This window comes from Eschrichtius robustus, chromosome 2, assembly GCF_028021215.1.
Source record: "Eschrichtius robustus isolate mEscRob2 chromosome 2, mEscRob2.pri, whole genome shotgun sequence".
Taxonomy (NCBI): Eukaryota; Metazoa; Chordata; class Mammalia; order Artiodactyla; family Eschrichtiidae; genus Eschrichtius; species Eschrichtius robustus.
In genome coordinates, this window is record NC_090825.1 from 171,120,013 (window position 1) to 171,192,101 (window position 72,089).

At 39.6% G+C, this 72,089-nt stretch overlaps 1 protein-coding gene and 1 non-coding gene across 2 annotated transcripts; both read left to right on the forward strand.

Annotated features, from left to right (window-relative positions):
* Window positions 1-12,235: 12,235 nt before the first annotated feature.
* ZNF627 (zinc finger protein 627) lies at window positions 12,236-43,318 on the forward strand. The gene is given in 5 exon segments (XM_068531630.1): window positions 12,236-12,274; window positions 40,962-41,088; window positions 42,014-42,074; window positions 42,458-42,589; window positions 42,591-43,318. Coding segments are annotated over 5 exon segments (1,050 nt in total). The 3' UTR covers window positions 43,282-43,318.
* Window positions 43,319-50,298: 6,980 nt separating this feature from the next.
* Window positions 50,299-50,371, forward strand: TRNAR-CCU (transfer RNA arginine (anticodon CCU)). The gene has a single exon. It is a non-coding gene; the product is annotated as a tRNA-Arg (tRNA).
* The last annotated feature ends 21,718 nt before the right edge of the window (window positions 50,372-72,089 follow it).

Sequence of the window (72,089 nt, forward strand, 5' to 3'; positions counted from 1 at the left end):
TTCTTTTCCGATTTGTATTCCTTTTATTTCTTTTTCTTCTCTGATTGCTGTGGCTAAAACTTCCAAAAGTATATTGAATAATGGTGGTGAGAGTGGGCAACCTTGTCTTGTTCGTGATCTTAGTGGATATGGTTTCAGTTTTTCACCATTGAGGACGATGTTGGCTGTGGGTTTGTCATATAGGGCCTTTATTATGTTGAGGAAAGTTCCCTCTATGCCTACTTTCCACAGGGCTTTTATGATAAATGGTGTTGAATTTTGTCAAAAGCTTTCTCTGCATCGATTGAGATGATCATATGGTTTTTCTCCTTCAGTTTTTTAATATGGTGTATCACATTGATTGATTTGCGTATATTGAAGAATCCTTGCATTCTTGGAATAAACCCCACTTGATCATGGTGTATGATCCTTTTAATGTGCTGTTGGATTCTGTTTGCTAGTATTTTGTTGAGGATTTTTGCATCTATGTTCATCAGTGATATTGGCCTGTAGTTTTCTTTCTTTGTGACATCTTTGTCTGGTTTTGGTATCAGGGTGATGGTGGCCTTGTAGAATGAGTTGGGGAGTGTTCCTCCCTCTGCAATATTTTGGAAGAGTTTGAGAAGGATAGGTGTTAGCTCTTCTCTAAATGTTTGTTAGAATTCACCTGTGAAGCCATCTGGTCCTGGGCTTTTGTTTGTTGGAAGATTTTTAATCAGTTTCAATTTCAGTGCTTGTGATTGGTCTGTTCATATTTTGTATTTCTTCCTGGTTCAGTCTCAGCAGGTTGTGCATTTCTAAGGATTTGTCCATTTCTTCCAGGTTGTCCATTTTATTGGCATAGAGTTGCTTGTGGTAAACTCTCATGATCGTTTGTATTTCTGCAGTGTCAGTTGTTACTTCTCCTTTTTCATTTCTAATTCTATTGATTTGAGTCTTCTCCCTTTTTTTCTTGATGAGTCTGGCTAATGGTTTATCAATTTTGTTTATCTTCTCAAAGAACCAGCTTTTAGTTTTATTGATCTTTGCTATCGTTTCCTTCATTTCTTTTTCATTTATTTCTAATCTGATCTTTATGATTTCTTTCCTTCTGCTAACTTTGGGGTTTTTTTGTTCTTCTTTCTCTAATTGCTTTAGGTGCAAGGTTAGGTTGTTTATTTGAGATATTTCTTGTTTCTTAAGGTAGGATTGTATTGCTATAAACTTCCCTCTTAGAACTGCTTTTGCTGCATCCCATAGGTTTTGGGACGTCGTGTCTCTACTGTCATTTGTTTCTAGGTATTTTTTGATTTCCCCTTTGATTTCTTCTGTGATCACTTCGTTATTAAGTAGTGTATTGTGTAGCCTCCATGTGTTTGTATTTTTTACCGATCTTTTCCTGTAATTGATATCTAGTCTCATAGCGCTGTGGTCGGAAAAGATACTTGATATGATTTCAATATTCTTAAATTTACCAAGGCTTGATTTGTGACCCAAGATATGATCTATCCTGGAGCATGTTCCATGAGCACTTGAGAAAAATGTGTATTCTGTTGTTTTTGGATGGAATGTCCTATAAATATCAATTAAGTCCATCTTGTTTAATGTATCATTTAAAGCTTGTGTTTCCTTATTTATTTTCATTTTGGATGATCTGTCCATTGGTGAAAGTGGGGTGTTAAAGTCCCCTACGATGATTGTGTTACTGTCAATTGCCCCTTTTATGGCTGTTAGTATTTGCCTTATGTATTGAGGTGCTCCTATGTTGGGTGCATAAATATTAACAATTGTTAAATCTTCTTCTTGGATCAATCCCTTGATCATTATGTAGTGTCCTTGTTTGTCTCCTGTAACCGTCTTTATTTTAAAGTCTATTTTGTCTAATATGAGAATTGCTACTCCATCTTTCTTTTGATTTCCATTTGCATGGAATATCTTTTTCCATCCCCTCACTTTCAGTCTGTATGTGTCCCTACGTCTGAAGTGGGTCTCTTGTAGACAGCATATATATGGGTGTTGTTTCTGTATCCATTCAGCCAGTCTGTGTCTTTTGGTGGGAGCATTTAATCCATTTACATTTAAGGTAATTATCGATATGTATGTTCCTATTCCCATTTTCTTAAATGTTTTGGGTTTGTTATTGTAGGTGTTTTCCTTCTCTTGTGTTTCTTGCCTAGAGAAGTTCTTTTAGCATTTGTTGTAAAGCTGGTTTGGTGGTGCTGAACTCTCTCAGCTTTTGCTTGTCTGTAAGGGTTTTAATTTCTCCATCAAATCTGAATGAGATCCTTGCTGGGTAGAGTAATCTTGGTTGTAGGTTTTTCTCCTTCATCACTTTAAATATGTCCTGCCACTCCCTTCTGGCTTGCAGAGTTTCTGCTGAAAGATCAGCTATTAACCTTCAGGAGATTCCCTTGTGTGTTATTTGTTGTTTTTCCCTTGCTGCTTTTAATATTTTTTCTTTGTATTTAATTTTTGATAGTTTGATTAATATGTGTCTTGGCATGTTTCTCCTTGGATTTATCCTGTATGGGACTCTCTGTGCTTCCTGGCCTTGATTAACTATTTCCTTTCCCATATTAGGGAAGTTTTCAACTATAATCTCTTCAAATATTTTCTCAGTCCCTTTCTTTTTCTCTTCTTTTTCTGGGACCCCTATAATTCGAATGTTGGTGCGTTTAATGTTGTCCCAGAGATCTCTGAGACTGTCCTCAGTTCTTTTCATTCTTTTTTCTTTGTTCTGCTCTGCAGTAGTTATTTCCACTATTTTATCTTCCAGGTCACTTATCCGTTCTTCTGCCTCAGTTATTCTGCTATTGATCCCTTCTAGAGTATTTTTAATTTCATTTATTGTGTTGTTCATCATTGTTTGGTTCCTCTTTAGTTCTTCTAGGTCCTTGTTAAATGTTTCTTGCATTTTGTCTATTCTATTTCCAAGATTTTGGATCATCTTTACTATCATTATTCTGAATTCTTTTTCAGGTAGACTGCCTATTTCCTCTTCATTTGTTAGGTCTGGTGTGTTTTTACCTTGCTCCTTCATCTTCTGTGTGTTTTTCTGTCTTCTCATTTTGCTTATCTTACTGTGTTTGGGGTCTCCTTTCTGCAGGCTGCAGGTTCATAGTTCCTGTTGTTTTTGGTGTCTGTCCCTAGTGGCTAAGGTTGGTTCAGTGTGTTGTGTAGGCTTCCTGGTGGAGGGGACTAGTGCCTGTGTTCTGGTGGATGGGGCTGGATCTTGTCTTTCTGGTGGGCAGGTCCACGTCTGGTGGTGTGTTTTGGGGTGTCTGTGGCCTTATTATGATTTTAGGCAGCCTCTCTGCTAACGGATGGGGCTGTGTTCCTGTCTTGCTAGTTGTTTGGCATAGAGCCCCCAAATCAGCGGCTCCTTTAACCCTGTCCTGTGTGAGTGAAGAACGGACGCCCTCAGGCAACCTACACGCAGAGGCGGGGCCACATCCAAAGCTGAACCCCGGGAGATGTGTGAGCAAAGAAGAGAAAGAGAAATTTCTCCCAGTAGCCTCAGAAGCAGCAGATTAAAGCTTCGCAATCAACTTGATGTACCCTGCATCTGTGGAATACATGAATAGACAACAAATCATCCCAAATTGCGGAGGTGGACTTTGGGAGCAAGATATATTATTTTTTCCCCTTTTCCTCTTTTTGTGAGTGTGTACGTGTATGCTTCTGTGTGAGATTTTGTCTGTATATCTTTGCTTTCACCATTTGTCCTAGGGTTCTGTCCGTCCATTTTTTGTTTTGTTTTGTTTTTTTAATAATTATTTTTTATTTTAATAACTTTATTTTATTTTATCTTACTTTATTTTATTTTATCCTCTTTCTTTCTTTCTATTTTTTCTCCCTTTTATTCTGAGCCATGTGGATGAAAGGCTCTTGGTGCTCCAGCCAGGCATCAGAGCTGTGCCTCTGAGGTGGGACAGCCAACTTCAGGAAACTGGTCCACAAGAGACCTCCCAGCTCCACGTAATACCAAACGGCGAAAATCTCCCAGAGATCTGTATCTCAACACCAAGGCCCAGCTTCACTCAGCGACCAGCAAGCTACAGTGCTGGACACACTATGCCAAACAACTTGAAATCATTCCTTTGATATGCATCTCAGCTATTTGGGGCCAGTATCCTGTGTTTTCACATCCTGAGTTTCCTCCAGGCTCACCAGCTCTCTGTTGCGATGCTGCAATCGCTGATGATTGTGACATCCTTTACTTACTGATATGGCAGGCAATATTTTATTTCTCAGTATCTTTATCAATACACTTTGCTTAATTGTTCTATTGATAAATACTCCAGATTTTTACGTATCAATGCATGCCACCCTTTATTTTTAAAAGGTACATATGATGATGAATTTATGTAATCCATTTTTTCTAAATATTGGGTTGGCCAAAATGTTTGTTTGGGTTTTTCCATAAGGTGGAAAAACCCAAACGAACTCTTTGACTAACCCAATAGATACATGGCTTGTTACTGTGGATGAAAAATGCTGCCTGCCATATCAATAAACAAAGGATGTGCAGCCATCAAGTCATCAGCCATCAAGCCATCCCCAAGTGTGCACCCTGAGGGGATTCAGGGTGGAAAAAAGGATACTGGCCCTAGATAGTTAAGGTGCATATCAAAGGAATGTTTTCAGTGAGCCCAGATTCTCGCGTCTTCCCACGTGTAGAAAAGCGCTAAATTCATTAACTTGAGATATCTGATTTTCTTTAATTAACAGTAATCTTTTGATGTTCCACTACCTGGTTTTTATCTCAAAACTCCTTTATATCCTGGCTTCTCCCTTACCTCTTTGGAGCAGTCCCTCAGAGCTACCTGAGAGACGGCCTCCCAAGCTTGAGTCCTCAGAAAGTCTGCCAAATAAAACATAATTCTCAACTTTTATATTGGGCACTTTTTTCAGTCGATATTACTAATTTTTGCTGCCAAAACCATGAATGAAAACTCAGATTGCCACCTTACAGGGCAAACAAACATATACAAATTATGTTATTTTCCAAACTGAACTTCTTCTTCTTCTTTTTTTTTTTAATCAGTCATCAATTTTATACACATCACTGTATACATGTCAATCCCAATCGCCCAATTCAGCACACCACCATCCCCACCCCACTGCAGTTTTCCCCCGTTGGTGTCCACACGTTTGTTCTCTACATCTGTGTCTCAACTTCTGCCCTGCAAACCGGTTCATCTGTATCATTTTTCTAGGTTTCACATACATGCGTTAATATACGATATTTGTTTTTCTCTTTCTGACTTACTTCACTCTGTATGACAGTCTCTAGATCCATCCATGTCTCAACAAATGACTCAATTTTGTTCCTTATTATGGCTGAGTAATATTCCATTGTATATATGTACCACAACTTCTTTATCCATTCATCTGTCGATGGGCATTTAGGTTGCTTCCATGACCTGGCTATTGTAAATAGTGCTGCAATGAACATTGGGGTGCATGTGTCTTTTTGAATTACGGTTTTCTCTGGGTACATGCCCAGTAGTGGGATTGCTGGGTCATATGGTAATTCTATTTTTAGTTTTTTAAGGAACCTCCATATTGTTCTCCATAGTGGCTGTATCAATTTACATTCCCACCAACAGTGCATGAGGGTTCCTTTTCTCCACACCGTCTCCAGCATTTGTTGTTTGTAGATTTTCTGATGATGCCCATTCTAACTGCTGAGAGGTGAAACCTCATTGTAGTTTTGATTTGCATTTCTCTAATAATTAGTGATGTTGAGCATCTTTTCATGTGCTTCTTGGCCATCTGCATGTCTTCTTTGGAAAAATGTCTATTTAGGTCTTCTGCCCATTTTTGGATTGGGCTGTTTGTTTCTTTAATATTGAGCTGAATGAGCTGTTTATATATTTTGGAGATTAATCCTTTGTCCGTTGATTTGTTTGCAAATATATTCTCCCATTCTGAGGGTTGTCTTTTGGTCTTGTTTATGGTTTCCTTTGCTGTGCGAAAGCTTTGAAGTTTCATTAGGTCCCATTTGTTTATTTTTGTTTTTATTTCCATTACTCTAGGAGGTAGATCAAAAAAGATCTTGCTGTGATTTATGTCAAAGTGTTCTTCCTATGTTTTCCTCTAAGAGTTTTATAGTGTCCAGTCTTACATTTAGGTCTCGAAGCCATTTTGAGTTTATTTTTGTGTATGGTGTTAGGGAGTATTCTAATTTCATTCTTTTACATGTAGCTGTCCAGTTTTCCCAGCACCACTTATTGAAGAGACTGTCTTTTCTCCATTGTATATCTTTGCCTCCTTTGTCATAGATTAGTTGACCATAGGTGCGTGGGTTTATCTCTGGGCTTTCTATCTTGTTCCATTGATCTATGTTTCTGTTTTTGTGCCAGTACTATATTGTCTTGATTACTGTAGCTTTGTAGTATAGTCTGAAGTCAGGGAGTCTGATTCCTCCAGCTCCGTTTTTTTCCCTCAAGACTGCTTTGGCTATTCGGGGTCTTTTGTGACTCCATACAAATTTTAAGATGATTTGTTCTAGCTCCGTAAAAAATGCCATTGGTAATTTGATAGGGATTGCATTGAATCTGTATATTGCTTTGGGTAGTATAGTCATTTTCACAATGTTGATTCTTCCAATCCAAGAACATGGTATATCTCTCCATCTGTTGGTATCATCTTTAATTTCTTTCATCAGTGTCTTATAGTTTTCTGCATACAGGTCTTTTGTCTCCCTAGGTAGGTTTATTCCTAGGTATTTTATTCTTTTTGTTGCAATGGTAAATGGGAGTGTTTCCATAATTTCTCTTTCAGATTTTTCATCGTTAGTGTATAGGAATGCAAGAGATTTCTGTGCATTAATTTTGTATCCTGCAACTTTACCAAATTCATTGATTAGCTCTAGTAGTTTTCTGGTGGCAGTTTTAGGATTCTCTATGTATAGTATCATGTCATCTGCAAACAGTGACAGTTTTACTTCTACTTTTCCAATTTGTATGCCTTTTATTTCTTTTTCTTTTCTGATTGCCATGGCTAGGACTTCCAAAACTATGTTGAATAATAGTGGTGAGAGTGGACATCCTTGTGTCGTTCCCAATCTTAGAGGAAATGCTTTCAGTTTTTCACTGTTGAGAATGATGTTTGCTGTGGGTTTGTCGTATATGGCCTTTATTATGTTGAGGTAGGTTCCCTCTATGCCCACTTTCTGGAGAGTTTTTTATCATAAATGGGTGTTGAATTTTGGGAGAATTGGAAGAATTGAATTTTCTGCATCTATTGAGATGATCATATGGTTTTTATTCTTCCATTTGATAATATGGTGTATCACATTGACTGATTTGTGTATATTGAAGAATCCTTGCATCCCTGGGATAAATCCCACTTGATCGTGGTGTATGATCCTTTTAATGTGTTGTTGGATTCTGTTTGCTAGTATTTTGTTGAGGATTTTTGCATCTATATTCATCAGTGATATTGGTCTGTAATTTTCTCTTTTTCTAGTATCTTTGTCTGGTTTTGGTATCAGGGTGATGGTGGCCTCCTAGAATGAGTTTGGGAGTGTTCCTTCCTCTGCAATTTTTTGGAAGAGTTTGAGAAGGATGGGTGTTAGCTCTTCTCTAAATGTTTGATAGAATTCACCTGTGAAGCCATCTGGTCCTGGACTTTTGTTTGTTGGAAGATTTTTAATCACAGTTTCAATTTCATTACTTGTGATTGGTCTGTTCATATTTTCTATTTCTTCCTGGTTCAGTCTTGGAAGGTTATACCTTTCTAAGAATTTGTCCATTTCTTCCAGGTTGTCCATTTTATTGGCATAGAGTTGCTTGTAGTAGTTTCTTAGGATGCTTTGTATTTCTGCGGTGTCTGTTGTAACTTCTCCTTTTTCATTTCTAATTTTATTGATTTGAGTCCTCTCCCTCTTTTTCTTGATGAGTCTGGCTAATGGCTTATCAATTTTGTTTATCTTCTCAAAGAACCATCTTTTAGTTTTATTGATCTTTGCTACTGTTTTCTTTGTTTCTATTTCATTTATTTCCACACTGATCTTTATGATTTCTTTCCTTCTGTAAACTTTGGGTTTTGTTTGTTCTTCTTCTCTAGTTCCTTTAGGTGTAAGGTTAGATTGTTTACTTGAGATTTTTCTTGTTTCTTTAGGTAGGTTTGTAGAGCTATAAACTTCCCTCTTAGAACTGCTTTTGCTGCATCCCATAGGTTTTGGGCCGTCGTGTTTTCATTGTCATTTCTCTCTAGGTATTTTTTGATTTCCTCTTTCATTTCTTCAGTGATCTCTTGGTTATTTAGTAACGTATTGTTTATCCTCCATGTGTTTATGTTTTTTACATTTTTCCCTGTAATTGATTTCTAATCTCATAGCGTTGTGGTCAGAAAAGATGCTTGATATGATTTCAATTTTCTTAAATTTACTGAGGCTTGATTTGTGACCCAAGATGTGATCTATCCTGGAGAATGTTCCGTGCACACTTGGGAAGAAAGTGTAATCTGCTGTTTCTGGATGGAATGTCCTATAAATATCAATTAAATCTATCTGGTCTATTGTGTCATTTAAAGCTTCTGTTTCCTTATTTATATGCATTTTGGATGATCTGTCCATTGGTGTAAGTGAGGTGTTAAAGTCCCCCAATATTATTGTGTTACTGTTGATTTCCTCTTTTATAGCTGTTAGCAGTTGCCTTATGTATTGAGGTGTTCCTATGTTGGGTGCATATATATTTATAATTGTTATATCTTATTTTTGGATTGATCCCTTGATCATTATGTAGTGTCCTTCCTTGTCTCTTGTAACATTCTTTATTTTAAAGTCTATTGTGTCTGATATGAGTATAGCTACTCCAGATTTCTTTTGATTTCCATTTGCATGGAATATCTTTTTCCATCCCCTCACTTTCAGTCTGTATGTGTCCCTAGGTCTGAAGTGGGTCTCTTGTAGACAGCATATATATGGGTCTTGTTTCTGTATCCATTCAGCAAGCCTGTGTCTCTTTGTTGGAGCATTTAATCCTTTCACGTGTAAGGTAATTATTGATATGTATGTTCCTATGACCATTTTCTTAATTGTTTTGGGTTTGTTTTTGTAGGTCCTTTTCTTCTCTTGTGTTTCCCACTTAGAGAAGTTCCTTTAGCACTTGTTGTAGAGCTGGTTTGGTGGTGCTGAATTCTCTTAGCTTTTGCTTGTCTGTAAAGCTTTTGATTTCTCCATCAAATCTAAATGAGATCCTTGCCAGGTAGAGTAATCTTGGTTGTAGGTTCTTCCCTTTCATCACTTTAAGTATATCATGCCACTCCCTTCTGGCTTGTAGAGTTTCTGCTGAGAAATCAGCTGTTAACCTTTTGGGAGTTCCCTTGTATGTTATTTGTCATTTTTCCCTTGCTGCTTTCAATAATTTTTCTTTGTCTTTAATTTTTGCCAGTTTGATTACTATGTGTCTCAATGTGTTTCTCCTTGGGTTTATCCTGTATGGGACTCTCTGCACTTCCTGGACTTGGGTGGCTATTTCCTTTCCCATGTTAGGGAAGTTTTCGACTATAATCTCTTCAAATATTTTCTCTGGTCCTTTCTCTTTCTCTTCTCCTTCTGGGACCCCTATAATGCGAATGTTGTTGCATTTAATGTCCCAGAGGTCTCTTAGGCTGTCTTCATTTCTTTTCATTCTTTTTTCTTTAGTCTGTTCTGCAGCAGTGAATTCCACCATTCTGTCTTCCAGGTCACTTATCCGTTCTTTTGCCTCAGTTATTCTGCTATTGATTCCTTCTAGTGTAGTTTTCATTTCAGTTATTGTATTGGTCATCTCTGTTTGTTTGTTCTTTAATTCTTCTAGGTCTTTGTTAAACATTTCTTGCATCTTCTCGGTCTTTGTCTCCATTCTTATTCCGAGGTCCTGGATCATCTTCACTATCATTATTCTGAATTCTTTTTCTGGAAGGTTGCCTATCTCCACTTCATTTAGTTGTTTTTCTGGGGTTTTTTCTTGTTCCTTCATCTGGTATATAGCCCTCTGCCTTTTCATCTTGTCTATCTTTCTGTGAATGTGGTTTTTGTTCCACAGGCTGCAGGATTGTAGTTTTTCTTGCTTCTGCTGTCTGCCCTCTGGTGGTTGAGGCTATCTAAGAGGCTTGATGGGAGGCTCTGGTGGTGGGTAGAGCTGACTGTTGCTGTGGTGGTCAGTGCTCAGTAAAACCTTAATCCACTTGACTGTTGATGGGTGGGGCTGGGTTCCCTCCCTGTTGGTTGTTTTGCCTGAGGCAACCCCACACTGGAGCCTACCTGGGCTCTTTGTTGGGGCTAATGACAGACTCTGGGAGGGCTCACGCCAAGGAGTACTTCCCAGAACTTCTGCTGCCAGTGTCCTTGTCCCCACGGTGAAACAGAGCCACCCCCCACCTCTGCAGGAGACCCTCCAACATTAGCAGGTAACTCTGGTTCAGTCTCCCCTGGGGTCACTGCTCCTTCCCCTGTGTCCCAATGCACACACTATTTTGTGTGTGCCCTCCAAGAGTGGGGTCTCTGTTTCCCCCAGTCCTGTCAAAGTCCTGCAATCAATTCCCACTAGGATTCAAAGTCTGATTCTCTATGAATTCCTCCTCCCGTTGCCGGACCCCCAGTTTGGGAAGCCTGTCATGGGGCTCAGAACCTTCACTCCAGTGGGTGGACTTCTGTGGTATCAGTGTTCCCCATTCTGTGAGTCACCCACCCACCAGTTATGGGTTTTCATTTTACTCTGATTGCACCCCTCCTACCGTCTCATTGTGGCTTCTCCTTTGTCTTTGGATGTGGGGTATTTTTTTTGGTGAGTTCCAGTGTCTTCCTGTTGATGATTGTCCAGCAGCTAGTTGTGATTCTGGTGTTCTCGCAAGAGGGAGTGAGAGCACGTCCTTCTACTCTGCCATCTTGGTTCCTCCTCCGAATTTCTTCTTTTTAAAAAATTTATTTATTTATTTATTTATTTATTTAATTTATTGCTGTGTTGTGTCTTCCTTTCTGTGTGAGGGCTTTCTCTAGTTGCGGCAAGCGGGGGCCAGTCTTCATCGCGGTGCGCGGGCCTCTCACTATCGCGACCTTTCTTGTTGCGGAGCACAGGCTCCAGACACGCAGGCTCAGTAGTTGTGGCTCTCGGGCCTAGCTGCTCCACGGCATGTGGAATCTTCCCAGACCAGGGCTCGAACCCATGTCCTCTGCATTGGCAGGCAGATTCTCAACCACTGTGCCACCAGGGAAGCCCCTGAATTTCTTCTTAAAATTTTTATCATAAAATATATTCAGGGAAAAAATGTACAAAATGTTTTGTGGTAAGACTTAGTAATAATATACACATCCTTAGAATCATCCTGAAGATTCTTAAATGGCCTGTGGGCAGTGATGAGAGTGTCCGGACCTTCCCATCCCTGACTCATCTCCATCCTGCCCCATTCATGACCACTGTCCTGATATTTCATTTATCTACATACCCTTACCATCTAAATATTATTTTTCACTCAGCAGTGTTCTTTCAGTTTTACCTCCTTTGACCTTTCGACAAACGAGTATTAATGGAATTCCACTGAAAAGGTTTTCCGGTGGTTTCTCTGCCTGTGTTTCACACATGCTAGTGTCTGGAGCTTCAGGGCTGGTCTAGGACTGTGGGGTTCATCCTCCCACCAGAGCCAAGTGCCCCTGAGGCAAGGGGACTTTTTAAAGAACCAAATGAGTGGGGGTGGGGAGGGAGGGACAGAATTCTCCTGAAGGAAATGGTGAAAGATGAAAGTGGAACAGAGTCTTTTTTGGGGGGGGGGGAGGGTGGGAGCTGCTCTGCGGGGCTTGCGGGACCTTGGTTGCCAGACCAGGGATCCAACCTGTGCCCCCTGCAGTGGAAGCACGGAGCCCTAACCACTGGACGGCCAGGGAATTCCTGGAACAGCCTCATTATTACCGAGTAGTGAGGACACAAAAGTGTCCATGTTTGTGAAGGGTCACAGTTCTGTGCCAGGCCTCAGTGGCCTTATGGTTTGACGCTGGGTCCTTGGAGAGAACATTTCCCACCCACTGCCAGGACAAGGTCGGCTCAAAGACGCGACCTCCGACCTCCTGTCACTCAGGCACGGGGGGGCGGGGCCCTGTGAACTGTCCAATCAGGGGAGTCACCGATATTTTACGTGGCGGCGCTGCTCCGATGACACCGGAGGCGTGGACTGCATGCTCAGTGCGGCTGGCTCTGGCAGTGGCCGCATCGGCTCCTGCTGCCCTTAAAGGCTCCAGGTGGTTATGCCGCATTCTGTGTCGCTGTGACTGGCACTTGCCGCGGCGGTCATGAGGTGGACAACCGGAAACTCCAGAAACCGAAAAATGGTGAGTGTGCGGGGTCGGTTGTTGGGAGAGGGGGTCAGTGGGACTGATGGAACCGGGCCTCCCGCGTGGCCAACTCCAGAGTCTGCAGACCCGAGTCAGCCGGTGGCGCGCCACACAGCCTAGGGGCTGGGTCGACAGCCGGGACCCCCGGGTGTCCTGTCCTGCCCCTGCAAACCCGCGTCACCCCCACATGGCACGGTGGCCATAGGGAGGGACTCGGGGCAATCGTGACTCGGTCTCCGGGGTACACGTGTGGGAACAGCTGTGGTCTGGGGGTGTCCAGTTCCCCCTTTCTCTCCAGGGGAATCATTTTACTCTCACTTTTTAAAATGTTTGAGGAGCAAGATCTCAAATCCACGACCCTGTCCCCCCAGCCTAGCTCTTCCTAGGGCTGGCAATAAATCCCTAAATTTACAGATGTTTCCCTGCATTCCCAAATGCCATCTTCCCCTCTGCAGTTCATAGTATCACTATTAACTGTTTTTCTCCATGGTGCGTTTCAAACCGATGCAGTATTTTAATTGTTTACTCATTTATCAACAGAGCCATGGATGGCTCTTTAATTTAAAGATTTATTTTTATGGCTATTTTACTTGAGAGGAAAGCAGAGAACCACCACCTGGAATATGTTATATGGAATGCTTGTGCCTCTCCTCTCAAAATCTTTCTTGGTCATGGACAACCTATGGGAAGACCTTTGGGTGAAGGGTCCTCTTGAGAAACTTTCCTGGGTGATCTTTTTTCAGCACTGCCTCCGTTCCTGAGTTTCTCTCTTTGAAAAGATTTATTCACTTATTTGAGACTCAGTTTTTCAATAAATGTAAATTTTATTTATTCAGTAGACCTGGGGAGACAGTATAAAGTTTTTCCAGAGAGGCAAGAAAGGTGAATTTCAGAAAAATATTTCATTATTACATTCTGTGTATTAAAATTTTTGTTTCCCTTTTTTCTTTTTCACCCTGAGTGGATGTAGTAATATTCTGAAGTCTTTTGGGTGATTTCCAATGGCATATCAGGACTTAGACTTGCAAAATCCAGAAGTGTTCCAATACGATTGTTTACAAATCAGTTTCTTTTTTTGGAAATAAGTATTGACATCTTCATTTTCCGATAGGAATAGATGTTTTGGGATTTTCCTGTTGAACAAATGAAATTGCCTTACAGTCTTCTCTCTTCCTTTACACATAAACACTGGGTTGAGTGATTTTTCTGGATTATTGAAACACTGGGTTTATGTCATTTAAATTATCAATGGTGATCCAAAGTATTGTGACTGGAGCAGAGGCCTGAGGCCAGTGACTCCAAACTAAAGTTCCCATCTGGAGCTGGCAGTGGGGGGGTTTTCTTTGGCCTAGATGTTTTATGTTTGAGTTCTGCATCCATGATATAGGTGCACTCGGAGTGTATTTTGTGTATTAAAAAAGTCTGTGGTCAGGAGTTCTCTCCTGGACAAAAAGTTTACGAATTTGGGAGTTTGAGTTGGATCTTAAACTGAATCTGCCTGAGAGTTTCCTCACTTGTGAGAATGTGAGTAGAGTTCTCTCCAGTGACTGCTCAGGTGTCCCTACCCTCCTTCAACAGGGACTGACCCACCTTAGGGGTTATATCTCAACCTGGGTATCTAGACCCCAAGCTTGGGAATGTGTTTAACTTTCTGAATGTGGGTTTTCTTTCTTAACTGTGGGCAAGCAGGCTTCTTATCTGAGCTGATTTGAATATTTGTGTTTCTTTTTAGATGCCTTTATCTATTGGATATTTCAGTCCTTTAACTCTAGTTTCCCTTAGCAGTTTGAAATTTTATTTCCTTGGTGAGTGTATATAATTTTTGATTTCTTAGGCTTTGAAAAATATAAGTTGATTGAAAAATATGTGTGTAAGGCAAGAAAATCCTGGAACCAAACAGAATTTCTGCTCCTTTTAGGCAACAGAATCTTAAAGATTTTTTTTTTTTTAACTTTGGGTTTATTTATTTATTTATTTTTGGCTGTGTTGGGTCTTCGTTTCTGTCCAAGGGCTTTCTCTAGTTGCGGCGAGCGGGGGCCACTCTTCATCGCGGTGCGCGGGCCTCTCACTATCGCGGCCTCTCTTGTTGCGGAGCACAGGCTCCAGACGCGCAGGCTCAGTAATTGTGGCTCACGGGCCTAGTTGCTCCGCGGCATGTGGGATCTTCCCAGACCGGGCCTCGAGCCCGTGTCCCCTGCATTGGCAGGCAGATTCTCAACCACTGCGCCACCAGGGAAGCCCCTAGGCAACAGAATCTTAAGCTGTGAGATGGGTATGTTTAGGTTCTCAGGCACACTTTTCATTTTTAGATCAGTTTTTGTATGTGCTTGTCCCTAGAGAACTTTGATATTTAAAAGGCTGTACAATTCTTAAGGCAAGTGAATTTCTACTTGTATTGATGAGTGAAAAAAACTATTGAATTTCTGTTTTAATTGATATGATAAAAAACTACTCAAACTTAGGGAAATCTTTGAAAATCCTAGTAGGTTTCTTCATGGATTAAATGCAAACCCCTAATGCATTATAATATGGTACTCATTCCTGACCATACCCTGAGTGTGAAATATAGCGGAGGGACAAACTATGATGTCATTTGTCCTTTTAGTTAGAAAGACATTTGAAGTTTTTCACTTTCTACAGTTTGCAGTTTTATACCCAATAGTGTTTAAAGAATTAAATTTAGAATGATTTCCTATGTAGAAAAGTTAAAATTAATTTAAAAATAAATTTAAAGTAGCAAAAGTTAATTAACAACAGACTACTAGGTAGGAAAGTATGGTGTATATAAATTTCTCTTAATTTTAAATAATGCTTATAAAGGATTTATAAAATTGTAAGATATGAAACAGTGAGATTTCCGGTTTTTTAGAACATTTTAGGCTTACAGAAAAAGTGATCAGAAAGTACCGAGAGTTCCCACTTGACCCCTCTGCATCCACACAGTTTGTACCATTTTTTTTACATCTCATTATTATGGTACATTTGTTACAATTGATGGATCAATATCGATGCTATAAAGTCCACTGTTTATATTAGCCTTGACTCTTTGTGTTATACAACGTAGGGGTTTTGGCAAATGTATAATGACATGTGTCCATCATTTCTATATCATATAGAATAGTTTAACTTTGCTAAGGATACCCTGTGCTTCACCTATCCATTCATCCCTCCCTCAAACCCCCAAATCTTTCCCAAGCAAAGATCGTTTTACTGGCTCATAGTTTTATCTCTTCCAGAATATCCTATACTTGGAATCATACAGTATGTAGCCTTGTCAGAGTATCTTCTTTCACTTAGCGATATGCTTCTAAGTTTCCTGTTTCGTTCAGGCAAATTATGCTCAGAGACTGAGATTGTCTTTGCCAGTAATTTATTTAACACAGGTTCACTGCGGGAATTATAATTTGTAATATTTCACAAGCCAGTAGCAAATAGGATAATGTCTCTTAATAAGCCAGTAAAGAAATAACATACCCCAAACCAATGATAGTTTAATTACACCGTTGTTCCAGCCAAAGGGAAGATGAAAGAAAGAAAGTCCAAATTTAGTTGAGTTGCACCTTTATATGAATTGGTTCTTGATAGCGTCAGTCCTTCCAACTAAAAGCTGGGTATCAGATGTCCGCTTAGGTCCCTCCCTGCTGGACAAAGGCACTAGTGTTGGCAGGCAAGGTAGGCTGCTTGGTCTAGGGACCATTTCATGGCTTGCACCACTGCCTATGAGGAGTAGGCTCTCCAAGGCAGAAACAAATATGTCCCTTCTCTTCCTGAGACTGCTGCTTGGTTTAACTCCACTGCTATCCAAGAGTAACCTGGCCACAGCAGGAGCAAGTGTCTCGTGATCTTCTGAGAGCTTTTTAGATTAACAAAGAGTAGCCTTACCCAGACTGAACGCTCAAATTAAGTCCTCACAAATTCTTGCTATTTAACGTTTAAATGTCCATCACATGATTGTCACTCCTCCACATGTTCATAATGATAAGCACAATTTTGATGGCGTCATCCTGACATGGCCTCCCAAAGTAAACAAATTCACTCTTGGACCAAAACATCTTTACTTGAGCCATAAACAAGTAGATCAAAACAACTTCACTTAAGCCATAAATGCGTAAATTTAAAATTATAACAAACCAATGAACAGCAGTTTCCTCCTTGTCTGTTCATGGCTTGATAGCTCATTTCTTTTTATCACTGAACAATATTTCATCATATGGATATACCACTGGTTGTTTATTCATTCTACTATTGAAGGATATCTTGCTTAACTCTAAGTCTTGGCAATTATGCATAAAACACCTGTAAACACTAATTTGCATATTTCTGTGTGAAGACAAGTTTTCAACTCTGAACTCTCTGAACTCTCTGTTCTGCTGTGCAGAAGCTTTGTAGTTTGATGTAGTCCCACTTGTTCACTTTTGCTTTTCTTGCCTTTGTTTTTGGTGTCAAAACCAAAAAAATCATCTCCAAGACTGATGTCAAAGAGGTTACTGCCTGTGTTTTCTTCTAGGATTCTTATGGTATCGAGGCTTATGTTCAAGTCTGCCATTTAAAAAAAATTTTTTATTGGAGTATAGTTGATTTACAATGTTGTGTTAGTTTCAGGTGTACAGCAAAGTAAATCAGTTATACACATATCCACTCTTCTTTAGATTCTTTTCCCATATAGGTCATTTCAGAGTATTGAGTAGAGTTGCCTGTGCTATACAGTAGGTCCTTATTATCTTTTTAAAAAAATAAATTTATTTATTTATTTTTGGCTGTGTTGGGTCTTTGTTGCTGCATGTGGGCTTTCTCTAGTTGCAGCGAGCAGGGGCTACTCTTCGTTGTGGTGCACAGGCTTCTCATTGCAGTGGCTTCTCCTGTTGTGGAGCATGGGCTCTAGGCGTGCAGGCTTCAGTAGTTGTGGCACGTGGGCTCAGTAGTTGTGGCTCATGGGCTCTAGAGCGCAGGCTCAGTAGTTGTGGTGCATGGACTTAGTTGCTCCGCGGCATGTGGGATCTTCCCAGACCAGGGATGGAACCTGTGTCCCCTGCATTGGCAGGTGGATTCTTATCCACTGCACCACCAGGGAAGTCCTCTATTTTTTATACATTATTGTGTGTATGTCTATCCCAGTCTTCCAATTTAGTTAATCCATTTTAAGTTGATTTTTGTGTATGGTGTAAGATAATCGTCCAGTTTCATTCTTTTGCATGTAGCTGTCCAGTTTTCCCACACTGTTTATTGAAGAAACTGTCCTTTCCCCATTGTAAATTCTGGGTTCCTTTGCCAAAAATTGATTGACGATATAAGCATGGGGTTTTTTCCTTAGACTCTTTATTCTGTTCCACTGATCTATATATGTCTGTTTTATGCCAATACTGTACTGTTTTGATTACTTTAGCTTTGTAATGTAGTTTGAAATCAGGAAGCATTATGCTACCAGATTTGTTCTTTCTCAAGATTGCTTTGGCTATTCAGGGTCTTTGTGGTTCCATACAAGTTTTAGTATTGTTTGTTCTATTTTGTGGAAAGTGCCACTGAAATTTTGATAGGGATTGCGTTGAATTGTTCATTGCTTTGGGTAGTATGGACATTTTTCCAATCCATGAGGGCAAAATATCTTTCCATTTATTTGTATCTTCAATTTCTTTCATCAACACCTTATAAATTTCAGTATACAAATCTTTCATGTCCTTGGTTAAATTTATTCTCAGTTATTTTATTCTTTTTAATGCAGTTGTAAATAGGATTTTTTTTTGTCATTGAAGTAGAGAATTTTTTGGGTTTTTTTGCAAAAGATAAAATTTAAGTTTATACTGATGTTTCCACAGGACTACAGGATTTTCGTCTCTCTAGTACATGTGTATCTCTTTTCTCTCAGACAGAAATTCCTGGTTTTCAAGAGTTTGATCTAATCAGAATATGACCTGATTTGCTAATTACTAATTTGCTTTTTTTTAAAAATTGAAGTATACTTGATTTACAATGTTGTGTTTCAGGTATACAGCAAAAGTGACTCAATTATATATTATCCTTTTTCAGATTATTTCCCATCATAGGTTATTACAAGATATTGAATATAGCTCCTTGTGCTAAATAATAGGTCCTTATTTATCTATTTTCTATATACTAGTGTGTATCTGTTAATACCAAACTCCTAATTAGTATTGTTTTCTTAATTTCTCTTTTTGATAATTCATTGTTAGTGCATAGAGATAGATTTTTGTATACTGATATTGTATCCTGCAGCTTTACTGAATTCGTTTATTGGTTCCAACAGATATGATGGAGTCTTTAGGGCTTTCTATATATAATGTCATGTCATCTGAAAATAGTGACAGTTTTACTTCTTTCTTTCCAATTTGGATGCCTTTTGTTACTTTTTCTTGCCTAATTGTTGTAGCTTATCATCCAATACTATGTAGTGGGCATCTTTGTCTTGTTCCTAATCTTAGAGGAAAAGCTTTCAGCTTTTCTGTATATTAATTTTGTATCCTGCAACTGTATCAAATTCATTAATGAGCCCTAGTAGTTTTTTGGTGATGTCTGTGGGATTTTCTATGTATAGTGTTATGTCATCTGCAAAAAGTGACAATTTTACTTCTTCCTTTCCAATTTGGATTCTCTCTCTCTCTCTGATTGCTGTGGCTAGGACTTCCAATACTATGTTGAATAAAAGTGGCAAGAGTGGGCATCCTTGCCTTGTTCCTGATCTTAGAGGGAATACTTTCAGCTTTTCACTGATGAGTATGATGTTAACTGTGGTCTTGTAATATATGGTCTTTATTATGTTGAGGTACATTCCCTCTATACCCTATATAGATGTTGGATTTTGTCAAACGCTTTTACTGCATCTATCGAGATGACCATGTGATTATTATCCTTCATTTTGTTAATGTGGTGTATCACATTGATTGATACACAGCTGTTGAACCATCCTTGCATCCCTGGAATAAATCCCACATGAACATGGTGTGTGATCCCTTTAATTTGTTGTTGAACTTTGTATAGTAATAGTTTCTTCAGGATTTTTATATCTATGTTCTTCCTGGCTTGAATTTTCTTGTGGAGTCCTTGGTCTGGTTTTGGTATGAGCAGAATGTTGGCCTTGTAAAATGAGTTTGGAAGTGTCCTGTCCTGTTTTTTGGAAGAGTTTGCAAAGGATTGATCATAGTTTTTCTCTAAATGTTTGTTAGAATTCACCAGTAAAGCCAGCTGGCCCTAGACTTTTCTTTGATGGGAGGTTTTAGATTACCGATTGAATCACCTTACTAGTAATTGGCCTGTTCACATTTTCTATTTCTTCATGATTCAGTCTTGGTAGGTTGTATGTTTCTAGGAATTTCTTATAGGCTGTCCATTTTGAGGGAGTGTAATTGTTCATAGAAGTCTCTTCTGATCCTTTGTATTTCTGTGGTACCTATTGTAACATCTCTCATTTCTGATTTTATTTATTTGGATCTTCTCTTTTTTGTCTTCATGAGTCTAGCTAAAGGTTTTTCAGTTTTATATTTTTTTAACATCTTTATTGGAGTATAATTGCTTTACAATGTTATGTTAGTTTCTACTGTATAACAAAGTGAATCAGCTATACGTAAACATATATTCCCATATCCCCTCCCTCTTGCATCTCCCTCCCACCCTCCCTATCCCACCCCTCTTGATGGACACAAAGCATGGAGCTGATCTCCCTGTGCTATGTGGTTGCTTCCCATCAGCTATCTGTTTTACATTTGGTAGTGTATATATGTCGATGCCACTCTCTCACTTCATCCCAGCTTACCCTGCCCCCTCCCCGTGTCCTCAAGTCCATTCTCTATGTCTGCTCTTTTATTCCTGTCCTGCCCCTAGGTTCATCAGAACCTTTTTTTTTCTTTAGATTTCATACATGTGTGTTAGCATACGGTATTTGTTTTTCTTTTTCTGACTTACTTCACTCTATGACAAACTCTAAGTTCATCCACCTCATGACAAATAACTCAATTTCATTTCTTTTTATGGCTGAGTAATATTCCATTGTATATATGTGCTACATCTTGTTTTTCCATTCATCTGTCGATGACACTTAGGTTGCTTCCATGTCCTGGCTATTGTAAATAGTGCTGCAGTAAACATTGTGCTACATGACTCTTTTTGAATTGTTTTTCTCAGGGTATATGCCCAGTAGTGGGATTGCTGGGTCATATGGTAGCTCTATTTTTAGTTTTTTAAGGATCTTCCATAGAGTTCTCCATAGTGGCTGTATCAATTTATATTCCCACCAACAGTGCAAGAGGGTTCCCTTTTCTCCACACCCTTTCCAGCATTTATTGTTTGTAGATTTTTTGATGATGGCTATTCTGAACGGTGTGAGGTGATACCTCATTGTAGTTTTGATTTGCATTTCTCTAATGATTAGTGACGTTAAGCATCCTTTCATGTGTTTGTTGGCAATCTGTATATCTTCTTTGGAGAAATGTCTATTTAGGTCTTCTGCCCATTTTTGGATAGGGTTTTTTGTTATTTTGATGTTGAGCTGCATGAGCTGCTTGTATATTTTGGAGATAAATCCTTTGTCCGTTGCTTTGTTTGCAAATATTTTCTCCCATTCTCAGGGTTGTCTTTTCCTCTTGTTTATGGTTTCCTTTGCTGTGCAAAGGCTTTTAAGTTTCATTAGGTCCCATTTGTTTATTTTTGTTTTTATTTCCATTTCTCTAGGAGGTGGGTCAAAAAGCATCTTGCTGTGATTTATGTCATAGAGTGTTCTGCCTCTGTTTTCCTCTAAGAGTTTGATAGTGTCTGGCCTTATATTTAGGTCTTTAATCCATTTTGAGTTTATTTTTGTGTATGGTGTTAGGGAGTGTTCTAATTTCATACTTTTACATGTAGCTGTCCAGTTTCCCTAGTTCCACTTATTGAAGAGGGCTGTCTTTTCTCTGTTGTATCTTCTTGCTTTATCAAAGATAAGGTGACCATAGGTGTGTGGGTTTATCTCTGGGATTTCTATCCTGTTCCATTGATCTGTATTTCTGTTTTTGTGCCAGTACCATATTGTCTTGATTACTGTAGCTTTGTAGTATAGTCTGAAGTCAGGGAGCCTGATTCCTCCAGCTCCGTTTTTCTTTCTCAAGATTGCTTTGGCTATTCGGGGTCTTTTGTGTTTCCATAGTAATTGTAAAATTTTTGGTTCTAGTTCTGTGAAAAATGCCAGTGGTAGTTTGATAGGGATTGCATTGAATCTGTAGGTTGCTTTGGGTAGTATAGTCATTTTCACAATGTTGATTCTTCCAATCCAAGAACATGGTATATATCTCTCCATCTATTTGTATCATCTTTAATTTATTTCATCAGTGTCTTATAATTTTCTGCATACAGGTCTTTTGTCTCCTTAGGTAGGTTTATTCCTAGGTATATTATTCTTTTTGTTGCAGTGGTAAATGGGCGTGTTTCCTTAATTTCTCTTTCACATTTTTCATCATTTAGTGTATAGGAATGCCAGAGATTTCTGTGCATTAATTTTGCATCCTGGTACTTTACCAAATTCACTGATTAGCTCTAGTAGTTTTTTGGTAGCATCTTTAGGATTCTCTGTGTATAGTATCATGTCATCTGCAAGCAGGGACAGTTTTACTTCTTCTTTTCCAATTTGGATTCCTTTTATTTCTTTTACTTCTCCGATTGCTGTGGCTAAAACTTCCAAATCTGTGTTGAATAATAGTGGTGAGAGTGGGCAACCTTGTCTTGTTACTGATCTTAGAGGAAATGGATTCAGTTTTTCACCACTGAGAACGATGTTGGCTGTGGGTTTGTCATATATTGCCTCTATTAGGTTGAGGTAATAAGTTCCCTCTATGCCTATGTTCTGGAGAGATTTTTATCATAAATGGGTATTGAATTTTGTTGAGGCTTTTTCTGAATCTTTTGAGATTATATGGTTTTTATACTTCAGTTTGTTAATATGGTGTATCACATTGATTGATTTGCATATAGTCAAAAATCCTTGCATTCCTGGGATAAACCACACTTGATCATGGTGTATGATCCTTTTGAAGTGCTGTTGGATTCTGTTTCCTAGTATTTTGTTGAGGATTTTTCCTTCTGTGTTCATCAGTAATATTGGCCTGTAGTTTTCTTTTTCTGTGACATCTTTGTCTGGTTTTGGTATCAGGGGTCCTCCCTCTGCTATGGTTTGGAAGAGTTTGAGAAGGAGAGGTGTTAGCTCTTCTCTAAATATTTGATAGAATTCTCCTGTGAAGCCATCTGGTCCTGGGCTTTTGTTTGTTGGAAGATTTTTAGTCACAATTTCAATTTCAGTGCTTGTGATTGGTCTGTTTATATCTTCTCTTTCTTCCTGGTTCAGTCTCGGAAGGTTGTGCTTTTCTAGGAATTTTTCCATTTCTTCCAGGTTGTCCATTTTATTGGTATATAGTTGCTTGTACTAGTCCCTCATGAGCCTTTGTATTTCTGCAGTGTCAGTTGTTACTTCTCCTTTTTCATTTCTAATTCTGTTGAGTCTTCTCCCTTTTTTTCTTGATGAGTCTGGCTAATGGTTTATCAATTTTGTTTATCTTTTCAAAGAACAAGCTTTTAGTTTTATTGATCTTTGCAGTTGTTTCTTTCATTTCTTTTTCATTTATTTCTGATCTGATCTTTATGATTTCCTTCCTTCTGCTAACTTTGGAGGTTTTTTGTTCTTCTTTCTCTAATTGCTTTAGGTGTCAGGTTATGTTGTTTATTTGAGATGTTTCTTGTTTCTTCAGGTAGGATTGTATTGCTATAAACTTCCCTCTTAGAATTGCTTTTCTGCATCCCATAGGTTTTGGGTCATCGTGTTTACATTGTCATTTGTTTCTAGGTATTTTTTGATTTCCTCTGATTTCTTCAGTGATCTCTTGGTTATTAAGTAGTGTATTGTTTAGCCTCCATGTGTTTGTATTTTTTACAGATTTTTTCCTGTAATATCTAGTCTCATAGCATGGTGGTCGGAAAAGAAAATTGATATGATTTCAGTTTTCTTATATTTACCAAGGCTTGATTTGTGACCCAAGATATGCTCTGTCTTGGAGAATGTTCCATGAGCACTTGAGAAGAAAGTGTATTCTTTTGTCTTTGGATGGAATGTCCTATAAATATCAATTAAGTCCATCTTGTTTAATGTATCATTTAAAGCTCGTGTTTCCTTATTTATTTTCATTTTGGATGATCTGTCCATTGGTGAAAGTGGCGTGTTAAAGTCCCCTACTATGATTGTTACTGTCGATTTCCCCTTTTATGGATGTTAGCATTTGCCTTATATATTGAGGTGCTTCTATTTTGGGTGTGTAAATATTTACAATTGTTATATATTCTTCTTGGATTGATCCCTTGATCATTATGTAGTGTCCTTCTTTGTCTCTTGTAATAGTCTTTATTTTAAAGTCTTTTTTGTCTGATATGAGAATTGTTACTCCAGCTTTCTTTTGATTTCCATTTGCATGGAATATCTTTTTCCATCCCTTCACTTTCCGTCTGTATGTGTCCTTAAACCTGAAGTGGGTCTCTTGTAGACAGCATATATATGGGTGTTGTTTTCATATCCATTCAGCCAGTCTGTATCTTTTGGTTGGAGCATTTAATCCATTTACATTTAAAGTAATTATCGATATGTATGTTTCTATTACCCCATATTCTTAACTGTTTCAGGTTTGTTTTTTAGGTCTTTTCCTTCTCTTGTGTTTCCTGCCTAGAGGAGTTCCTGTGACATTTGCTGTAAAGCTGGTTTGGTAGTGCTGAATTCTCTTAGCTTTTGCTACTCTGTAAAGGTTTTAATTTCTCTGTCAAATCTGAATGAGATCCTTGCTGGGCAGAGTAATCTTGGTTGTAGTTTTTTCCCTTTCAGCACTTTAAATATGTCCTGCCACTCCCTTCTGCCTTGTAGAGTTTCTGCTGAAAGATCAGCTGTTTACCTTATGGGGATTCCCTTGTATGCTATTTGTTGTTTTTCCCTTCCTGCTTTTAATATTTTTTCTTTGTATTTAGTTTTTGATCATTTGATTAATATGTGTCTTGGCGTGTTTCTCCTTGGATGTATCCTGTATGGGACTCTGTACTTCCTAGACTTGATTATTTCCTCTCCCATGTTAGGGAAGTTTTCAACTATAATCTCTTCAAATATTTTCTGAGACGCTTTTTTTTTTTTTTAAACATCTTTTTTGGAGTATAATTGCTTTACAATGGTGTGTTAGTTTCTGCTTTATAACAAAGTGAATCAGTTATACATATACATATGTTCCCATATCTCTTCCCTCTTGCATCTCCCTCCCTCCCACCCTCCCTATCCCACCCCTCTAGGTGGTCACAAAGAACCGAGCTGATCTTCCTGTGCTATGCAGTTGCTTCCCACTAGCTATTTTATGTTTGGTAGTGTATATATGTCCATGCCACTCTCTCACTTTGTCACAGCTTACCCTTCCCCCTCCCCATATCCTCAATTCCACTCTCTAGTAGGTCTGTGTCTTTATTCCCATCTTGCCCCTAGGTTCTTCATGACCTTTTTTTTTTTCCTTAGATTCCATATATATGTGTTAGCATACTGTATTTGTTTTTCTCTTTCTGACTCACTTCACTCTGTGTGACAGACTCTAGGTCCATCCACCTCACTACAAATAACTCAATTTCGTTTCTTTTTATGGCTGAGGAATAGTCCATTGTTTATATGTGCCACATCTTCTTTATCCATCCATCTGTTGATGGACACTTAGGTTGCTTCCATGTCCTGGCTATTGTAAATAGAGCTGCAATGAACATTTTGGTACATGACCCATTTTGAATTATGGCTTTCTCAGGGTATATGCCCAGTAGTGGGATTCCTGGGTCATATGGTAGTTCTATTTTTAGTTTTTAAAGGAACCTCCATACTGTTCTCCATAGTGGCTGTATCAATTTGCATTCCCACCAACCGTGCAAGAGGGTACCCTTTTCTCCACAGCCTCTCCAGCATTTACTGTTTGTACATTTTTTGATGATGGCCATTCTGACCGGTGTGAGATGATATCTCATTGTAATTTTGATTTGCATTTCTCTAATGATTAAAGATGTTGAGCATTCTTTCATGTGTTTGTTGGCAATCTGTATATCTTCTTTGGAGAAATGTCTATTTCGGTTTTCTGCCCATTTTTGGATTGGGTTGTTTGTTTTTTTAATATTGAGCTGCATGAGCTCCTTGTAAATTTTGGAGATTAATCCTTTGTCAGTTGCTTAATTTGCAAATATTTTCTCCCATTCTGAGAGTTGTCTTTTGGTCTTGTTTATGGTTTCCTTTGCTGTGCAAAAGGTTTTTTTTTTTTTTAATCAGAACATTTTAAACCCCACATTTGTTTTATTTATTTTATTTTTGGCTGTGTTGGGTGTTCGTTTCTCTGCGGGGTCTTTCTCTAGTTGTGGCAAATGGGGCCACTCTTCATCGCGGTGTGCGGGCCTCAGTATCGTGGCCTCTCTTGTTGCGGGGCACAGGCTCCAGAGGCACAGGCTCAGTAGTTGTGGCTCACGGGCCTAGTTGCTCCACGGCATGTGGGATCTTCCCAGACCAGGGCTCGAACCCGTGTCCCCTGCATTAGCAGGCAGATTCTCAAGCACTGCGCCACCAGGAAAGCCCTGTGCAAAAGCCTTTAAGTTTCATTAGGTCCCATTTGTTTATTTTTCTTTTTATTTCCATTTCTCTAGGAGGTGGGTCAAAAAGGATCTTGCTGTGATTTATGTCATAGAGTGTTCTGCCTATGTTTTCCTCTAAAAGTTTGATAGTGTCTGACCTTACATTTAGGTCTTTAATCCATTTTGAGTTTATTTTTGTGTATGGTGTTAGCGAGTGTTCTAATTTCATAGTTTTACATGTACCTGTCCAGTTTTCCCAGCACCACTTATTGAAGAGGCTGTCTTTTCTCCACTGTATATGCTTGCCTCCTTTATCAAAGATAAGGTGACCATATGTGCGTGGGTTTATCTCTGGGCTTTCTATCCTGTTCCATTGATCTATATTTCTGTTTTTGTGCCAGTACCATACTGTCTTGATTACGGTAGCTTTGTAGTATAGTCTGCAGTCAGGGAGCCTGATTCCTCCAGCTCCATTTTTCGTTCTCAAGATTGCTTTGGCTATTCGGGGTCTTTTGTGTTTCCATAGTAATTGTAAAATTTTTGGTTCTAGTTCTGTGAAAAATGCCAGTGGTTATTTGTTAGGGATTGCATTAAATCTGTAAATTGCTTTGGGTAGTAGAGTCATTTTCACAATGTTGATTCTTCCAATCCAAGAACATGGTATATCTCTCCATCTATTTGTATCATCTTTAATTTCTTTCATCAGTGTCTTATAATTTTCTGCATACATGTCTTTTGTCTCCTTAGGTAGGTTTATTCCTAGATATTTTATTCTTTTTGTTGCAATGGTAAATGTGAGTGTTTTCTTAATTTCCCTTTCAGATTTTTCATCATTAGTGTATAGGAATGCCAGAGATTTCTGTGCATTAAATTTGTATCCTGCTACTTTACCAAATTCATTGATTAGCTCTAATAGTTTTCTGGTAGCATCTTTAGGATTCTCTATGTATAGTATCATGTCATCTGCAAACAGTGACAGCTTTACTTCTTTTTTTCCGATTTGGATTCCTTTTATGTCTTTTTCTTCTCTGATTGCTGTGGCTAAAACTTCCAAAACTGTGTTGAATAATAGTGGTGAGAGTGGGCAACCTTGTCTTGTTCCGGATCTTAGTGGGAATGGTTTGTTTTTCACCATTGAGGACGATGTTGGCTGTGGGTTTGTCATATATGGCCTTTATTATGTTGAGGAAAGTTCCCTCTATGCCTACTTTCTGCAGGGTTTTTATCATAAATGGGTGTTGAATTTTGTCGAAAGCTTTCTCTGCATCGATTGAGATGATCATATGGTTTTTCTCCTTCAGTTTTTTAATATGGTGTATCACATTGATTGGTTTGCATATATTGAAGAATCCTTGCATTCCTGGAATAAACCCCACTTGATCATGGTGTATGATCCCTTTAATGTGCTGTTGGATTCTGTTTGCTAGTATTTTGTTGAGGATTTTTGCATCTATGTTCATCAGTGATATTGGCCTGTAGTTTTCTTTCTTTGTGACATCTTTGTCTGGTTTTGGTATCAGGGTGATGGTGGCTTCGTAGAATGAGTTGGGGAGTGTTCCTCCCTCTGCTATATTTTGGAAGAGTTTGAGAAGGATAGGTGTTAGCTCTTCTCTAAATGTTAGATAGAATTCGCCTGTGAAGCCATCTGGTCCTGGGCTTTTGTTTGTTGGAAGACTTTTAATCACAGTTTCAATTTCAGTGCTTGTGATTGGTCTGTTCATATTTTCTATTTCTTCCTGGTTCAGTCTCGGCAGGTTGTGCATTTCTAAGAATTTGTCCATTTCTTCCAGGTTGTCCATTTTATTGGCATAGAGTGCTTGTAGTAATCTCTCATGGTCCTTTGTATTTCTGCAGTGTCAGTTGTTACTACTCCTTTTTCATTTCTAATTCTATTGATTTGAGTCTTCTCCCTTTTATTCTTGATGAGTCTGGCTAATGGTTTATCAATTTTGTTTATCTTCTCAAAGAACCAGCTTGTAGTTTTATTGATCTTTGCTATCGTTTCCTTCATTTCTTTTTGATTTATTTCTGATATGATTTTTATGATTTCTTCTGCTAACTTTGGGGATTTTTTGTTCCTGTTTCTCTAATTGCTTTAGGTGTCAGGTTATGTTGTTTATTTGAGATGTTTCCTGTTTCTTGAGGTAGGCTTGTATTGCTATAAACTTCCCTCTTAGAACTGCTTTTGCTACATCCCATAGGTTTTGGGTCATCGTATTTTCATTGTCATTTCTTTTTAGGTATTTTTTGATTTCCTCTTTGATTTCTTCAGTGATCTCTTGGTTATTAAGTAGTGTATTGTGTAGCCTCCATGTGTTTGTATTTTTTACAGATTTTTTCCTGTAATTGATATCTAGTCTCATAGCGTTGTGGTTGGAAAAGATACTTGATACGATTTCAATTTTCTTAAATTTACCAAGGCTTGATTTGTGACCCAAGATATGATCTATCCTGGAGCATATTCCATGAGCACTTGAGAAGAATGTGTATTCTGTTGTTTTTGGATGGAATGTCCTATAAATATCAATTAAGTCCATCTTGTTTAATGTATCATTTAAGCTTGTGTTTCCTTATTTATTTTCATTTTGGATGATCTGTCCATTGGTGAAAGTGGGGTGTTAAAGTCCCCTACGATGATTGTGTTACTGTCAATTGCCCCTTTTATGGCTGTTAGTATTTGCCTTATGTATTGAGGTGCTCCTATGTTGGGTGCATAAATATTAACAATTGTTAAATCTTCTTCTTGGATCAATCCCTTGATCATTATGTAGTGTCCTTGTTTGTCTCCTGTAACCGTCTTTATTTTAAAGTCTATTTTGTCTGATATGAGAATTGCTACTCCATCTTTCTTTTGATTTCCATTTGCATGGAATATCTTTTCCCATCCCCTCACTTTCAGTCTGTATGTGTCCCTACGTCTGAAGTGGGTCTCTTGTAGACAGCATATATATGGGTGTTGTTTCTGTATCCATTCAGCCAGTCTGTGTCTTTTGGTGGGAGCATTTAATCCATTTACATTTAAGGTAATTATCGATATGTATGTTCCTATTCCCATTTTCTTAAATGTTTTGGGTTTGTTATTGTAGGTGTTTTCCTTCTCTTGTGTTTCTTGCCTAGAGAAGTTCTTTTAGCATTTGTTGTAAAGCTGGTTTGGTGGTGCTGAACTCTCTCAGCTTTTGCTTGTCTGTAAGGGTTTTAATTTCTCCATCAAATCTGAATGAGATCCTTGCTGGGTAGAGTAATCTTGGTTGTAGGCTTTTCTCCTTCATCACTTTAAATATGTCCTGCCACTCCCTTCTGGCTTGCAGAGTTTCTGCTGAAAGATCAGCTATTAACCTTCAGGAGATTCCCTTGTGTGTTATTTGTTGTTTTTCCCTTGCTGCTTTTAATTATTTTTTCTTTGTATTTAATTTTTGATAGTTTGATTAATATGTGTCTTGGCATGTTTCTCCTTGGATTTATCCTGTATGGGACTCTCTGTGCTTCCTGGCCTTGATTAACTATTTCCTTTCCCATATTAGGGAAGTTTTCAACTGTAATGTCTTCAAATATTTTCTCAGTCCCTTTCTTTTTCTCTTCTTCTTCTGGGACCCCTATAATTCGAATGTTGGTGCGTTTAAGGTTGTCCTAGAGGTCTCTGAGACTGTCCTAAGTTCTTTTCATTCTTTTTTCTTTATTCTGCCCTGCAGTAGTTATTTCCAGTATTTTATCTTCCAGGTCACTTATGCGTTCTTCCACCTGAGTTATTCTGCTATTGATCCCTTCTAGAGAATTTTTAATTTCATTTGTTGTGTTGTTCATCATTGGTTGCTCTTTAGTTCTTCTAAGTCCTTGTTAAAAGTTTCTTGTGTTTTCTCTATTCTACTTCCAAGATTTTGGATCATCTTTACTATCATTATTCTGAATTCTTTCTCAGGTAGACTGCATATTTCCTCTTCATTTGTTCGGTCTCTTGGGTTTTTACCTTGCTCCTTCATCTGCTGTGTGTTTCTCTGTCTTCTCATTTTGCTTAACTTACTGTGTTTGGGGTCTCCTTTTCCCAGGCTGCAGGTTCATAGTTCCCGTTGTTTTTGGTGTCTGTCCCCAGTGGCTAAGGTTGGTTCAGTGGGTTGAGTAGGCTTCCTAGTGGAGGGGACTAGTGCCTGTGTTCTGGTGGATGAGGCTGGATCTTGTCTTTCTGGTGGCAGTTCCACATCTGGTGGTGTGTTTTGGGCTGTCTGTGGCCTTATTATGATTTTAGGCAGCCTCTCTGCTAATGGATGGGGCTGTGTTCCTGTCTTGCTAGTTGTTTGGCATAGGGTGTCCAGCACTGTAGCTTGCTGGTCGCTGAGTGAAGGTGGGTCTTGGCGTTGAGATGGAGGTCTCTGGGAGATTTTCGCCATTTGACATTACGTGGAGTTGGGAGGTCTCTTGTGGACCAGTGTCCTGAAGTTGGCTCTCCCACCTCAGAGGCACAGCCCTGACTCCTGGCTTGAGCACCTAGAGCCTTTCATCCACATGGCTCAGAATAAAAGGGAGAAAAAATAAGAAAGAAAAAAAGGAAGAAAAAAAGAAAGAAGGAAAGAAGAAAACAGGAAAGAAAGAAGATAAAATAAATTTATTAAAATAAAAAATAAAAGTTTATTATAAAGAAAAAAATTTTTTAAAGTAAAAAAAAAAAACGGACGGACAGAACCCTAGGACAAATGGTAAAAGCAAAGCTATACAGACAAAATCACACACAGAAGCATACACATACACACTCACAAAAAGAGAAAAAGGGGAAAAATATAAATATCTTTGCTCCCAAAGTCCACCTCCTCAATTTGTGATGATTCGTTGTCTATTCAGGTATTCCACAGATGCAGGGTACATCAAGTTGATTGTGGAGATTTAATCCGCTGCTCCTGAGGCTGCTGGGAGAGATTTCCTTTTCTCTTCTTTGTTCGCACAGCTCCCGGGGTTCAGCTTTGGATTTGGACCCGCCTCTGCGTGTAGGTCGCCTGAAGGCATCTGTTCTTTGCTCAGACAGGACGGGGTTAAAGGACCACCTAATTTGGGGGCTCTGGCTCACTCAGGCCAGGGGGAGGGAGGGGCATGGAATGCGGGGCTAGCCTGCATTGGCAGAGGCCAGTGTGACGTTGCAACAGCCTGAGGCGTGCTCTGCATTCTCCCGTGTAAGTTGTCCCTGGATCACGGGACCCTGGCAGTGGCGGGCTACACAGGCTCCTGGGAGGGGAGGTGTGGAGAGTGACCTGTGCTTGCACACAGGCTTCTTGGTGGTGGCAGCAGCAGCCTTAGCATCCCACGCCCGTCTCTGGGGTCCGTGGTGATAGCCGTGGCTCATGCCCGTCTCTGGAGCTCCTTTAGGTGGCGCTCTTAATCCCCTCTTCTTGCGAACCAGGAAACAGAGGGAAGAAAAAGTCTCTTGCCTCTTTGGCAGGTCCAGACTTTTTCCCAGACTCCCTCCTGGCTAACTGTGGCACACTAGTCCCTTCAGGCTGTGTTCGCACAGCCAACCCCAGTCCTCTCCCTGGGATCTGACCGGAGCCCGAGCCTCAGCTCCCAGCCCCCACCAGCCCCGGCAGATGAGCAGACAAGCCTCTGGGGCTGCTGAGTGCTGGTCGGCACCGATCCTCTGTGCGGGAATCTCTCCTTTGCCCTCCACACCCCTGTTGCTGCGCTCTCCTCCATGGCAACGAAGCTTCTCCCCTCCGCCACCCGCAGTCTCCGCCTGCGAAGGGGCTTCCTAGTGTGTGGAAACCTTTCCTCCTTCACAGCTCCCTCACACTGGTGCAAGTCCCATACCTATTCTTTTGTCTCTGTTTTTTCTTTTTTCTTTTGGCCTACCCAGGTACGTGGGGAGTTTCTTGCCTTTTGGGATGTCTGAGGTCTTCTGCCAGCGTTCAGTAGGTGTTCTATAGGAGCTGTTCTACATGTAGATGTATTTCTGATGTATCTGTGGGGAGGAAGGTGATCTCCACGTCTTACTCTTCTGCCATCTTGAAGCTCCTCCCTTTCTTTTTTCCTTGTTCTTCTGGGACCTCTATAATTCAAATGTTGGTACATTTGATGTTGTCCCAGCATTCTCTGAGACTGTCCTCAATTCTTTTCATTCTTTTTTCTTTATTCTGCTCTGCAGCAGTTATTTCCACTATTTTATCTTCCAGGTCATTTATCCTTTTTTCTGCCTTATTTATTCTGCTATTGATTCTTTCTAGGGAATTTTTAATTTCATTTATTGTGTTGTTCATCGTTTGTTTGCTGTTTAGTCCTTCTACGTCCTTGTTAAACATTTCTTGTATTTTCTCTGTTCTGTTTCCAAGATTTTTGGATCATCTTTTCTGTCATTACTCTGAATTCTTTTTCAGGTAGGCTGCCTATTTCCTCTTCATTTGTTTGGTCTGGTGGATTTTTACCTTGCTCCTTCATCTGCTGCATATTTCTCTGTCTTCTCATTTTATTTAACTTACTGTGTTTGGTGTCTCTTTTTCGCAGGCTACAGGTTCGTAGTTCCCGTTGTTTTTGGTGTCTGCCCCCGGTGGGTAAGGTTGGTTAAGGGTCTTGTGTAGGCTGCCTGGTAGAGAGGACTGGTGCCTGTGTTCTGGTGGGTGGGGCTGGATCTTGTCTTTCTGGCGGGCAGGGCCATGTCCAGTGGTGTGATTTGGGGTGTCTGTGAACTTAGTATGATTTTAGGCAGTCTCTCTGCTAATGGGTCGGGTTGTGTTCCTGTCTTGCTAGTTGTTTGGCATGGGGTGTCCAGCACTGGAGCTTGCTGGCCGTTGAGTGGAGCTGGGTCTTAGGGTTGAGACAGAGCTCTCTGGGAGAGCCCTCGCCAATTGATATTACATGGGGCCGGGAAGTCTCTGGTGGTCCAGTGTACTGATCTCAGCTCTCCCACCTCAGAGACTGAGGCCTGATACCAGGCCAGAGCACCAAGACCCTGTCAGCCACACGGCCAGGTACGTGGGGAGTTTCTTGCCCTCTGGGAAGTCTGAGGTCTTCTGCCGGTGTTTAGTAGGTGTTCTGTAGTTGTTACACATGTAGATATATTTGCAGTGTATTTGTGCAGAGGAAGGTGATCTCCACGTCTTATTCCTCTGCCATCTCTACTGGATATCTATCTTATATTTTAAAAGCTCTTAGTTTCATTGATTTTTTTCTACTCCCTTTTTAGTCTTTTTCGTTTATTTCCACTGTGATCTTTGTTATTTCCTTCATTTTACTAACTTTGGCATTTGCTTTTTCTTCTTTTTCTAATTCCTTGATATGTAAAGTTAGGTTTTTTGAGATCTTTTTTGTTTCTTGATTTATCACTATCACTATGAACTTCCCTCTTGGAAATGCTTTTGCTGCCTCCTGTAAGTTTCAGTATGTTGCACAATAGTCCGCCTTTATCTGCAGTTTTGCTTTCTACAGTTTCAGTTACCTGCAGTCAACTGTGGTCTGAAAATATTAAATGGAAAATTACAGAAATAAACATTTTAAAAATACTTTAAACATTTTTTAAAATAAAGTTTTGAATTGTGCATTGTCCTGAGGAGTGTGATAAAACTTTGTGCCATCCTGCTCCATCTTGCCTGGGATATGAATCATCCCTTTGTTCGTTGTATACACACTGTGTGTGCATGTGTATGTATAGGAAAAAACATAATATCTGTGGGGTTAATTACTATTCATGGTTTCAGGCATCCACGCAGTGTCTTGGAATGTATCCCTCACAGATAATGCGGTTCTACTATATTTCCATTTCATTTGTCTCAAGGTACTTTTTAAAATTTCTCTTTTGATTTCTTTAACCTATTGGTTGTTCAGTATCATTTTTAATCTCCACATGTGAATTTTCCAGTTATCTTCTCATAATCGATTTCTAGTTGTATTGCATTGTGGTCGGGAAAGATGCTTAATATGACTTTAATCTTCTTAAATTTATTAAGACTTGTTTTGTGGCCTAACATATGCTCTTCTCCTGGAGAATGTTCCATGTGCCCTTGAGAAGATTGTGTATTCTGTTGCTTTTGGATGGAATGACTGGCCTTATGTGTCACTGAAGACCAGTGTTTCTTTATTGATTTTCTTTCTGAATGATGTATCCACTGATGAAATTGGGGTATTAAAGTTCCTTTCTGTTATTGTCTGGCTTTCTACTTCCCCCTTTAGATCTGTTAAATTTTGTTTTATATATTCAGATGTTCCTATTTTGAGTGCATAAATGTTTAGAAATGTTATATTCTCTTTTTGGATTTACTCCTTTATCATTATATAATGACCTTTTTTGTCCCTTATAACAGTCTTTGTCTTAAGTCTATTTTGACTGTTACAGGTATAGCTGCCCCAGCTTTCTTCTGGTTTCCATTTGCATGGAATATTTTTTTCCCATCCTTTCAGTCTGTGTGTGCAATTGTACCTCAGGTGACGTTTTTGTAGGCAGTATATAGGTGAGTCTTTTTTTTTTTTAATCAATTCAGCCACTCTGTGTTTTGATGGGAGAATTTATTATTTATTTTACATTTAAAGTAATTATTGATAGGTATGTCCTTATTGCTATTTTGTTCACTGTTTTCTGGCTGTTTTGTAGTTCCTATTTTCCTGTCTTCTTTGCTTGCTTAGATTCCTGTCTTTTTTGGTATGCTTAGATTCCTTTACCTTTATCTTTTGTGTATCTACCACAGGTATACCTCAGAGATATTGCAGGTTCAGTCCACTGCAATAAAGCAGTTATCACAATGAAGCAATTATCACATGAATTTTGGTTTCCTAGTGTATATAAATCTATGTTTACCCTGTATTATGGTCTATTAAGTGTATAACAGCATTATGTATAAAAAGTGTACATACCTTACTTTTAAAATACTTTAGAGCTAAAAAATACCAACCATCATCTGAGCCTTCAATGAGTCATTGTAGTAACATCAAAGATCATTGATCACAGATCACCAAAACAAATAGTATAATAACTTAATAATTTGAAAGGAGAAAGGGGAATCAAGATGACAGGGTAGGAGGATGTGGAACTCACCTACCCATACAACACATCAAAAATATTTCTACAATTCTCACAGAAAATTAACTGGAACCTGGCAGAACATTTTTTTTTTTTTTTTTTTTTTGGCCCACACCGCACAGCTTGCAGGATCTCAGTTCCCCAACCAGGAATCGAACCCATGCCCCTACAGTGGCAGTGCAGTCTTAACCACTGGACCACCAGGGAGGTCCCCAGAAGAACTTCTGTACGACCAAAGCCGCACGAAAGATCTCCACGTAACTGGGTAGGACAGAAAAAAAGACATCAGGTTGGGATCTGGGCCCTTGGGAGGGATCTGAAAGGAAGAGAAGGTCCACATGGGCAGCCCCTCACCTTGGGTAGCAAGCAGGTGGAGCCACAATCTGTGCCTCCCAGTCCTGGCATCCTGCGGAGAGGAGACTAGCCCCCTTGGCTGCTTGGAGAACCACTGGGACAGTCAGAAGGGCTGGAGAAGCCAAGATGCTACTCGCAAGGAGTGTGCACATGCTGGCTTGTCAACAATCAGGGCAGAGAGAGCCTGGCACTGGCAGCTGCTGCCTCGCCACTCCCCAGTCTGAATTGGGCAAACACCCTGGCCCTGTACACTCCACGCCACAGCCTGGTGGGAGATCTGGGCCAACTGGGCCCTGGGAAAAGACTCGGTCTGGACACAAAGACAGACCAAGGGTCTTGGGTGTGATCTTGGTGAGTGGACACAAAGACAGACCAAGGGTCTTGGGTGTGATCTTGGTGAGGCAGCTGGAAGCAACCATTGTCCTTGCGCACACAGGACAGCACCCCAGGAATCCCGGGCAGACAGGCCCTGGGAGAGGACTCAGTCTAGCTATGCAGAGACAGCCCAGATAGCCCAGGGTGTGATCCGGCAGGGCAGCAGCAGACATTGTCATGCGTACAGGAACATGCAGCAGCTCATCTCTCGTTGCCCATAACTGGCGATTCCCTATGCATAGGGCAAATGAGAACACCCACATCAAAGTGGGTAGAAGCTGAGGCACAGTCTTACCATAACCAACCCCCCCCCCACATGGCACCCCACCTTCAGGAAGGGACTCAAAACTCCAAGCTTCTCCTTGAGGAGCAAAGAGTTTAGACCCCACACTTGGCACCCCAGCTTTTTTTTTTTTTTCCATTTTCACCAAGAACTTTATTGAACAACGTATTCACCATTTTGTTCCACTACCTTCTGCCATTTTTCAGGCAACTTCATAATTCCATCTTCCCAAAACTTTTTTTTTTTTTTAAACATCTTTATTGGAGTATAATTGCTTTACAATGGTGTGTTAGTTTCTGCTTTATAACAAAGTGAATCAGTTATACATATACATATGTTCCCATATCTCTTCCCTCTTGCGTCTCCCTCCCTCCCACCCTCCCTGTCCCACCCCTCTAGGCGGTCACAAAGCACCGAGCTGATCTCCCTGTGCTATGCGGCTGCTTCCCACTAGCTATCTATTTTACATTTGGTAGTGTATATATGTCCATGCCACTCTCTCACCCTGTCACATCTCACCCCTCCCCCTCCCCATATCCTCAAGTCCATTCTCTAGTAGGTCTGTCTTTATTCCCGTCTTGCCACTAGGTTCTTCATGACCTTTTTTTTTTTTCCCTTAGATTCCATATATATGTGTTAGCATACTGTATTTGGTTTTCTCTTTCTGACTTACTTAACTCTGTATGACAGACTCTAACTCCATCCACCTCACTACAAACACCTCCATTTCATTTCTTTTTATGGCTGAGTAATATTCCATTGTATATATGTGCCACATCTTCTTTATCCATTCATCCAATGATGGACACTTAGGTTGCTTCCATGTCCTGGCTATTGTAAATAGAGCTGCAATGAACATTTTGGTACATGACTCTTTTTGAATTATGGTTTTCTCAGGGTATATGCCCAGTAGTGGGATTGCTGGGTCGTATGGTAGTTCTATTTGTAGTTTTTTAAGGAACCTCCATACTGTTCTCCATAGTGGCTGTACCAATTTACATTCCCACCAACAGTGCAAGAGTGTTCTCTTTTCTCCACACCCTCTCCAGCATTTATTGTTTCTAGATTTTTTGGTGATGGCCGTTCTGGCTGGTGTGAGATGATATCTCATTGTAGTTTTTTTTTTTTTTTAAACATCTTTATTGAAGTATAATTGCTTTACAATGGTGTGTTAGTTTCTACTTTGTAGTTTTGATTTGCATTTCTCTAATGATTAATGATGTTGAGCATTCTTTCATGTGTCTGTTGGCAATCTGTATATCTTCTTTGGAGAAATGTCTATTTAGGTCTTCTGCCCATTTTTGGATTGGGTTGTTTGTTTTTTTTGTTATTGAGCTGCATGAGCTGCTTGTAAATCTTGGAGATTAATCCTTTGTCAGTTGCTTCATTTGCAAATATTTTCTCCCATTCTGAGGGTGGTCTTTTGGTCTTGTTTATGGTTTGCTTTGCTGTGCAAAAGCTTTTAAGTTTCATTATGTCCCATTTGTTTATTTTTGTTTTTATTTCCATTTCTCTAGGAGCTGGGTCAAAAAGGATCTTGCTGTGATTTATGTCATAGAGTGTTCTGCCTATGTTTTCCTCTAAGAGGCACCCCAGCTTTTAAGAGTCACACATGAAGACAAGCCCCCCAAACATCTAGCCTTTCAGGGGTGGGGGGCACAACCACACAGCATGTGGGATCCTAGTTCCCTGATCAGGGATGGAACCCACACCCCCTGCAGTGGAAGGGCAGAATCTTATAACCACTGGACCACCAGGGAAGTCCCAAAACATCTAGCTTTGAAAACCAGTGGGGCTTGTGTCCATGAGACCAACAAGGCTATAGTGAACTGAGAACAGTTCTTAAAGGGTCCTCTTTTCTAATGTTCCACCTGTTTATATCATTTTCAGACATACCTTATTTTATTGCGATTCACTTTATTGCACTTTACAGATAATGCATTTTTTGCAAGTTGAAGGTTGGTTGTAACCCTGTGTGAAGCAAATCTATCGGCACCTTTTTTTCAATAGCATTTGCTCACTTTGTGTGTCTGTCACACTTTGGTAATTCTCACCGTATTTCAAATTTTTGTTACATTTGTTATGGTGGTCTGTGATCAGTAATCTTTGATGTTACTGCCATCACTTGCTGAAGGCTCTGATGATGGTTAGCATTTTTAGCAATGTTGCATTTTTATACATAATGCTAGTGCACACTTAATAGAGTACAGAATGGTATAAATATAACTTTTACATGCACTGGCAAACCAAAAAATTCATGTGATTTGCTTTATTGTGGTAGTCTGGAACTGAACCCTCATTGTCTCCAAGGTATGCCTGTACCTTCTAATGAACTTCTTTTACTGTTTCTTGTAAAACCAGGTGTATTGATGTCAGAGTCCCTCAATTTTTCTCAGAAAGTATTTCTCCGTCACTTTTTTTCCTGAGATGCAGCAGTCCTAGAGATTTTTTTTTATTACAAAGGCTTATCTGCTTTTTTATATTTTTTTATTGAAGTATAATTGATTTATAGTGTGCGTTCATTTCAGGTATACAGCAAAGTTATTCAGTTATTATATATATATTCAGTTATTTATATATATATATTATTTTCCAGATTCTTTTCCCATATAGGTTATTACAAAATATTCTCCCTCACTTTTGAAGAATAATTTTGCTTGACACAAAGTTTTAGGATGGTGTTTTTTTACCTTCTGCACTTTAAATATTTCATTCCACTCTCTTCTTGCTTGCATAGTTGGGGTTTTTTGTTGTTGTTGTTCTTGTTTCTGGGATGTGAATGTTTACAGCAGCTTTATTCATAATCACCAAAACCTGGAAACAACTCAAATATCATTTGGTGAATGAATAAATTATAGTACATCTGTACAATGCAATCCTACTCAGCAATAAAAAGTAATGAACTGTTAATATGTGCAACAACATGGATAAATCTTATATATATATATATATATATATATATATATATATATATATATTGCTAAGTGAAAGAACCCAGATTCCAAAGGATAAATACAGTGTGATTCCAGTTATATTTCTTGATTGCATAGTTTTCGAAAAGAGGTCTGATTTAATTCTTATCCTTGTTTACGTAAAACTAAGGTTTGTTTTTTCCCTCTGGCTTCTTTCAGAATGTTCCCTTTGTCTTTGATTTTTCTCCAGTTGAAAATGATGTGCTTGGCAGTGCAGTTTTTGGTGTTCTTTTTTTTTTTTTTTTTTTTTTATGTTTTGTGTTTTTCTTAGCTTCCTGGATCTGCAGTTTGCTGTCTATCACTAATGTTAGGAAAATCTCAGTGATGATTGCTTCACTTATTTTTTTTGTTCCGTTCTGCTTTTCTATCAGGTATTCTCATTGTGTGTATTTTACACCTGCTATAATTGTCCCAAAGTTCTTAGATGTTGTATTCTTTGTTGTCTTTGCATTAGGCCCTACTGAAACAGTCTCTTTTGAGGATAGGCCTTGTTAAGAATAGCTATTTCAAAATAGCTTCTTTCTGTCTTTCCAATTTTGGAAACAGTGGTTTGCTCTGTGTCTTCAGTTCTTTGCTTTTTTTCTTGTGAGGTTAGGAAGGATGGTTTCCAAGTTCATTATACAAAGAACAAGAAAAGAGAAGTCTCTGACTCCAGTTTTTTATGTTTGACTGCTGACAGCTTTGAAGCCTCATCCCTCCTTCCTCCTCTTGTGACCCACATGTATCCATGATGATAGCAAAGCCTTAGCTTCCTTCCTTTGGCAGTGACAAGAGATTCAATTCATGCCTGCTCCTGCCCTTGTATGTGAACTCTCTCTTCAGTCCACCCACAACCTCAGCTAAAAAATAAGTCCATGTACTTTTCCTTGCACTCTCAAGCCATTTCATGCCTTCTTGAGAGGCCTGCCTTACTCCCCAGAGACCTCAGTTATGGAAGTAATAAACCCTTTTGTACACTATTGGCAGTGTGTGGTGTCATCAACTTACATATTCCTATACTTGGGCCTGGGCTGTTATGCTTCTGTGCACCATATGGGAGCTCAGAAGTGAGAGATGTTGGGAGGATTGCCTCTGGAGTGGCTGGCCAGGAAACTTCCACCTGAAATTAGAGAATGGAGGTTTTACATTCTTTGGAGGAAAGCGCTGTGAATCCTTTATGTATTATATAATCATGGGCAGATTCAGCATCAGACCTTTGTGGAGTGTTGTGAACTCCTGTGCAATATGCAGCTCTTAACCTGTTCCTCAAGGTTATTTAGCAAGGGCTTTGACCAAAAAGAAATGTTTTAGTACTTTATCATTTCATTATATGTGCCTATGTGTGCTAAAAACTAGTGAGAAGCAGCCCTGAGGCTCATTGTGTATAGGGTTTTGTGGAGGTCTAAGTAGTCGTGTCTTTTTAGCATGTCATATCATGCAAAGTTGTCTGAGCCTTAACTTCTGAATAACTAACTAGCTCCATGAATGGGACAGAGAGAGAATGGAGAAACTGAGTCTGCAATAAATTTTACACAAGCTAAAAGTACTACTTCTTTACAAGAATATTTTAATCTAGCCAGTTGCACCTGGCTATTTCTAATCACCTGGAGTAATTCTCAGGCCAGTATGGCAAACTGATCCTTGTCACAAGTCGGATTTCCACAGGCCTCCTGGACTCTCATGTTTGGTGATGAGAATAGAAGAAAAAGCTTCCAGTTCTTCACTGTGTTTTATTCATTAAAAGCTCCTGCAGATTTGACCTCATACATCATGGAGTGTACTGAGTTAAATGGTGTGTAATAACAAAGGAGATGAGTTTTTCTCACAAGAGACTGATGTGTTTAAAATGATATTTGATTCATTTGTGTAGCATTTCTCTCATTTCTCCAAGGTGCTCTAGACCCTGACATCAGAGAGCAGTAACATTTAAAGTGATCACAGTGAAAATGAATAAATAATTTGCATGTGTTCATTATGCTGTTAAATTCATGAAGAAGTAAGGACATAGAGTCAGTTTCTGATGACCAAGACATAAAATAAATGTTTGAAGGTGACAGAATCATATGTAATCTTCCTGTAAATTGAGTATAAATCCCCAGTTCTGTCAGACTCACACATCTTACTGGAAACATATTTGGCCTGTTTTAGGACCCAGTGACCTTTGAGGATGTGGCTGTGAACTTCACCCAGGAGGAGTGGTCTTTACTGAATCCTTTGCAGAAGAAACTTTACAGAGATGTGATGCAGGAAACCTTGAGGAACCTGGCCTCAATAGGTAAGCATGACAACATTCCTTCACTTCTTCAGTTAGAGAACAAGTATTTCTTGCCCATCAACACTGTTCCAAGATGTGGAATATGGAAAAGTAATACAGTAATCCCCCCTTATCTGCAGGGGATACATTCCAAGACCACCAGTGGATGCCTGAAACTGCAGACAGTACTGAATCCTATACATACATACCTATGATAATAAGTTTAATTTAGAAGTTCCATGCACAGTAAGAGATTGATAACAATAACTAAGAATAGAACACGTATAATAGACATGAACTTAACGTGTAAGTGTTAAGTGTCCATAACTTTTGCAGTTTGAGATGAGACAGCAAAACTAAGATCAATTTCTTTTTCCTTCTTCACAATTTCACAATAGAAGATTCATTTTTCCTACAGATCTTAGCAACATCAGTGTATGATTTTTTTCTTCCCTTAAATCAAGAACTTTCATCTTTTCACTGAAAGGAAGCACTTTATAACTTCTCTTTGGCATATCCTAATTACCAACATCACTATTCTTGCACTTTGGGGCCATCATTAATTAAAATAAGGATTACTTGAACACAAGCACTGCAATACCACCACAGTGATCTGAAAACTGAGATGGCTACTAAGTGACTGATGGGCAGGTAGCATATACAGCATGGCTACACTGAACAAAGGGATGATTCACATCCTGGACAGAGCGGGACATTGCAAGATTTCATCGTACTACTCGAAAGGGTGCACAGTGTAAATTAATATTTTCAGACTGCAATTGACCGTAGGTAACTGACACCACAGAAAGTGAAACTGTGGGTAAGGGGGGACTGCTGTACATTGGTAAATAAACTCAGCATGGTCACAGCTCATCGTGGACCTAGAATCTAATATTTTTCTATAATTTCTAATAATTTGCATTATTTTTCTGGGTCTGCATTTTAGGAAAAAAATGGGACAATCATAACATTGAAGATTGGTACAAAACCCAAGGGAGAAAACTAAGGTGAGTCATACACACAGTAGATAGCAGTGTGCCACATGAGAATCCTGGTATGTCACAAACTTTTTAAAATAAGCAAATAAAACAACCCCAGCTTCAAAGTTATCCTTAAATTTTTTTCACCGAAAACATTTACTTAAACGTGATGTAGATGTCCAGTGTTTTTGGAAACAACATTAAGAAACCCAATATATTAACATTACTGTTTTCATAATAGGTATGTCAAGTCCTCTTATAGAGCTTTCAGTATAAATCATCCTCAAAAAATTCAGAAAGGACAAAAAAACCTTCACTTTTGCTATAAAATATAAAAATGTAATTCTAATACCCTACTAATAAATGTGAAATTGTTAAAGAAATCATTAATAATTTCTCATTTTTTACAGAAGTCATATGGTAGAAAAACTCTGTGAAAGCGAAGAAGGTAATCAAGATGGAGAAACTGTCAGCCAGATTCCAAATCCTAATCTGAACCAGAAAACTCTTTCTGGAGTAAAACCATGTGAATGTAATGTGTGTGAAAGTCTTCATGGGTCATTCATTCCTTAATAGGCACATCAGATCTCACAGTGGACACAAACCATATGAGTATCATGAATATGAGGAGAAGCCATATAAATGCAAGGAATGTGGGGAAGCCTTCAGTTACCGCAAATCTGTTCACAGACATGAAAGGACTCACACTGGAGAGCGATCCTATGAATGTAAGGAATGTGGCAAAGCCTTCACATGGCTCACAACCTTTCAAAGACACACGATAACACACACTGGAGAAGGACCCTATAAATGGAAGGAATGTGGGAAAGCCTTTAGTTGTTCCACTTCATTTCAAGCACATGAAAGAACTCACACTGGAGAGAAACCCTTCATATGTAAAAAGTGTGGTAAGTCCCTCAGGTCTCCTCTAGGTTTGCAAATACATGAAAGAAATCACACTGGAGAAAAACCCTATGAATGTAAGCAGTGTGGTAAAGCCCTCAGTTGTCCCAGTTCCTTTCGAAGACATGAAAGGATTCACACTGCAGAGAAACAATACGAATGTAAACAATGTGAGAAAACCTTCAGTTTTCCTCTAGGTTTGTGAATACATGAAATAATTCACACTGGAGAGAAACCCTATGAATGTACAGAATGTGGGAAAACCTTCATTTATCGCACCACCTTTCAAGGACACATAAGAAACCACACTGGAGAGAGACTACAAATGTAAAGAATGTGGGAAAGCCTTCATTTCTCCCTCAAGTGTTCGAACACACATGATAACACGCACTGGAGATGGACCTTGTAAGTGTAAGGAATGTGAGAAAGCAGTTTTCCCAGTTCATTTCAAATACTTCAAAGAACTCACACAGGAGAGAAACCCTACAAATGTTAACAATGTGGCAGAGCCTTCAGTTGTTACACATACTTTCAAACACATGAAAAAACTCACTGGAGAGAAACCTTATGAATGTACAGAATGTGGGAAAGCCTTCATTTATTGCACTACCTTTCAAGGGCACATGAGAATACACACTGGCAAGAAACCCTACAAATGTAGAGAAGGTGGGAAAGCCTTCAGTTGACCCAGTTCCTTTCAAAGGCATGAAAGATCTCATACTTAATAGAAACCTCTTGAATGTAAGCAATGTGGGGAAAACATCAGTTGGCCTTCATTCTTACATGTGAAAATTCCCACTGGAAAGAAACCCTATATGTGTAAGAAATCTGAGAAAGCCTGATACAAATTAATCCATGTATAATGTTCCAGAAAAAAATAACATGAAAGAATAATTTTTAGAGTTATATCGTCTTTATCAGTGCCTCATTCTTAAAGGGGATCTCTCGACTGGATATTTACTACTTACGTTCAAAAATGAACACTGAAGTGAGATAATACTGTAAGTACTCTGTAAGCAATACTACATAATGATTAACGGGTACTGTTTTGCCCTTAAATCAATTAACACTTTTCTCTTTTCATTTTGGAGCTTGTTTGATCCATGGTTGAATTGACATGTATTTCTAATATGCAGGTTGGTTTAATTTTTATGTTTTGATCGTTTTGTGTGGGGCTATTGATAAATGACATTTTGGTATTTGTTGGGATTTTCCTACTGGCCTCCTGTAGTGCCAGGTATTGGATATTCCTTACCCATTATATAGTCCATCCTTCTTATGAGAAAATCTACTCTTGTTTTGGCCAGAAGAGCCTTATTTCATTTTCCTTGCTAGTAAAAGATGGCATAAATTTGTAAATATCATAGTGTATATAGTCTCGTGTGAATTATTTCTATGTTTTGCCCTTTGCTCTTTGTCATTCCTTCTGGCTAGGATTTGAATAATAAAGAATTTGCATTAACACATTATTGACCAGGGGATTTTTGCAGAAACTGACACCTGTGGCCAGTGATTTGTTATGTAAATGAATATTGAAACACCCATGTTTGAGTAAATATCAACAACTTTTTTTGCACTTAATGTATTTATTTGAAACTTTGTACATGTCTTACTAAAGCATTCTAATATTTCTTTATAGTGTGATAGGCAGTATAGCAAGCACCTCTGTGCAGGGGAACAGAACATCTATTACAAACATACCGTGTTTCACCACACTTTCCCCTGGAAAAGCAGACTTTCTGGCGGCATTTTTTTTTTTTTTTTGGTCCTGTGGGTATTATTTCCTCTAGAGTATGTTCGTTTATTTTACCTGATAGTCGACAAGGTGGATCTTTGCAGGGGACTCTTTTAAAAACACCACAAGGAGGACCCGGTGCGGGACTACATTCAGCAGAATGCTCAGTTACCCATTCTCTAGCTACTGCTAACAAAAATTGCTTGTAAGTCATTTTATTCTGTGCATTAAGGCTACAATAAGTTTTAAATGCATTGAATAAACTGCAATTACTCAAATGGAAACCCATTTTCTCATACCATTTTCAAGTTTTCCAGAGGATATTGAAGTTTGCCAGATACCGATCAGATCGATCAACTACTTTCATGTATTTATTATACTCTAATATACAAGTGGGCTTAGTTATCTGATGGCCAGTCCTCCTGTCTTCCTTTCCTGTAGATGCTATGGAGGCGTCATGAATAGTTGTCACCCTGCAGACTAGCCTCTTGTCTTTCCATATAAGAAGAATCACTTCTCCTTTCTGTAAGAATGTCATTTTTCCCCTCTGTAGATTTTTAGATTTCTCCTTTAATTGGTTTGGTAGACCATGATTCTCTCTTATAGTCCCACAAACTCTGGTTTTATTTTTCAACAGTATTTCAGATGTGGACACACTGTTTTATTTTTCAATAGTATTTCAGATGTGGACACACTGTTGTAATAATTGTCTTGGTAAATATGGTGCCATGAACCAAGATAAGGCTGTAGGACTGATAATGTTGTTTCTTGCAGTTTCTTTACTTCACCTGTGTAAATCTCAAGGTTGCATATATACCCAGTTTCACTTTCGCTAACAATCCTGACCAAAATTCCTTATTTTGTAAGTTTTCCAGGATTTGAATCTGAGTTGTCCTCTCCACTTTATCATTCTCTCGTCAAGTGATAGCTCTTGTTTGGGTATACAGATTGATTGAAATTTTGGTAGAAAATAATCCAAAAGAGGTTTAACTTCTGAAATTCTGCAGGAAGTGGAGTTTTCTGAGTTATCATTAAAGTGAAGAAATGTCTATTTGTTCGAACCTTCTTCTCGTCATAATCTTTCAAAAGATAGGTGTTTCAATTAAGGGATCAGTCGACCAATATTCTTTCCAGTGTGACTTTCTTATTTGTCCCATCAAAAGTATTAACCCAAGAAACTTCTTCGTGTCACTACTGGTTACATCAGTCCATTTTAAAGCCTTACCATACTTTTTATATGATTTTTCATTCTGTTGGTGATACAAGTTTGTCTGAGAAGGAACCAACTCAAGAAAGTTGTTACCAAAAATTGTTATTTCACTAACACTTTGTGGGTTATTTGCACCTGGCACACTGTAAAGTCTTCTGATTTTCATGAAATGTTGTCTTCAGTCCACTCTTCTGTAGAAGCAAAGGAGCATTCCCCAGCACTGTGAGTTTCATTTTCATTTCCTGTATCAGAATCAATCACTAAGGTTTTTTGTCTTTTTGTTGGTCTAATATTCACATCGTCTGAATCAGAACTATATTCTGAGACACTAGTATATACGTCACGTGGACAATCAGAGAAAGTATCTGCATAAAATTCACCAAAAAATTCTTCTTCACTCAAAATTGCACGATGCATCATTTTTGAAAATTGTATGGTCATAAACTTGCGTTTATAATAGATACAAGGTTGGAACAAAAACCTAACGGAGCAAAATGTGAATGATAATGACAATCACAAGTCGTATAATGAACCTTGATCAATTTTAAGCTCTAACAACTTTGCACAGTGATGTTAATTGTATCACTCTCTAAAAACGTATTGGTACATCTCTGGTCAATAACATTCAGGTAACAAAAGATGTATTAATACATCTCCTGTCAATAATGTGTTAAGAGGGACTTCCCTGGTGATCCAGTGGCCAAGACTCTGCACTCCCAATGCCAGGGGGCCGGGTTTGATCCCTGGTCAGGGAACTAGATCCCACATGCTGCAACTAAGAGTTCACATGCTACAACTAAAAAAAAAAAAATTCCACATGCTGCAACTAAGACCCAATGCAGCCAAATAAATAAATAACTACTAAAAAAAAATAATTGTTAAGACAGACCTGTCACTGAACAATAAAATGTAGAATTGTAGTTGGCTCTCCTACATTGTTTTGTCACCTGGGTAATGTGACATTTTCTATAATCCATTTCTCTTATGGTTCCATGTGAGAATTCACATGTAGCCTCACTCGCATGAGATTTGGAATTCAGAAGTACAGGAGGCATTAGTCAGATTTCAGCACCGTGCAGGGAGACAGACATGTGTAGGAACTTTGAGGACACTTGTTCTAGCCTGTTGTCCTGATTCCTTACCCTGTCAATCCAGAGTATCCTGGAAACCACAATCAGCTGGTTGACTTCCATTGGAAGACGTGTAGGTTTCTACACATCTTCACAAGTTCCACATCAAAGATCCATCATATTTTGGATTTTCCTGCAAGTTTCCATGAGTCCACCAGGCAACTAATTCTAACTTTCATGGTTTAGAGTATTCTATGATGCTTGGACTTCCATCTTCTCTAGATCATATTCATATAAGGTCTAATTTGTGTAGTAAACACCTAATTCTGGTAATACTGCTAGTGACCATGTGTTCCTGATTCCACTATGACAGCTATGGTTGCACAGTCCAAAAGAACCACATTGGAGTTTGTTCCTCTGCTGCACTGTTCAGTGACTGCCCTGGCCCCGTCCCTCCAAGTGAGAATTGGCACCTTCCTCATATCAGGCAGATTGTGGGTGCTTCCCGTTGCTCACAGCTGTACACAGTTCCTCAGTACATTTTCAATTATGTTTCATTGTGATTACAAACAATACATTTTTGTTGAACAAAATCTTCTGTTGTTTCTTAGAAATATTTTCATTAACTGTTTTCATACAATTTGCATACTAATAAATGTGTTTTTCATTTCCTGAACACGTATATTAAAATATTCTGTTGTGACTACGGATTTTCAGGTGAATTTTGTAATTTGGTCAAGTTAATTGCTACACATTCTCATTCAATAATCCCTTGTGTATACATGTTCGGGTATTTCTTTCCTTGGGTAAATTTTATTTTTATTTCTACATAGTTATGATTTTTGTCTTGAAACGAATTTCTCATTTGTTTCTTCAGCGTCATGTGGCCAGAACCCACTGGGATCACACCAGCAGTCAACAAGAGTGGTGTCATAAATTGTAGTACTCAGAATGACCACAAACCCTAAATGACTGGATTTATCAGTAAGAGGTGCTCAAAAGGATTTACGATTTGGGCTTTTGCTGGGTGATTTGATTACTCTTCAGGGAAGCAAGATGTTTCTGGATGTACTGGATGCTGCAAGAAGGTGAACTTAATTCTATCATAGGTGATCATAATCAATGTTTTCTAGAAGACAAAAACAGTGTAGTGAAGCTAAACCTAATTCACAGGAAGCTCCACAGTCAGTCATATTATTAAGAAGAGCAGAATCGTGGTCATTTTTATGATTTGGAATTGTCTCATCATTTTTAGTGATATGGTTACAAAATACCCTTATTTTTGTCTTGATCCATTTGTGATCACTGAACAGCTTTGTCTGATGATGGAAGTGTTTGACATTTTTCTCTTCAACATGATAAAAGAACACAAGGCGGGCTTCCCTGGTGGCGCAGTGGTTGAGAATCTGCCTGCCAATGCAGGGGACACAGGTTCGAGCCCTGGTCTGGGAAGATCCCACATGCCGCGGAGCAGCTAGGCCCGTGAGCCACAACTACTGAGCCTGCGCGTCTGGAGCCTGTGCTCCGCAACAAGAGAGGCCGCGATAGTGAGAGGCCCGCGCATCGCGATGAAGAGTGGCCCCCGCTTGCCACAACTAGAGAAAGCCCTCGCACAGAAACGAAGACCCAACACAGCCAAAAAAATAAATAATAAACAAATAATAAATAAAAATTAAAAAAAAAAAAAAAAGAACACAAGGCCAGCATCCAGTCCCCTGGTGTTGCTTTTTGCCTTTCCTACCCGTTATCTAAACACTCTTATACTTCCTGTGGTATACTGGATGGATAGTGTTTACCATAAAGTACCTCAGTGAAAATATATAAATTCACTTCTCAGTAAAGTATACGATACCTTTTAATATCTCCTTTATAACTCAGCTGAGACCTATATGTTCAGGTAAATTGTGAGAGAACACAAACCTAGCAAGAGAGAGAGACAGGATCACTGTTCCAGTTAAGCATTCCTTGCTCAGAGGGACTATACTCTTGATGCTGTTTCAACATGCCTGGCACTAGATTCAACACATACCCAGTTTAGCACAAATAAGGCACTCTAGGATTTGGATATAGAGGCATGAAACAAGTTCTTACAGTCCTCGTGCTCATATTTTTGTGGGAAAAGGGAGATGATAGTTAACAAATGATAAAGCTTTGGTTTATAAGATGGAAATGAGAGCTTTGAAGGAAAGTAAATAATGACATGTCAGATAATAGAGAGGCTGGGAGTGTGTGTATATCTTTCTTACGAGGGTAGGAGCCTCAAGTGAGTGAGGATGTCATTACTGATCACTTGCATTTCTATTAACTTACAGGAACTCCTTGGGTGTGGAAGTAAATAGAGGGCAGCAGTGTAGAAAGTCCTGCTTTCTTTGATTAACAGTAAAGATTCCCCATAAAGGTAAAGATATAGATATGGTTCATCTTCATTTTTGCAGTTTCCTGTATACAACATGTGATCATGAGTTTGGACATAGGTTTCTGGGACTTGAGACTTTCCTTTGATCTGGCCACAGATATTTGTGGCATCTTTTTGTTTAACATCCTTTAAGAAACTATTCACTATTTCAAGTTTTATATTTGGCATTTTCATTTTGCTTGTAATACTGACTGACACAGTATATACTCTGTTAAACCCTGGAGTTCCCCCCAGTCTGAGAAAAGGTTATGTTCATCTGCACTGTTCTAGCCCATCCTGAGTTTATACTGTGAGTAGAGTGATATTTATGTAAGTCTACTGTGATTTCCTGGTGGAAACAACAAAAAGAGCTATGGATGTTTAGAAGGCAATTATCCAAGGAATAACTGAGGTGAGCTACAGAGAGAGGGTATCATTTTGAGTAATATCCTAATTTAATGTGAAAGGAGATAGTGGAAATTTTTAATGCCTTTCTATAAGAGAATTAGTTGAAAGCTTTTTTTTTTTTCAGTGACCCACAAAGCCTCGTATCCCATCTTACTGTTCACAGGTATCATTTCTATATGCTTAGACTTCAAGCACATATTCTAGAGTAGGAGGATACAAAAGTAACAGCTCTGAGTTTTATTAAAGAGCAAAGGAAAGCCAAATTCTGTCCATTTTTAGTGCTGACTTGCATTTTCTTAGCCCTGTAAAGATTGTCATTTCATAATTATTAGTCTCCCTTTTGACGTCCCTGCAAATCGTTCCTTCCATCATTCCTAACATCTTAACGAGAAGGTTAACCATGGTAGAAGAGGTTATTACCCAAACGTACAGAGCTCACAGTAATGGAATCTCAGTTTGGAAAGCCTAATGTATGCCACCAACTTAACACTTGTCAAAATTTTAAACTCAGAAGAACGCTGCAAGGGACTTCCCTGGTGGTCCAGTGGCTAAGACTCTGCGCTCCTAATGCAAGGGGCCCAGGTTCAATCCCTGGTCAGGGAACTAGGTCCCACGTGCCACAACTAAAGATCCTGCATGATGCAACTGAAGAGCCCATATGCTGCAACTAAGACCTGACATAGCCAAATAAATAAATTTTTTAAAAAAGAAGAATAACCCTGCAAGAAATTACTCACTATGAAAGAAAATATGGCATCAAATTTCACAGATGACTCAAGTGGCAATATGTTCTATTTATGTTACATTCTGGAAAGACATACATAGGGACCTAAAACATCAGTCAGTGGTGAAGGGGTTTGGTAGAAAGGGGCATCACAAAAATGTTCTTTTGGGGTGATGGAGTATAACCCATCTTTTGGTGGTAGCGTTACTGTACATTTGTGAAAATTCACAACTACACTTAAAATATGGTATATGCACGTATTTAAAATAATTAACAAAAAACAATGCTTTCAAATGCTAGGAAAATGTTAATCTTTGCTGAATCTTGATTTTTACATGTGCAACAGTTATTTCCACCACCTTTTGCTACTACTTACAAAGAATTGAAGGACCAGGAGGAAGGACTCAGTCCTCAACAGGCCTCTCTTGAAATCTCATCTTAATTTAGAAAACACCCTCTAGGGCTGCACTGGCCCTCATCTCATAACAGGAGTGGAGTAAGAGGGTTCCCAGATCTTTTGAGTTTAAGTTAGGTTCCATGGTCAGATCTTTGGAAGGACTATGGTTCTGAAACATAAAGGTGTATCCCACAGTCTCCCCAAGTGGAATCTGCCTGGGAACATCCTAATTCATGATCATCAGCATCATATCTTTTCCAGGGTCATCTTAAGGCCATTTCCAGCTCTACATTTCCCAGCTCAAGCCTACTCTGTACCTCCTACTGGCAAATATCTTTAGAAATCCACACCTGCCCCACTCTGGAAAATTTCTCTGTGGCAACACCAGGGGGCTGTGAGCTGAGATGGTGGAAGAAACAGTGGTCAAACCCATGTCATGGGTACAGACCTCTCAGCTGCAACAATCCCAGGTGTCCCATAATTATCATCTCTACTTGCTTACTTACAAAATACTTAAACATCTGCAGACTTTGAACAGGAAAACAAAAGGATCTAGACTCTGACCAAATAACAGGCACTACGTTAGCGTTGCCCTCCCCACACTCCTACACCACAAAGGCCCTAGCAGCCACCCCTCATGCCTCTCAAGTCTCTAAACCACCCAAGATGGCCATAAACCAGGACATTCTGGTGTAAGAAACTATTCTCAGCCTAGTGCTAAACACAGAACAGCCACTGTTGGTAATGGACACAGTCTGGAAATGGAGGATCTCAGAGGCCCTGAGCTGATGATTCAGTGTAGCCAGCTTTCCATTTTGTCTTGGTTCGTGAAGCCAGGATCCCTCAGGCTTTTTTCACCACAGAGGCTTCCTCATTGAAAAGACAATGGTACCTACAGGATAAAGCCAAAAATGGGACCTCTGGCACATCTCAACTACAGGAGGAAGTGTGTTCCCTTCTGAGTAATGCAGTTGTTCTGGAGGAGGTCACCCCTTTTCTAGACTCATTGGCCATTTGAAGAGTCGCTTAGGATCACATGAAGGACCATGAGAGTTCATATACTTTATAGACCATGTGCTATCACCACACCTGATGGAGTCCACTGGAGAGAACGGCAGGTCCTGCCCCCGATCAAACAAGATATCCCTGATAAAAACTGCACCCAAGCATCCGCTCAAATTCCAGCAAGCACGCTAGCACTACAGGATGCCCTGGCCAATAGTCAAACTCATCTGCACATTTTCACAGATCCTTTGACCGTTGCCAATGATCTTGCTATCCAGTCCCACCAATAGTGACAAGAACTTATCTAACTCCTTATCACCGCTCTGGAATAAAGAACTCTGGGAATGTCTTGCTTCACAGTTACCCAATCAAGTTCACTCCTAACTCTGCACATATGAAACCTCTCAGACCTGATGGTATTAATCTTGGCCCTGTGTGAAACCGTTGAGAGACCTCTACCCTAAAGCTCTAGGCAGAATGCAAGGGACTTCCCTCCTCTGCCATGGCTAACTTACTAACTGCCAAGTTTACCTGATAAGGAAAAAAATGCCCCTAGTAGTGTAATCAATGGACATAATTTCCAGGCTGAGGAAGGGGTCCCTACAGCTGATGGAAAATAGACTTAATAGGACCCTTCATCCAATCAGCAGGACTACTTGCTATGCTCTGACCATGGTATATACTTATATTCCTCACTTATCCTATTAGACACACCACTGATGAAGCCAAAATGGAAGGACTCACCAAGACACTGATGTGACCTACTCGTTTCTCAAAAACAAACAAACAAACAAACAAAAAAACCTCAAGACACTGGGCTCTAGAAAAAGGCATTCGGCGGCACTTTTACTTCTTATGATCCCAGGATACAGCCCTCATAGAAGCTAGAATGGCTTCTTTAGACAAACCGTGTTAACTTCTAAATGAGTCTCTTCCTGCTGTTTGAGGCATTAGTTAGACCCTCCCACCCCCCACCCCCCCCACCTCGGTATATGAGCCCATTACTTTGTTCTGATCCTCAGGCTTAGTGACACCTTATAAACAGAGGCCTTTCTGCACGAGACATTTCTGTCAAATGGTCATTCTCAACAATCCTTTTGTTTACTGTAAGAGTTTCCAGTAGCAAACACTCATATCCCACCACCGGACCTTCCTCCTAACACCACCTATACTCTGTACCCTGGATGTCAATATTTTATTTGGGGCATCCTCCTTCATAACACGCTGTGGCCCTTCCCAACACAAAGGTGCTGTTTTCCTACCAATTTCACTCACTGTCCTGAGAGTCACTGGCATTGCCCAGGGTACACACGATGCCATTCAACAAACTCACATCACTGATCCCAGTCAAGAAATGTCTGAAACATTCTAAACACATGCAGCAGGCAACTAACATTTTAGAGGCTTTCCATGAAGGGGAACCTCCCTGGCAGCCATGGTGGCTGACTTGTTGGCTTTAGACATTTATTGGCCACCCAGGGATAGTTCTGTTCCCTTAAAGGATTGCTTGCTGCCTGTGGGTAAACAACATGGCAAGGGGCCACCAAGAACTCAACACATGAGAAAACAAGTGAAAATAACGAATAACATTACCAAGGTAATTGAATTGAGTTCTGGAACCCCACTGACATATTTTCCTGGATTTCTCCAACATCTTAGGATGACTGGAATTGGAATGCTTTTTTCAAGACTTCCTCATCTTAATTATAACATGTTGCTTGTGCTTTTCACATGGCTATTCAAATTCTTGTGAGATGTGGCATAATTCAGTCAACAGTCATCAGGAGTGAACTTTTAATGAAGACACTGATTCCATTTTTGATGTGTGACTGTTCATTGGTCTTAGATACCCACTCACCCTGCCTGGTCTGCAATAGGCAATCAAGTTACAAAGGTAGACACGTGCCTCTTTTCTCTTTGTGCCAGTGGCTAGGAGGGTCAAACCTTGAATACCCAAACTCAACTCCTTGATACATTAAAGGCCCAACCCACTCTCCTCTTTGCTGCAGCCACCTGCACCCACTTAACACTTGCCCTACTCTCCTAAAAATTGCCTTTGTGGAATAAACCAAGACCAGAAGCCACTCGAGCCAGTAAACTGTAGGAACACATGAATTGCTGGAGACACAGTGTAAACTCGCTCGAGAATTAAAAGGTCTGCAGAACCCAGTCTTAGAGGGCCACCCACAATTCACGAATTCTTCCTGCAGGAGCCAAACCATGTTCTTACCATAAAGATTAAAAAAAAAAAAAAATTGCCTCATGCTTCATGCAGCAAACAGGGAAATATTTTGATATATACACAATGCATTCTGTTCTTTGTATCTTACGCTATTTCTCAAAGGAAACTAGCTTGCCAAAGCTTTATCTGATTAGAGAAAGAGCAATTATGCAACTCCAGCCCTTTTCAGCTTTCCTCTCTGATTAAAAGAAAAAAAAGGCAGGCTGAGAACTTTCTCTGATTTTCATAGTCCAGTCCATAGAAACAGTCCTATGCACAGTCTGTTCCACCAAAACTTTGCAGGCTTAATCATAACGTAATAGAACATATTCCATCCCAAATACCTTACCACCATATATCATCAGGGTCCCAATATAGTAACAGTGGATTAAAACAGAGAGCTGCAAGACATAGACTCTACTCAAGAATGAGCTTCTGGGACTACTCAAACACCAGGAAGAAAAATTCAAGGGCACTAGAGGATATTGAAGCTCCTTATACTTACAGCTATGTCAAGTATTAAACATACTCTAACCTCCTGTTCAAGAACACATAAAACCTCACACTAAAGACCTATTTACCTCAAATTACCTGATACATCTGGTTTTCAACCAAAAATTAGAAGGCATACTAAAAGGTAAGAGAAAACACATTGTGAAGAGAGAAAGCAATCATCAAAACAATACTCAGGTACAGGAGAGATTTTTGAATGACCAGGCTATTAATTTAAAATAACTATTAATTTCACACAAAGCTGATTTCAGAACAAGGAAAATTATCAGGGAGAAAGAGGGGCATTACATACAGATAAAAAGTGCCAACTCTCCAGGAAGACATAAGAAGCCTTTATTATACATGTGCTGAAACATATTGACAGAATAAGTGATGCAAAAATGTACAAAACTGGAATATGAGGTAGACAAATCTACAATTCTAACTGAACATTTCAGTGGCACTGTCAGTAACTGACAAATCCTGCAGGCAGAAAGTCAGTAAACATATTTTTGAAGAGAACGGTACCATCAATCACTGGTTTTATTTGATATTTATAGAATACGTCATCCAACAACAGCAGACTAGCCATTCTTCTCAAGATAACATGGGACACTTACCAGATAGACCACATTCTGGGCCATAAAACACGCCTGAAAAGTAAAGAATATAAATCCTACAAATAGGGAGAGACGGAGGGAGAGGGAGAGACAGGGAGGGAGGGAGGGAGGGAGAGAGGGAGAGGGAGGGAGGGAGGGTTTATTATATCCTATAATATGGTTTATTATAGGATATTGAATTTAGTTCCCTGTGCTATACAATAGGACCCTGTTGTTTATCTATTTTATATATAGTATTTTGTATCTGCTAATCCCAAACTCCTAATTTATCCCTCCCCTACCCCCTTTCCCCTTTGGTAACCGTAAGTTTGTTTTCTATATCTGTGAATCTGTTTTTGTTTCATAAGTTCATTTGTATCACAGTTTAGATTCCACATGTAAGTGATATCTTATGGTATTTGTCTTTCTCTTTCTTCACTTAGTATGATAATCTCTAGGTCCATCCATGCTGCTGCAAATCCTAATTTTAATTCAATCACATCTTTAAAGACTCTATCTCCAAATACACTCACATTCAGAGGTACTGGGGGTTAGGGCTTCAACATATGAATTTTGGGGGGACACAGTTCAGGTCATAACACAACTCAAAAGTCCATCAACAAATGGATGGACAAAAAACTGTCTTCCACCTCTACAATGGAGTACCATGTAGCAATAAAGAGGAGCGAATAACATTGATGCACGGTGACATGGATGCATGTCACAGACACAAAACAATAGATACCATATGATTCCATTGGTGTGAAATTCTCAAACAGGCGAAACTAATGCTTAGTAACAGAAATCAGAACTGTGACCATCTCTTTATGGGGATGGGACCCACTTGCAAGGGGTGCCAGGCAGGTGATGGGAATTTTCTCCATCTTGATCTGGGCGGTTAATGACAGACAAATACACATGTAAAATATCCAGCTACCCTTAAAATAAAGAGTCAGACCCTTAAAAAAAATCCAGCTGTACATATAAGATCTGTGCATTTTAATAATAAAATCTGGAGAGAAACAAAGCAAAGGTCAGAGTCCCTCCATCCCAATTCTCTGCTTTATTTTGATTGTAGCAGTTCTCACTCTTTCAAATCCCCTTGTTCATTGTGGAGTTTGCCTACCTGCCTTGTTCTTGAGACAGGCAGGGGCGGCATTGGTCTGTCTTATTGCTACGTGCATGCCCAGCCCCAGAACCAGGACTGCAATAGTCAGCGGTAGATCAGTGGTTGTGTGACGATGTCTGTGTAAGTTTTTGATTAGTAGTTGCAAACGATTGCATGTCAGTGTGGACAAAGCTGACAGGCACATTACACATGTGTGTGATTATGGTCACCGTGGTGATGATGGGGTGTTAGAAAGGCTTCCTCATGACACATAAAGAGGAAACAAGTGCTGACCATTCGTTTTGACTGTCATGGGGTTCAATGTCTTTTTTGCTATAGCTTGCTTTCTAAAAACTGCAAACATGCTTGAGGGAGAAAAGCAGGTTGCAGATAGATATGTGTGGTAGAATAGATTAACCTAATGTTTTTAAAGACACAGAATAACTGAGTTTAGCGACATGAGATAACTGTGGGAAAACCTGGACAGGAAGGAGACAGACCAACACTTTCATAGTGGTTGTGTCTGGGGAAGCAGCAGACGGGGATCCGAGAGGCACACAAATGGGCTTCAGCTGTGCCTTGAATATTTATTTCATTAAATACAAAAAAACCCCTGCTGTTGTGGAAAACAGTATGACAGATCCACAAAAAATTAGAAATAGAATTACTGTAGAATAGAAACATGACCCAGCAATTCTACTGGGAATTGAAAGTGTGGTCTCGGGACTTCCCTGGCAGTCCAGTGGTTAAGACTCCACGCTTCCATTGCAGGCAGCACGGGTTCGATCCCTGATCGGGGAACTAAGATCACACATGCCATGTGGCATGGCCAAAAGATTAAAGAAAAGGGGGGGGGTCTCAAACAGATATTTGTACATCCACATTCATAGCAGCATGATTCACACTAGCCAAAAGGTGGAAGCAACCACAGTGTCCATCAATGGATGAATGAACAAAATGTGGTCCATTCATACAATGGAATATTATTCAGTCTTAAAAACGAGGGACTTTCCTGGTGGTGCAGTGGTTAAGAATCCGGCTGCCAATGCAGGGGACACAGGTTCGAGCTCTGGTCCGGGAAGATCCCACATGCCGCGGAGCAACTAAGCCCGTGCACCACAACTACTGAGCCTGCACTCTAGAGTCCACAAACCACAACTACTGAGCCCAGATGCCACAACTACTGAAGCCCACGTGCCTAGAGCCTGTGCTCCGCAACAAGAGAAGCCACCACAGTGAGAAGCCCACTCACCTCAACGAAGAGTAACCCCTGCTCGCCACAACTAGAGAAAGCCCGTGCACAGCAAAGAAGACCCAACACAGCCAAAAATAAATAAATTTATTTTTAAAATAATTTTTAAAACTATTTAAAAAAAAAAAGGAAGGAACTTCTGAGAATTCCCTGGCGGTCTAGTGGTTAGGACTCTGTGCTCTCACCACTAAGGGCCCAGGTTCAATCCCTGGTCGGGAAACTAAGATCCCACAAGCTGTGCGGCGTGGCCAAAAAAAAAAAAAAAAAAAAAAACCTAAAGAGAAGTATTTTAAAAAAGAGAGGAGGAACTTCTGACACTTGCTACAATGTGGATGCACCTTGAGGACATCATGCTCAGTGAAATAAGTCAGTCACAAAGAGCAAATACTGTGTGATTCCACTCATATGAGGTCTCTAAAGGAGTCACATCCAGAGACAGAAAGCAGAATGGCGGGTGCCAGGGGCTGAGGTTGGGGAGGGATGAGGAGTTAGTGGGGTTTTTTTTTTTGTTTTTTGTTCTTAATTGAAGTATAGTTGATTTGCAATGTTGTGTTAATTTCTACCGTACTGCAAAGTGATTCAGTTACACATATACATATTCCTTTTCATAGTCTTTTCCATTATGGTTTATCACAGGATACTGAATACAGTTCCCTGTTCTATACAGTAGGACCTTGTTGTTTACCCATCCTATATATCACAGCTTGCATCTGCTAATCCCAAACTCCCAGTCCTTCCCTCCCCCACCCCCCCCCTCCTCCTTGGAGACCACAAGTCTGTTCTCTATGTCTGTGAGTCTGTTTCTGTTTCTTAGGTAAGTTCATTTGTGTCATATTTTAGATTCCACACGTAAGTGATATCAGATGGTATTTGTCTTTCTCAGTCTGACTGACTTTGCTTAGTATGATAATCTCTAGGTCCATCCATGTTGCTGGAAATGGCATTATTTCACTCTTTTTTATGGCTGAGTAATATTCCATTGTATATACATAGCACATAATTTTTTTAAAATTTATTTTATTGAAGTATAGTTGATTTACAATGATGTATTAATTTCTGCTGTACAAAGTGATTCAGTTATACATATATATATACATTCTTTTTCATATTCTTTTCCCTTATGGTTTATCACAGGATATTGAATATAGTTCCCTGTGCTATATAGTAGGACCTTGTTTTTTATCCATTCTCTATACAATAGTTTGCATCTGTTAATACCAAACTCCCAATCCATCCCTTCTCCACCACCCTAGGAGTTGGTGTTTAACAGGGACAGAGTTTCAGTTTCACAAGATGAAGAGAGTTCTGGAGATGGAAGCTACTGATAGTTCCATGATGTGAAATTACTTAATGCCCCTGAACTGTACGCTTAAAAATGGTTAAGATGGCTTAAAATTTTTTTTAAATCTCAGTCATGATTCTTGACTGAATAAATTAGATCATTAAGGGTTACAAAATGATTACCTCAGTCTATTCTTTCACCTACATTTATTAATTGCCATTCTATTGGACATAGAGCTTTCTTCTGATAAGCAGGCACGATCTGGTTATCATGAAACACAGTCCCTGCTGGAAAGACAGAAAAGGCTTCAGTGATTTAAAAATGTGGCATTTGTAGGAATTCCCTGGCGGTCCAGTGATTAGGACTCAGTGCTTTCACTGCTGGGGCCCGGGTTTGATCCCTGGTCAGTGATCTAAGATCCCACAAGCCGCGCTGTGCAGCTGGAAAAAAAAAAGCGGCATTTGTGAATAGTCACTTCAAATGGGAATGAGGTTTTTTTGTGTGTGTTTGTTTGTTTGTTAATTTTATTTATTTATTTTTGGCTGTGTTGGGTCTTCGTTGCTGCACACGGGCTGTCTCTAGTTCTGGCGAGCGGGGGCTACTCTTCGTTGCGGTGTATGCGCTTCTTATTGCGTGGCCTCTCTTGTTGCGGAGCATAGGCTCTAGGTATGCGGGCTTCAGTAGTTGTGGCACGTGGGCTCAGTAGTTGTGGCTTGTGGGCTCTAGAGCGCAGGCTCAGTAGTTGTGGCACACGGCCTTAGTTGCTCCATGGCATGTGGGATCTTCCCAGACCAGGGTCGAACCCGTGTGCCCTGCACTGGCAGGCGGATTCTTAACCACTGCACAACCAGGGAAGTCCGGTAATGAGGTTTTGAGCACCAGTGGATTTCCACTGATTAAATGTACGCCAATCTGCAGCCACTGTGGAAAACAGTATGGCGGTTCCTCAGAAAACTAAAAATAGAATTACCTCGGGGGTTACTTACAATTTGGGACTTCCCTGGAGGTACAGTGATTAAGACTTCACCTTCCAATGCAGGGGGTGTGGGTTCGTTCCCTGGTCAGGGAGCTAAGATCCCACATGCCTTGTGGCCAAAAAACCAAAACATAAAACAAAAGCAATATTGTAACAAATTCAGTAAAGACTTTAAAAATGGTCCACATCAAAAAAAGTCTTAAAAAAAAAAAATTATCATATGATCCAGCAATCCTGGGCATATATCCAGACAAAACTCTAATTCAAAAAGAGACATCCACCCCTATGTTCATTGCAGCACTATTCACAATAGCCAAGACATGGAAACAACCTAAATGTCCATCAACAGATGAATGGATAAAGAAGATGTGGTACATATATATACAATGGAATATTACTCAGCCATTAAAAAAAAGAATGAGGGGCTTCCCTGGTGGCGCAGTGGTTGAGAATCTGCCTGCCGATGCAGGGGACACGGGTTCGAGCCCTGGTCTGGGAGGGTCCCACATGCTGCGGAGCAACTAGGCCCATGAGCCACAACTACTGAGCCTGTGCTCTGCAACAAGAGAGGCCATGATAGTGAGAGGCCCACGCACCGCGATGAAGAGTGGCCCCTGCTTGCCACAACTAGAGAAAGCCCTCAGGCAGAAACGAAGACCCAACACAGCCAAAAAATAAAAATATATAAAAATAAATAAATAAATTTAAATAGCATATACTGACATTAAAAAAAAAAAGAATGAAATAATGCCATTTGCAGCAACATGGATGCAGCTAGAGATTATCATACTAGTGAAGTAAGTCAGAAAGAGAAAGACAAATACCATATGTTATCACTTATATGTGGAATCTAAAATATGGCACAAATGTACCTATCTACGAAACAGAAACAGACAGACATAGAGAACAGACTTATGGTTGCTGAGGGGGGAGGGGGAATGGGGGAGGGATGGACTGGAAGTTTGGGGTTAGTAGATGCAATCTATTACATATAGAATGGATAAACAAGGTCCTACTGTATAGCACAGGGAACTATAGTCAACATCCTGGAATAAACCATAATGGAAAAGAATATTTTTAAAATGTATATATGTGTATAACTGAGTACAGCAGTACTTTGCTGTACAGCAGAAATTAACATAGCATTGTAAATCAACTATACTTCAATTAAAAATTAATTTAAAATAAATAAACAACATTCTTAAATAAAAACCCAACAAGGGTTTAAAATCAAGGTTGAAAGTTACTTCACCACAGTGGAGTTTAAAAAAAAGAAAAAAGGATAATGCGGAATATCACAATATATTGGTACCTCACCTTCACGACAAAAATATTTTTCTACCTTTCACTACATTACAGATTTCATATGCATTCATTTAAGTTTATTTCATATCTTTACTACCTGATGTAACAGATGCATCTAATGATAATGATGATAATGAGTGTCTGTGTTCCCAGGATGCATGTAGAAAAGAAGATGTACCTAAGTAGTTTTAACCCTCCACTATGGTTTAGGGGGTGAAAGAGAGAATCAGCTTTGCAATGGAAATAGTCTATATTAATTTTTAATTGGATATTTTTCTAATAAACATCTGGAGTTAGGCTGTTATAAAATTATAAAACAGACTCACAACTGTGACATTTAGTATTCTGGACCTAGGCCTGGCCTGCTCCTGAGGCTTTGTTCTTGTGCATTACATCTACTGGTTGACCCTTGGTGTGGTACTTCTCCAGGAAGGGAAGGCTCACAGACAGTTAATTCCCTGAGACTCAGAAGCAGCCATTACGTAGATAAATGTTCATGATTTGTTTGATTGAGGGATTTCTACCAAAAAAAATGTACTTTTAATAAAATAATAGGGAGAGGAGAGAAGATGGCGGAAGAGTAAGACGCGGAGATCACCTTCCTTCCCACAGATACAGTAGAAATACATCTACACGTGGAACTGCTCCTACAGAACACCCACTGAACGCTGGCAGAAAACGTCCGACCTCCCAAAAGGCAAGAAACTCCCCCCGTACTTGGGTAGGGCAAAAGAAAAAAGAAATAACAGAGGCAAAAGAATAGGGACGGCACCTGCACCAGTGGGAGGGAGCCATGAAGGAGGAAAGGTTTCCACGCACTAGGAAGCCCCTTCGCGGGCAGAGACTGCGGGTGGCAGAGGGGGGAAGCTTCGGAGCCACGGAGGAGAGCGCAGCCACAGGGGTGCGGAGGGCAAAGCGGAGAGATTCCCGCACGGAGGATCAGTGCCGACCAGCACTCACCAGCCCGAGAGGCTTGTCTGCTCACCCGCCGGGGCGGGCGGAGCTGGGAGCCGAGGCTCGGGCTTCGGTCGGTCGGATCGCAGGGAGAGGACTGGGGTTGGCGGCGTGAACACAGCCTGAAGGGGTTAGCGCACCACAGCTGGCTGGGAGGGAGACCGGGAAAAAGTCTGCAGCTGCCGAAGAGGCAAGAGACTTTTTCTTGCCTCTTTGTTTCCTGGCGCGCAAGGAGAGGGGATTCAGAGCGCCGCCTAAACGAACTCCAGAGACGGGCGCGAGCCGCAGCTATCAGCACGGACCCCAGAGACGGGCGTGAGACGCTGGGGCTGCTGCTGCCGCCTCCAAAAATCCTGTGTGCGAGCACAGGTCACTCTCCACACCGCCCCTCCCGGGAGCCTGTGCAGCCCGCCACTACCAGGGTCCCGTGATCCAGGGACAACTTCCCCGGGAGAACGCACGGCGCGCCTCGGGCTGGTGCAACGTCACGCCGGCCTCTGCCGCCGCAGGCTCGCCCCGCCTCCTCCGTACCTCTCCCTCCTCGCGGCCTGAGTGAGCCAGAGCCCCCGAAGCAGCTGCTCCTTTAACCCCGTCCTGTCTGAGCAAAGAACAGACGCCCTCAGGTGACCTACACGCAGAGGCGGGTCCAAATCCAAAGCTGATCCCCAGGAGCTGTGCGAACAGAGAAGAGAAGGGGAAATCTCTCCCAGCAGCCTCAGAAGCAGCGGATTAAAACTCCACAAACAACTTGATGTGCCTGCATCTGTTGAATACCTGAATAGACAACGAATCATCCCGAATTCAGGAGGTGGACTTTGGGAGCAGGATATATTAATTTTTCCCCTTTTCCTTTTTTTGTGAGTGTATAGGTGTATGCTTCTGGGTGAGATTTTGTCTGTATAGCTTTGCTTTATAATAGCTTTATTTTACTTCACTATATTATAGCCTCTTTCTTTCTTTCTTTCTATTTTTTCTCCCTTTTACTCTGAGCCGTGTGGACGAAAGGCTCTTGGTGCTCCAGCCAGGCATCAGGGCCGTACCTCTGAGGTGGGAGAGCCAACTTCAGGACACTGGTCCACAAGAGACCTCCCAGCTCCACGTAATACCAAACGGCAAAAATCTCTCAGAGATCTCCATCTCAACATCAAGACCCAGCATCACTCAATGACCAGCAAGCTACAGTGCTGAACACCCTATGCCAAACAACTAGCAAGACAGGAACACAGCCCCATCCATTAGCAGAGAGGCTGCCTAAAATCATAATAAGGCCACAGACACCCCAAAATACACCACCAGACGTGGACGTGCCCACCAGAAAGACAAGATCCAGCCTCATCCACCAGAACTCAGGCACTAGTTCCCTCCACCAGGAAGCCTACACAACCCACTGAACCAACCTTAGCCACTGGGGACAGATACCAAAAACAACGGGAACTACGAACCTGCAGCCTGTGAAAAGGAGACCCCAAACACAGTAAGATAAGCAAAATGAGATGACAGAAAAACACACAGCAGATGAAGGAGCAGGGTCAAAACACACCAGACTTAACAAATGAAGAGGAAATAGGTAGTCTACCTGAAAAAGAATTCAGAATAATGATAGTAAGGATGATCCAAAATCTTGGAAATAGAATAGACAAAATGAAAGAAACATTTAACAAGGACGTAGAAGAACTAAAGAGGAACCAAGCAATGATGAAAAACACAATAAATGAAATTAAAAATACTCTAGATGGGATCAATAGCAGAATAACTGAGGCAGAAGAAAGGATAAGTGACCTGGAAGATAAAGTGGTGGAAATAACTACTGCAGAGCAGGATAAAGAAAGAAGAATGAAAAGAACTGAGGACAGTCTCAGAGACCTCTGGGACAACATTAAATGCACCAACATTCGAATTATAGGGGTCCCAGAAGAAGAAGAGAAAAAGAAAGGGACTGAGAAAATATTTGAAGAGATTATAGTTGAAAACTTCCCTAATATGGGAAAGGAAATAGTTAATCAAGTCCTGGAAGCACAGAGAGTCCCATACAGGATAAACCCAAGGAGAAACACGCCAAGACACATATTAATCAAACTGTCAAAAATTAAATATAAGGAAAACATATTAAAGGCAGCAAGGGAAAAACAACAAATAACACACAGGGGAATCCCCATAAGGTTAACATCTGATCTTTCAGCAGAAACTCTGCAAGCCAGAAGGGAGTGGCAGGATATACTTAAAGTGATGAAGGAGAAAAACCTACAACCAAGATTACTCTACCCAGCAAGGATCTCATTCAGATGTGATGGAGAAATTAAAACCTTTACAGACACGCAAAAGCTGAGAGAGTTCAGCACCACCAAACCAGCTTTACAACAAATGCTAAGGGAACTTCTCTAGGCAAGAAACACAAGAGAAGGAAAACACCTACAATAACAAACCCAAAACATTTAAGAAAATGGGAACAGGAACATACATATCGATAATTACCTTGAATGTAAATGGATTAAATGCTCCCACCAAAAGACACAGGCTGGCTGAATGGATACAAAAACAAGACCCATATATATGCTGTCTACAAGAGACCCACTTCAGACCTAGAGACACATACAGACTGAAAGTGAGGGGATGGAAAAAGATATTCCATGCAAATGGAAATCAAAAGAAAGCTGGAGTAGCAATTCTCATATCAGACAAAATAGACTTTAAAATAAAGACTATTACAAGAGACAAAGAAGGACACTATATAATGATCAAGGGATCGATCCAAGAGGAAGGTATAACAATTGTAAATATTTATGCACCCAACATAGGAGCACCTCAATACATAAGGCAAATACTAACAGCCATAAAAGGGGAAATTGACAGCAACACAATCATAGTAGGGGACTTCAACACCCCACTTTCACCAATGGACAGATCATCCAAAATGAAAATAACTAAGGAAACACAAGCTGTAAATGATACATTAAACAAGATGGACTTAATTGATATTTATAGGACATTCCACCCAAAAACAACAGAATACACATTTTTCTCAAGTGCTCATGGAACATTCTCCAGGATAGATCCTATCTTGGGTCACAAATCAAGCCTTGGTAAATTTAAGAAAATTGAAATCGTATCAAGTATCTTTTCCGACCACAACGCTATGAGATTGAAAATCAATTACAGGAAAAGATCTGTAAAAAATACAAACACATGGAGGCTACACAATACACTACTTAATAACGAAGTGATCACTGAAGAAATCAAAGGGGAAATCAAAAAATACCTAGAAACAAATGACAATGGAGATACGACGACCCAAAACCTATGGGACGCAGCAAAAGCAGCGCTAAGAGGGAAGTTTATAGCAATACAAGCCTACCTCAAGAAACAGGAAACATCTCGAATAAACAACCTAACCTTGCACCTAAAGCAATTAGAGAAAGAAGAACAAAAAAACCCCAAAGCCAGCAGAAGGAAAGAAATCATAAAGATTAGGTCAGAAATAAATGAAAAAGAAATGAAGGAAACAATTGCAAAAATCAATGAAACTAAAAGCTGGTTCTTTGAGAAGATAAACAAAATTGATAAACCATTAGCCAGACTCATCAAGAGAAAAAGGGAGAAGACTCAAATCAATAGAATTAGAAATGAAAAAGGAGAAGTAACCACTGACACTGCAGAAATACAAAAGATCATGAGAGATTACTACAAGCAACTCTATGCCAATAAAATGGACAACCTGGAAGAAATGGACAGATTCTTAGAAATGCACAAACTGCCGAGACTGAACCAGGAAGAAATAGAAAATATGAACAGACCAATCACAAGCACTGAAATTGAAACTGTGATTAAAAACCTTCCAACAAACAAAAGCCCAGGACCAGATGGCTTCACAGGCGAATTCTATCAAACATTTAGAGAAGAGCTAACACCTATCCTTCTCAAACTCTTCCAAAATATTGCAGAGGGAGGAACACTCCCAAACTCATTCTACGAGGCCACCATCACCCTGATACCAAAACCAGACAAAGATGTCACAAAGAAAGAAGACTACAGGCCAATATCACTGATGAACATAGATGCAAAAATCCTCAACAAAATACTAGCAAACAGAATCCAACAGCACATTAAAAGGACCATACACCATGATCAAGTGTGGTTTATCCCAGGAATGCAAGGATTCTTCAACATACGCAAATCAATCAATGTGATACACCATATTAACAAATTGAAGGAGAAAAACCATATGATCATCTCAATAGATGCAGAGAAAGCTTTCGACAAAATTCAACACCCACTTATGATAAAAGCCCTGCAGAAAGTAGGCACAGAGGGAACTTTCCTCAACATAATAAAGGCCATATATGACAGACCCACAGCCAACATTGTCCTCAAAGGTGAAAAACTGAAACCATTCCCACTAAGATCCGGAACAAGACAAGGTTGCCCACTCTCACCACTATTATTCAACATAGTTTTGGAAGTGTTAGCCACAGCAATCAGAGAAGACAAAGAAATAAAAGGAGTCCAAATTGGAAAAGAAGAAGTAAAGCTGTCACTATTTGCAGATGACATGATACTATACATAGAGAATCCTAAAGATGCTATCAGAAAACTCCTAGAGCTAATCAATGAATTTGGTAAAGTAGCAGGATACAAAATTAATGCACAGAAATCTCTTGCATTCCTCTACACTAATGACGAAAAATCTGAAAGTGAAATTAAGAAAACACTCTCGTTTACCATTGCAACAAAAAGAATAAAATATCTAGGAATAAACCTACCTAAGGAGACAAAAGACCTGTATGCAGAAAATTATAAGACACTGATGAAAGAAATTAAAGATGATACAAATAGATGGAGAGATATACCATGTTCCTGGATTGGAAGAATCAACATTGTGAAAATGACTCTACTACCCAAAGCAATCTACAGATTCAATGCAATCCCTATCAAACTACCACTGGCATTTTTCACAGAACTAGAACAAAAAATTTCACAATTTGTATGGAAACATAAAAGACCCCGAATAGCCAAAGCAATCTTGAGAACGAAAAATGGAGCTGGGGGAATCAGGCTCCCTGACTTCAGACTATATTACAAAGCTTCAGTAATCAAGACAGTTTGGTACTGGCACAAAAACAGAAATATAGATCAATGGAACAGGATAGAAAGCCCGGAGATAAACCCACACACATATGGTCACCTTATCTTTGATAAAGGAGGCAAGCATATACAGTGGAGAAAAGACAGCCTCTTCAATAAGTGGTGCTGGGAAAATTGGACAGGTACATGTAAAAGTATGAAATTAGAACACTCCCTGACACCATGCACAAAAATAAACTCAAAATGGATTAAAGACCTAAGTGTAAGGGCAGACACTATCAAACTCTTAGAGGAAAACATAGGCAGAACACTCTATGACATACAGCACAGCAAGATTCTTTTTGACCCAGCTCCCAGAGAAATGGAAATAAGAACACAAATAAACAAATGGGACCTACTGAAACTTAAAAGCTTTTGCACAGCAAAGGAAACCATAAACAAGACCAAAAGACAACCATCAGAATGGGAGAAAATATTTGCAAATGAAGCAACTGACAAAGGATTAATCTCCAAGATTTACAAGCAGCTCATGCAGCTCAATAACAAAAAAACGAACAACCCAATCCAAAAATGGGCAGAAGACCTAAATAGACATTTCTCCAGAGAAGATATACAGATGGCCTACAGACACATGAAAGAATGCTCAACATCATTAATCATTAGAGAAATGCAACTCAAAACTACAATGAGATATCATCTCACACCGGTCAGAATGGCCATCATCAAAAAATCTAGAAACAATAAATGCTGGAGAGGGTGTGGAGGAAAGGGAACACTCTTGCACTGTTGGTGGGAATGTAAATTGATACAGCCACTATGGAGAACAGTATGGAGGTTCCTTAAAAAACTACAAATAGAACTACCATACGACCCAGCAATCCCACTACTGGGCATATACCCTGAGAAAACCATAGGTCAAAAAGAGTCATGTACCAAAATGTTCATTGCAGCTCTGTTTACAATAGCCAGGACATGGAAGCAACCTAAATGTCCATCGACAGATGAATGGATAAAGAAGATGTGGCACATATATACAATGGAATATTACTCAGCCATAAAAAGAAATGAAATGGAGGTATTTGTAATGAGGTGGATGGAGTTAGAGTCTGTCATACAGAGTGAAGTAAGTCAGAAAGAGAAAAACAAATACAGTATGCTAACACATATATACGGAATCTAAGGAAAAAAAAAAAAAAAAAAAGGCCATGAAGAACCTAGTGGCAAGACGGGAATAAAGACACAGACCTACTAGAGAATGGACTTGAGGATATGGGGAAGGGGTGGGGTGAGATGTGACAGGGTAAGAGAGTGTCATGGACATATATACACTACCAAATGTAAAATAGATAACTAGTGGGAAGCAGCCGCATAGCACAGGGAGATCAGCTCGGTGCTTTGTGACCACCTAGAGGGGTGGGACGGGGAGGGTGGGAGGGAGGGAGATGCAAGAGGGAAGAGAAATGGGAACATACTGTATATGTATAACTGATTCACTTTGTTATAAAGCAGAAGCTAACACACCACTGTAAGGCAATTATACTTCAATAAAGATGTTTAAAAAAATAAATAAATAAAATAAAATAAAATAATAGCATAGGGGACCTCCCTGGTGGTGCACTGGATAAGACCCTGTGCTCCCAATGTAGGGGGCCCGGGTTTGATCCCTGGTCAGGGAACTAGATCCCACGTGCATGCCGCAACTAAGAGTTCACATGCCACAACTAAGGAGCCCACGAGCTGCAACTAAGGAGCCTGCCTGCCTCAACTAAGGAGCCCATGTGCTGCAACTAAGGAGCCCGCAAGTGCAACTAAGACCCAGCGCAACCAAATAAATACATATTTTAAAAATAAATAAATAAAATAATAGCATAAATATAGTAGATTTTAAAATACTTTCAGGCCAAAAGATTTAAAGAAAAAAGCTACACAGACACTATTGAGCAGACTGATGTGAAACTGTCAGTGCCTATTTAAATAACTATTGTTTTGTAAGCTTAAAAAAAAATACATTCACCCCTATGCTCATAGCAGCACTATTCACAATAGCCAAGACATGGAAACAACCTAACTGTCTGTCAGCAAATGAATGGATAGAGAAAATGTGGTACAAATGTACAATGGAATACTACTCAGACATAAAAAAGAATGAAATAACGCACTTGCAGCAACATGGGTGCAACTAGAAATTATCATACTAAGTGAGGTAAGTCAGAAAGAGAAAGACAAATACCATGTGATATCGCTTATATGTGGAATCTAAAATATGACACAAATGGACTTATCCACAAAACAGAAACAGACTCACAGACATTGAGAAGAGACCTGCAGTTGCCAAGGGAGGGGCCGGGGGGGAGGAATGGAGTGGGAGTTTGGGGTTAGCAGATGCAAACTATCATATACAGAATGAATAAACAAACAAGGTCCTACTATATAGCATGGGGAACTATACTCAATATCCTGTGATAAACCATAATGGAAACAAATATGAAAAAGAATGTACAGGGAATTCCCTGGTGGTCCAGTGGTTAGGACTCCATGCTTCCACTGCAGGGTCTCTGGTCGGGGAACTAAGATCCTGCATGCTGTGTGGTGCGGCCAAAAAAAAAAAACAAGAATGTGTGTGTGTGTGTAACTGAATCACTTTGCTGTGCAGCAGAAATTAACACAACATTGTAAGTCAACCCTACTTCAATTAAAAAAAAGAATGGCTGTCATCAAAAAGTCTACAAATAATAAATGCTAAAGAGGATGTGGAGAAAAGGGTACCCTCATATACCATTAGTGGGAATATAAGTTGGTGCATCCAATATGGAAAACAGTATGGAGGTTCCTTAAAAAACTAAAAATAGAACTACCATATGACCCAGCAATTCCATTCCTGGGCATATCTGGAAAAAATGAAAACTCTAACTTGAAAAGATATACGCACCCCATGTTCATAGTAGCACTATTTACAATAGCCAAAATATGGATGCAACCCAAGTGCCCATCAACAGACAGATGGATAAAGAAGATGTGGTAGGTATATGCAATGGAATATTACTCAGCCATAAAAAAGAATGAGATATTGCCATTTGCAGCAACATAGATGGACACAGAGAATATCATGCTAAGTGAAATAAGTCAGACACAGAAAGAGAAATACTATATGATATCACTTATATGTGGAATCTAAAACATAGTACAAATGAATCTATATACAAAACAGAAACAGACTCACAGACACAGGAGACAAACTTACTGTTACCAAAGGGAGCAGGGAGGAAGGGAGGGAGAAATTAGGAATATGGGATTAACAGATAAAAAACAGATATATGTAAAAATAGATAAGCAACAAGAATTTACTGTATAGCACAGGGAATTATACCCAATATCTTGTAATAAGCTATAATGGAATATAGTCTGAAAAAAACTTGAATCACTATACTGTACATCTGAAACGAAAACAACCTTGTAAATCGACTATACTTCAATAAAAAATAAAATTAAAATTAAAAAATAATAGAAATGAATGTATATGCAAAACAAAAACAGACTCACAGATACAGAAAACAAACCAGTGGTTATCAGTAGGTAGAGGGAAGCAGGGAAGGGCAGTTAGGGGTATGGAATCAAGAGGTACAAACTGCTATATATATATAGTTGATATGCAACAAGGATACATTGTATAGCACAAGGAATTATAGCTATTATCTTGTAATATCTTTTAATGGAGTATAATCTTTAAAAATACTGAATCACTATACTGTACACATAAAACTAATATAATATTGTAAATCAACTATACTTCAATTAAAAAGAGAAAGAAAATCAATAATGTAATCTTCCACTCTAGGAAACTAGGGTAAGACGAATGAGAAGAAATAAGATGATCAGAACATAAATCAACGAAATTAAAATAACAGGGAGTTTTTAATAGAGAAAATCAATAAAAACCAAAGCTGATTCTTTGGAAAGGTCAAAAAAAACAAAGCTGATCCTTTGGAAAGATCAATGAAATTGATAAACTTCTAACCAGGCTAGCCAAGAAAAAAAGAGAAGACACAAATTATTAATATCATAAATGAAAGTGAGGCCATCACAAATGATCTCACTGGCAGTAAGGGATAACAAAGGAGTATTATGAACAATTCCATGCCCACAAATTTGATAATGTAGATCCACTGAACCAATTTATTGAAAGACACAATCTACTAAAACCCCTGAAAAGAAACAGGTAATCTGAATAGATCTATATCTATTAAAGTAATTGGATCAATAATTGATGACCTTCTAAAAATAAGAAAGTACCAGGCCCAGATGAATTCACTGGTGAATTCTACCAAACATTTAAGGAAGAATTATATCAATTCTCTTCATTCTTTTCCACAAAACAGAAACAGAGGGAATACTCCCTAAGTCATTCTATAAGGCCACCACTACCTTAATACCAAAACCAGAAAAAGACATAAAAAAGGAGAAATTCAGATTTTTATCTCTCTGAACATAGATGCAAAATCCTCAACAATAATAGCAAATTGAATCTAACAATGTATAAATAGAACTATAGACCATGACCAACTATAGACCATGACCAACTGGAGTTTATTCCAGGTATGCAAGGGTAGATCAACATTCAAAAATCAATTAAAGTAATCCATCACATCAACAGGCTAAAAGAGAAGTCATAGAATCATATCAATAGATGAAGAACAAGCATTTGACAAAATCCAACACCCATTCCTGATTTAAAAACAAAACTAGGGCTTCCCTGGTGGCGCAGTGGTTGAGAATCTGCCTGCCAGTGCAGGGGACACGGGTTCGAGCCCTGGTCTGGGAAGATCCCACATGCCGCGGAGCAACTAAGCCCGTGCACCACAACTACTGAGCCTGCGCGTCTGGAGCCTGTGCTCCGCAACAAGAGAGGCCGCGACAGTGAGAGGCCCGC